The sequence below is a fragment of the Myxine glutinosa genome, chromosome 7, assembly GCF_964187855.1.
Source record: "Myxine glutinosa chromosome 7, kmMyxGlut1.1, whole genome shotgun sequence".
Lineage (NCBI taxonomy): Eukaryota > Metazoa > Chordata > Myxini > Myxiniformes > Myxinidae > Myxine > Myxine glutinosa.
Window position 1 is genome coordinate 15,544,562 of NC_136267.1, and position 72,089 is coordinate 15,616,650.

Consider the following 72,089-nt stretch of genomic DNA (forward strand, 5'->3'; position numbering starts at 1 on the left):
ATATATATATATATATATATATATATATATATATATATATATATATATATATATATATATATATATATATATATATATATATATATATACATACTAGCTTGGCTCGACTCGCTGCGCTCGCCTCACCGCGCGTAGTTACTGAGGCACGGGCTTATTTTAGCTGAGGATAACGACTGTAGATGAGTTGATGTGTTGTCATGATTTACACCAATCATAATACAAACAATTATTTGGCACAAATTTATTTGTAGTGTTTGTGATATTACATTTTTATAGGCAATTTAGGTTGAAGATTTAAGTTTAAAAAAAAAAAACAATTAAAAAAAGAACCCCTCAGCAAATACATCAGGGTAGGTGCAGACTGGAAGTTTGGGACGATTACACCTCACCACCACATAATTTATAACACCTCACCACCACATAATTTATAACACCTCACCACCACATAATTTAAAACACCTCACCACCACATAATTTAAAACACCTCACCACCACATAATTTAAAACACCTCACCACCACATAATTTATAACACCTCACCACCACATAATTTAAAACACCTCACCACCACATAATTTAAAACACCTCACCACCACATAATTTAAAACACCTCACCACCAAGTATTTTTAAACACCTCACCACCACGAAATTGAAAACACCTCACAGCCATAAAACACGTAATAAAAACACCTCACAGCCATAAAACACGTAATAAAAACACCTCACAGCCACGAAATTAAAAACACCTCACAGCCACGAAATTAAAAACACCTCACAGCCACGAAATTAAAAACACCTCACAGCCACGAAATTAAAAACACCTCACAGCCACCAAATTAAAAACACCTCACAGCCATAAAACACGTAATAAAAACACCTCACAGCCACGAAATTAAAAACACCTAACAGCCACGAAATTAAAAACACCTCACAGCCACGAAATTAAAAACACCTAACAGCCACGAAATTAAAAACACCTCACAGCCACGAAATTAAAAACACCTAACAGCCACGAAATTAAAAACACCTCACAGCCACGAAATTAAAAACACCTAACAGCCACGAAATTAAAACACCTCACAGCCACGAAATTAAAAACACCTCACAGCCATAAAACACGAAATTAAAAACACCTCACAGCCACGAAAATAAAAACACCTCACAGCCACGAAATTAAAAACACCTCACAGCCACGAAATTAAAAACACCTCACAGCCATAAAACACGAAATTAAAAACACCTCACAGCCACGAAATTAAAAACACCTCACAGCCACGAAATTAAAAACACCTCACAGCCACGAAATTAAAAACACCTCACAGCCACGAAATTAAAAACACCTCACAGCCACCAAATTAAAAACACCTCACAGCCATAAAACACGTAATAAAAACACCTCACAGCCACGAAATTAAAAACACCTAACAGCCACGAAATTAAAAACACCTCACAGCCACGAAATTAAAAACACCTAACAGCCACGAAATTAAAAACACCTCACAGCCACGAAATTAAAAACACCTAACAGCCACGAAATTAAAAACACCTCACAGCCACGAAATTAAAAACACCTAACAGCCACGAAATTAAAACACCTCACAGCCACGAAATTAAAAACACCTCACAGCCATAAAACACGAAATTAAAAACACCTCACAGCCACGAAAATAAAAACACCTCACAGCCATAAAACACGTAATAAAAACACCTCACAGCCACGAAATTAAAAACACCTCACAGCCACGAAATTAAAAACACCTCACAGCCACGAAATTAAAAACACCTCACAGCCACGAAATTAAAAACACCTCACAGCCACGAAATTAAAAACACCTCACAGCCACGAAATTAAAAACACCTCACAGCCATAAAACACGTAATAAAAACACCTCACAGCCACGAAATTAAAAACACCTCACAGCCACGAAATTAAAAACACCTCACAGCCACGAAATTAAAAACGCCTCACAGCCATGAAACACGAAATTAAAAACACCTCACAGCCACGAAAATAAAAACACCTCACAGCCACGAAATTGAAAACGCCTCACAGCCACGAAAATAAAAACACCTCACAGCCATAAAACACGAAATTAAAAACACCTCACAGCCACGAAATTAAAAACACCTCACAGCCACGAAATTAAAAACACCTCACAGCCATAAAACACGAAATTAAAAACACCTCACATCCACGAAATTAAAAACACCTCACAGCCACGAAATTAAAAACACCTCACAGCCATAAAACACGTAATAAAAACACCTCACAGCCATGAAACACGTAATTAAAAACACCGCACAGCCATGAAACACGAAATTAAAAACACCTCACAGCCATGAAACACGTAATTAAAAACACCTCACAGCCATGAAACACGTAATTAAAAACACCTCACAGCCATGAAACACGTAATTAAAAACACCTCACAGCCACAAAACACGAAATTAAAAACACCTCACAGCCACGAAACACGAAATTAAAAACACCTCACAGCCACGAAATTAAAAACGCCCCACAGCCACGAAATTAAAAACACCTCACAGCCACGAAATTAAAAACACCTCCCAGCCACGAAATTAAAAACACCTCACAGCCACGAAATTAAAAACGCCCCACAGCCACGAAATTAAAAACACCTCACAGCCACGAAATTAAAAACACCTCACAGCCACGAAATTAAAAACACCTCCCAGCCACGAAACACGTAATAAAAACACCTCACAGCCACGAAATTAAAAACACCTCCCAGCCACGAAACACGTAATAAAAACACCTCACAGCCACGAAATTAAAAACACCTCCCAGCCACGAAACACGTAATAAAAACACCTCACAGCCACGAAATTAAAAACACCTCACAGCCACGAAATTAAAAACTCCTCACAGCCACGAAATTATAAACACCTCACAGCCACGAAATTAAAAACACCTCCCAGCCACGAAACACGTAATAAAAACACCTCACAGCCACGAAATTAAAAACACTTCACAGCCACGAAATTAAAAACACCTCACAGCCACGAAATTAAAAACACCTCACAGCCACGAAATTAAAAACACCTCACAGCCACGAAATTAAAAACACCTCACAGCCACGAAATTAAAAACACCTCACAGCCACGAAATTACAAACACCTCACAGCCACAAAATTAAAAACGCCTCACAGCCACGAAACACGAAATTAAAAACACCTCACAGCCACAAAATTAAAAACACCTCACAGCCACGAAATTAAAAACGCCCCACAGCCACGAAACACGAAATTAAAAACACCTCACAGCCACAAAATTAAAAACACCTCACAGCCACGAAATTATAAACGCCTCACAGCCACGAAACACGAAATTAAAAACACCTCACAGCCACAAAATTAAAAACACCTCACAGCCACGAAATTAAAAACACCTCACAGCCACGAAACACGAAGTTAAAAACACCTCACAGCCACGAAACACGAAATTAAAAACACCTCACAGCCACGAAATTAAAAACGCCTCACAGCCACGAAACACGAAATTAAAAACACCTCACAGCCACAAAATTAAAAACACCTCACAGCCACGAAATTAAAAACACCTCACAGCCACGAAACACGAAGTTAAAAACACCTCACAGCCACAAAATTAAAAACACCTCACAGCCACGAAATTAAAAACGCCGCACAGCCACGAAACACGAAATTAAAAACACCTCACAGCCACAAAATTAAAAACACCTCACAGCCACGAAATGAAAAACACCTCACAGACACGAAATGAAAAACACCTCACAGCCACGAAATGAAAAACACCTCACAGCCACGAAATTAAAAACGCCCCACAGCCACGAAACACGAAATTAAAAACACCTCACAGCCACAAAATTAAAAACACCTCACAGCCACGAAATTAAAAACACCTCACAGCCACGAAATTAAAAACACCTCACAGCCACGAAACACGAAATTAAAAACACCTCACAGCCACGAAATTAAAAACACCTCCCAGCCACGAAACACGTAATAAAAACACCTCACAGCCACGAAATTAAAAACACTTCACAGCCACGAAATTAAAAACACCTCACAGCCACGAAATTAAAAACACCTCACAGCCACGAAATTAAAAACACCTCACAGCCACGAAATTAAAAACACCTCACAGCCACGAAATTACAAACACCTCACAGCCACAAAATTAAAAACGCCTCACAGCCACGAAACACGAAATTAAAAACACCTCACAGCCACGAAATTACAAACACCTCACAGCCACAAAATTAAAAACACCTCACAGCCACGAAATTAAAAACGCCCCACAGCCACGAAACACGAAATTAAAAACACCTCACAGCCATAAAACACGAAATTAAAAACACCTCACAGCCATAAAACACGAAAATAAAAACACCTCACAGCCATAAAACACGAAATTAAAAACACCTCACAGCCACAAAATGAAAAACACCTCACAGCCACGAAATTAAAAACGCCTCACAGCCACGAAACACGAAATTAAAAACACCTCACAGCCACAAAATTAAAAACACCTCACAGCCACGAAATTAAAAACACCTCACAGCCACAAAACACGAAGTTAAAAACACCTCACAGCCACGAAACACGAAATTAAAAACACCTCACAGCCACGAAATTAAAAACGCCTCACAGCCACGAAACACGAAATTAAAAACACCTCACAGCCACAAAATTAAAAACACCTCAGCCACGAAATTAAAAACACCTCACAGCCACGAAACACGAAGTTAAAAACACCTCACAGCCACAAAATTAAAAACACCTCACAGCCACGAAAATAAAAACGCCGCACAGCCACGAAACACGAAATTAAAAACACCTCACAGCCACGAAAATAAAAACACCTCACAGCCACGAAACACGAAGTTAAAAACACCTCACAGCCACAAAATTAAAAACACCTCACAGCCACGAAAATAAAAACGCCCCACAGCCACGAAACACGAAATTAAAAACACCTCACAGCCACAAAATTAAAAACACCTCACAGCCACGAAGTGAAAAACACCTCACAGCCACGAAATGAAAAACACCTCACAGCCACGAAATTAAAAACGCCTCACAGCCACGAAACACGAAATTAAAAACACCTCACAGCCACAAAATTAAAAACACCTCACAGCCACGAAATTAAAAACACCTCACAGCCATAAAACACGAAATTAAAAACACCTCACAGCCACGAAAATAAAAACACCTCACAGCCATAAAACACGTAATAAAAACACCTCACAGCCACGAAATTAAAAACACCTCACAGCCACGAAATTAAAAACACCTCACAGCCACGAAATTAAAAACACCTCACAGCCATAAAACACGTAATAAAAACACCTCACAGCCACGAAATTAAAAACACCTCACAGCCACGAAATTAAAAACACCTCACAGCCACGAAATTAAAAACGCCTCACAGCCATGAAACACGAAATTAAAAACACCTCACAGCCACGAAAATAAAAACACCTCACAGCCACGAAATTAAAAACACCTCACAGCCACGAAATTGAAAACGCCTCACAGCCACGAAATTAAAAACACCTCACAGCCACGAAATTGAAAACGCCTCACAGCCACGAAAATAAAAACACCTCACAGCCATAAAACACGAAATTAAAAACACCTCACAGCCACGAAATTAAAAACACCTCACAGCCATAAAACACGAAATTAAAAACACCTCACAGCCACGAAATTAAAAACACCTCACAGCCACGAAATTAAAAACACCTCACAGCCATAAAACACGTAATAAAAACACCTCACAGCCACGAAATTAAAAACACCTCACAGCCATGAAACACGTAATTAAAAACACCTCACAGCCATGAAACACGTAATTAAAAACACCACACAGCCATGAAACACGAAATTAAAAACACCTCACAGCCATGAAACACGTAATTAAAAACACCTCACAGCCATGAAACACGTAATTAAAAACACCTCACAGACATGAAACACGTAATTAAAAACACCTCACAGCCACAAAACACGAAATTAAAAACACCTCACAGCCACGAAACACGAAATTAAAAACACCTCACAGCCACAAAACACGAAATTAAAAACACCTCACAGCCACAAAACACGAAATTAAAAACACCTCACAGCCACGAAATTAAAAACGCCCCACAGCCACGAAATTAAAAACACCTCACAGCCACGAAATTAAAAACACCTCCCAGCCACGAAATTAAAAACACCTCACAGCCACGAAATTAAAAACGCCCCACAGCCACGAAATTAAAAACACCTCACAGCCACGAAATTAAAAACACCTCCCAGCCACGAAACACGTAATAAAAACACCTCACAGCCACGAAATTAAAAACACTTCACAGCCACGAAATTAAAAACACCTCCCAGCCACGAAACACGTAATAAAAACACCTCACAGCCACGAAATTAAAAACACCTCACAGCCACGAAATTAAAAACACCTCACAGCCACGAAATTAAAAACACCCCACAGCCACGAAATTAAAAACACCTCCCAGCCACGAAACACGTAATAAAAACACCTCACAGCAACGAAATTAAAAACACTTCACAGCCACGAAATTAAAAACACCTCACAGCCACGAAATTAAAAACACCTCACAGCCACGAAATTAAAAACACCTCACAGCCACGAAATTAAAAACACCTCACAGCCACGAAATTACAAACACCTCACAGCCACAAAATTAAAAACGCCTCACAGCCACGAAACACGAAATTAAAAACACCTCACAGCCACAAAATTAAAAACACCTCACAGCCACGAAATTAAAAACGCCCCACAGCCACGAAACACGAAATTAAAAACACCTCACAGCCACAAAATTAAAAACACCTCACAGCCACGAAATTATAAACGCCTCACAGCCACGAAACACGAAATTAAAAACACCTCACAGCCACAAAATTAAAAACACCTCACAGCCACGAAATTAAAAACACCTCACAGCCACGAAACACGAAGTTAAAAACACCTCACAGCCACGAAACACGAAATAAAAAACACCTCACAGCCACGAAATTAAAAACGCCTCACAGCCACGAAACACGAAATTAAAAACACCTCACAGCCACAAAATTAAAAACACCTCACAGCCACGAAATTAAAAACACCTCACAGCCACGAAACACGAAGTTAAAAACACCTCACAGCCACAAAATTAAAAACACCTCACAGCCACGAAATTAAAAACGCCGCACAGCCACGAAACACGAAATTAAAAACACCTCACAGCCACAAAATTAAAAACACCTCACAGCCACGAAATGAAAAACACCTCACAGACACGAAATGAAAAACACCTCACAGCCACGAAATGAAAAACACCTCACAGCCACGAAATTAAAAACGCCCCACAGCCACGAAACACGAAATTAAAAACACCTCACAGCCACAAAATTAAAAACACCTCACAGCCACGAAATTAAAAACACCTCACAGCCACGAAATTAAAAACACCTCACAGCCACGAAACACGAAATTAAAAACACCTCACAGCCACGAAATTAAAAACACCTCACAGCCATGAAATTAAAAACACCTCACAGCCACGAAACACGAAATTAAAAACACCTCACAGCCACGAAATTAAAAACACCTCACAGCCACAAAAGACGAAATTAAAAACACCTCACAGCCACGAAATTAAAAACACCTCACAGCCATAAAACACGAAATTAAAAACACCTCACAGCCACGAAATTAAAAACACCTCACAGCCACGAAATTAAAAACACCTCACAGCCACGAAATTAAAAACACCTCACAGCCATGAAACACGTAATTAAAAACACCTCACAGCCATGAAACACGTAATTAAAAACACCTCACAGCCATGAAACACGTAATTAAAAACACCGCACAGCCACGAAATTAAAAACACCTCACAGCCATGAAACACGTAATTAAAAACACCTCACAGCCATGAAACACGTAATTAAAAACACCTCACAGCCATGAAACATGTAATTAAAAACACCTCACAGCCACAAAACACGAAATTAAAAACACCTCACATCCACGAAACACGAAATTAAAAACACCTCACAGCCACGAAACACGAAATTAAAAACACCTCACAGCCACGAAATTAAAAACACCTCACAGCCACGAAATTAAAAACACCTCACAGCCACGAAATTAAAAACACCTCCCAGCCACGAAATTAAAAACACCTCACAGCCACGAAATTAAAAACGCCCCACAGCCACGAAATTAAAAACACCTCACAGCCACGAAATTAAAAACACCTCCCAGCCACGAAACACGTAATAAAAACACCTCACAGCCACGAAATTAAAAACACTTCACAGCCACGAAATTAAAAACACCTCCCAGCCACGAAACACGTAATAAAAACACCTCACAGCCACGAAATTAAAAACACCTCACAGCCACGAAATTAAAAACACCTCACAGCCACGAAATTAAAAACACCTCCCAGCCACGAAACACGTAATAAAAACACCTCACAGCCACGAAATTAAAAACACTTCACAGCCACGAAATTAAAAACACCTCACAGCCACGAAATTAAAAACACCTCACAGCCACGAAATTAAAAACACCTCACAGCCACGAAATTAAAAACACCTCACAGCCACGAAATTACAAACACCTCACAGCCACAAAATTAAAAACGCCTCACAGCCACGAAACACGAAATTAAAAACACCTCACAGCCACAAAATTAAAAACACCTCACAGCCACGAAATTAAAAACGCCCCACAGCCACGAAACACGAAATTAAAAACACCTCACAGCCATAAAACACGAAATTAAAAACACCTCACAGCCATAAAACACGAAAATAAAAACACCTCACAGCCATAAAACACGAAATTAAAAACACCTCACAGCCACAAAATGAAAAACACCTCACAGCCACGAAATTAAAAACGCCTCACAGCCACGAAACACGAAATTAAAAACACCTCACAGCCACAAAATTAAAAACACCTCACAGCCACGAAATTAAAAACACCTCACAGCCACAAAACACGAAGTTAAAAACACCTCACAGCCACGAAACACGAAATTAAAAACACCTCACAGCCACGAAATTAAAAACGCCTCACAGCCACGAAACACGAAATTAAAAACACCTCACAGCCACAAAATTAAAAACACCTCAGCCATGAAATTAAAAACACCTCACAGCCACGAAACACGAAGTTAAAAACACCTCACAGCCACAAAATTAAAAACACCTCACAGCCACGAAAATAAAAACGCCCCACAGCCACGAAACACGAAATTAAAAACACCTCACAGCCACAAAATTAAAAACACCTCACAGCTACGAAGTGAAAAACACCTCACAGCCACGAAATGAAAAACACCTCACAGCCACGAAATTAAAAACGCCCCACAGCCACGAAACACGAAATTAAAAACACCTCACAGCCACAAAATTAAAAACACCTCACAGCCACGAAATTAAAAACACCTCACAGCCATAAAACACGAAATTAAAAACACCTCACAGCCACGAAAATAAAAACACCTCACAGCCATAAAACACGTAATAAAAACACCTCACAGCCACGAAATTAAAAACACCTCACAGCCACGAAATTAAAAACACCTCACAGCCACGAAATTAAAAACACCTCACAGCCATAAAACACGTAATAAAAACACCTCACAGCCACGAAATTAAAAACACCTCACAGCCACGAAATTAAAAACACCTCACAGCCACGAAATTAAAAACGCCTCACAGCCATGAAACACGAAATTAAAAACACCTCACAGCCACGAAAATAAAAACACCTCACAGCCACGAAATTAAAAACACCTCACAGCCACGAAATTGAAAACGCCTCACAGCCACGAAATTAAAAACACCTCACAGCCACGAAATTGAAAACGCCTCACAGCCACGAAAATAAAAACACCTCACAGCCATAAAACACGAAATTAAAAACACCTCACAGCCACGAAATTAAAAACACCTCACAGCCATAAAACACGAAATTAAAAACACCTCACAGCCACGAAATTAAAAACACCTCACAGCCACGAAATTAAAAACACCTCACAGCCATAAAACACGTAATAAAAACACCTCACAGCCACGAAATTAAAAACACCTCACAGCCATGAAACACGTAATTAAAAACACCTCACAGCCATGAAACACGTAATTAAAAACACCACACAGCCATGAAACACGAAATTAAAAACACCTCACAGCCATGAAACACGTAATTAAAAACACCTCACAGCCATGAAACACGTAATTAAAAACACCTCACAGACATGAAACACGTAATTAAAAACACCTCACAGCCACAAAACACGAAATTAAAAACACCTCACAGCCACGAAACACGAAATTAAAAACACCTCACAGCCACGAAATTAAAAACGCCCCACAGCCACGAAATTAAAAACACCTCACAGCCACGAAATTAAAAACACCTCCCAGCCACGAAATTAAAAACACCTCACAGCCACGAAATTAAAAACGCCCCACAGCCACGAAATTAAAAACACCTCACAGCCACGAAATTAAAAACACCTCCCAGCCACGAAACACGTAATAAAAACACCTCACAGCCACGAAATTAAAAACACTTCACAGCCACGAAATTAAAAACACCTCCCAGCCACGAAACACGTAATAAAAACACCTCACAGCCACGAAATTAAAAACACCTCACAGCCACGAAATTAAAAACACCTCACAGCCACGAAATTAAAAACACCCCACAGCCACGAAATTAAAAACACCTCCCAGCCACGAAACACGTAATAAAAACACCTCACAGCAACGAAATTAAAAACACTTCACAGCCACGAAATTAAAAACACCTCACAGCCACGAAATTAAAAACACCTCACAGCCACGAAATTAAAAACACCTCACAGCCACGAAATTAAAAACACCTCACAGCCACGAAATTACAAACACCTCACAGCCACAAAATTAAAAACGCCTCACAGCCACGAAACACGAAATTAAAAACACCTCACAGCCACAAAATTAAAAACACCTCACAGCCACGAAATTAAAAACGCCCCACAGCCACGAAACACGAAATTAAAAACACCTCACAGCAACAAAATTAAAAACACCTCACAGCCACGAAATTAAAAACGCCTCACAGCCACGAAACACGAAATTAAAAACACCTCACAGCCACAAAATTAAAAACACCTCACAGCCACGAAATTAAAAACACCTCACAGCCACGAAACACGAAGTTAAAAACACCTCACAGCCACGAAACACGAAATTAAAAACACCTAACAGCCACGAAATTAAAAACGCCTCACAGCCACGAAACACGAAATTAAAAACACCTCACAGCCACAAAATTAAAAACACCTCCCAGCCACGAAACACGTAATAAAAACACCTCACAGCAACGAAATTAAAAACACTTCACAGCCACGAAATTAAAAACACCTCACAGCCACGAAATTAAAAACACCTCACAGCCACGAAATTAAAAACACCTCACAGCCACGAAATTAAAAACACCTCACAGCCACGAAATTACAAACACCTCACAGCCACAAAATTAAAAACGCCTCACAGCCACGAAACACGAAATTAAAAACACCTCACAGCCACAAAATTAAAAACACCTCACAGCCACGAAATTAAAAACGCCCCACAGCCACGAAACACGAAATTAAAAACACCTCACAGCCACAAAATTAAAAACACCTCACAGCCACGAAATTATAAACGCCTCACAGCCACGAAACACGAAATTAAAAACACCTCACAGCCACAAAATTAAAAACACCTCACAGCCACGAAATTAAAAACACCTCACAGCCACGAAACACGAAGTTAAAAACACCTCACAGCCACGAAACACGAAATTAAAAACACCTCACAGCCACGAAATTAAAAACGCCTCACAGCCACGAAACACGAAATTAAAAACACCTCACAGCCACAAAATTAAAAACACCTCACAGCCACGAAATTAAAAACACCTCACAGCCACGAAACACGAAGTTAAAAACACCTCACAGCCACAAAATTAAAAACACCTCACAGCCACGAAATTAAAAACGCCGCACAGCCACGAAACACGAAATTAAAAACACCTCACAGCCACAAAATTAAAAACACCTCACAGCCACGAAATGAAAAACACCTCACAGACACGAAATGAAAAACACCTCACAGCCACGAAATGAAAAACACCTCACAGCCACGAAATTAAAAACGCCCCACAGCCACGAAACACGAAATTAAAAACACCTCACAGCCACAAAATTAAAAACACCTCACAGCCACGAAATTAAAAACACCTCACAGCCACGAAATTAAAAACACCTCACAGCCACGAAACACGAAATTAAAAACACCTCACAGCCACGAAATTAAAAACACCTCACAGCCATGAAATTAAAAACACCTCACAGCCACGAAACACGAAATTAAAAACACCTCACAGCCACGAAATTAAAAACACCTCACAGCCACAAAAGACGAAATTAAAAACACCTCACAGCCACGAAATTAAAAACACCTCACAGCCATAAAACACGAAATTAAAAACACCTCACAGCCACGAAATTAAAAACACCTCACAGCCACGAAATTAAAAACACCTCACAGCCACGAAATTAAAAACACCTCACAGCCATGAAACACGTAATTAAAAACACCTCACAGCCATGAAACACGTAATTAAAAACACCTCACAGCCATGAAACACGTAATTAAAAACACCGCACAGCCACGAAATTAAAAACACCTCACAGCCATGAAACACGTAATTAAAAACACCTCACAGCCATGAAACACGTAATTAAAAACACCTCACAGCCATGAAACATGTAATTAAAAACACCTCACAGCCACAAAACACGAAATTAAAAACACCTCACAGCCACGAAACACGAAATTAAAAACACCTCACAGCCACGAAACACGAAATTAAAAACACCTCACAGCCACGAAATTAAAAACACCTCACAGCCACGAAATTAAAAACACCTCACAGCCACGAAATTAAAAACACCTCCCAGCCACGAAATTAAAAACACCTCACAGCCACGAAATTAAAAACGCCCCACAGCCACGAAATTAAAAACACCTCACAGCCACGAAATTAAAAACACCTCCCAGCCACGAAACACGTAATAAAAACACCTCACAGCCACGAAATTAAAAACACTTCACAGCCACGAAATTAAAAACACCTCCCAGCCACGAAACACGTAATAAAAACACCTCACAGCCACGAAATTAAAAACACCTCACAGCCACGAAATTAAAAACACCTCACAGCCACGAAATTAAAAACACCTCACAGCCACGAAATTAAAAACACCTCCCAGCCACGAAACACGTAATAAAAACACCTCACAGCCACGAAATTAAAAACACTTCACAGCCACGAAATTAAAAACACCTCACAGCCACGAAATTAAAAACACCTCACAGCCACGAAATTAAAAACACCTCACAGCCACGAAATTAAAAACACCTCACAGCCACGAAATTACAAACACCTCACAGCCACAAAATTAAAAACGCCTCACAGCCACGAAACACGAAATTAAAAACACCTCACAGCCACAAAATTAAAAACACCTCACAGCCACGAAATTAAAAACGCCCCACAGCCACGAAACACGAAATTAAAAACACCTCACAGCCATAAAACACGAAATTAAAAACACCTCACAGCCATAAAACACGAAAATAAAAACACCTCACAGCCATAAAACACGAAATTAAAAACACCTCACAGCCACAAAATGAAAAACACCTCACAGCCACGAAATTAAAAACGCCTCACAGCCACGAAACACGAAATTAAAAACACCTCACAGCCACAAAATTAAAAACACCTCACAGCCACGAAATTAAAAACACCTCACAGCCACAAAACACGAAGTTAAAAACACCTCAGAGCCACGAAACACGAAATTAAAAACACCTCACAGCCACGAAATTAAAAACGCCTCACAGCCACGAAACACGAAATTAAAAACACCTCACAGCCACAAAATTAAAAACACCTCAGCCATGAAATTAAAAACACCTCACAGCCACGAAACACGAAGTTAAAAACACCTCACAGCCACAAAATTAAAAACACCTCACAGCCACGAAAATAAAAACGCCCCACAGCCACGAAACACGAAATTAAAAACACCTCACAGCCACAAAATTAAAAACACCTCACAGCCACGAAGTGAAAAACACCTCACAGCCACGAAATGAAAAACACCTCACAGCCACGAAATTAAAAACGCCCCACAGCCACGAAACACGAAATTAAAAACACCTCACAGCCACAAAATTAAAAACACCTCACAGCCACGAAATTAAAAACACCTCACAGCCATAAAACACGAAATTAAAAACACCTCACAGCCACGAAAATAAAAACACCTCACAGCCATAAAACACGTAATAAAAACACCTCACAGCCACGAAATTAAAAACACCTCACAGCCACGAAATTAAAAACACCTCACAGCCACGAAATTAAAAACACCTCACAGCCACGAAATTAAAAACGCCTCACAGCCATGAAACACGAAATTAAAAACACCTCACAGCCACGAAAATAAAAACACCTCACAGCCACGAAATTAAAAACACCTCACAGCCACGAAATTGAAAACGCCTCACAGCCACGAAATTAAAAACACCTCACAGCCACGAAATTGAAAACGCCTCACAGCCACGAAAATAAAAACACCTCACAGCCATAAAACACGAAATTAAAAACACCTCACAGCCACGAAATTAAAAACACCTCACAGCCATAAAACACGAAATTAAAAACACCTCACAGCCACGAAATTAAAAACACCTCACAGCCACGAAATTAAAAACACCTCACAGCCATAAAACACATAATAAAAACACCTCACAGCCACGAAATTAAAAACACCTCACAGCCATGAAACACGTAATTAAAAACACCTCACAGCCATGAAACACGTAATTAAAAACACCACACAGCCATGAAACACGAAATTAAAAACACCTCACAGCCATGAAACACGTAATTAAAAACACCTCACAGCCATGAAACACGTAATTAAAAACACCTCACAGACATGAAACACGTAATTAAAAACACCTCACAGCCACAAAACACGAAATTAAAAACACCTCACAGCCACGAAACACGAAATTAAAAACACCTCACAGCCACGAAATTAAAAACGCCCCACAGCCACGAAATTAAAAACACCTCACAGCCACGAAATTAAAAACACCTCCCAGCCACGAAATTAAAAACACCTCACAGCCACGAAATTAAAAACGCCCCACAGCCACGAAATTAAAAACACCTCACAGCCACGAAATTAAAAACACCTCCCAGCCACGAAACACGTAATAAAAACACCTCACAGCCACGAAATTAAAAACACTTCACAGCCACGAAATTAAAAACACCTCCCAGCCACGAAACACGTAATAAAAACACCTCACAGCCACGAAATTAAAAACACCTCACAGCCACGAAATTAAAAACACCTCACAGCCACGAAATTAAAAACACCCCACAGCCACGAAATTAAAAACACCTCCCAGCCACGAAACACGTAATAAAAACACCTCACAGCAACGAAATTAAAAACACTTCACAGCCACGAAATTAAAAACACCTCACAGCCACGAAATTAAAAACACCTCACAGCCACGAAATTAAAAACACCTCACAGCCACGAAATTAAAAACACCTCACAGCCACGAAATTACAAACACCTCACAGCCACAAAATTAAAAACGCCTCACAGCCACGAAACACGAAATTAAAAACACCTCACAGCCACAAAATTAAAAACACCTCACAGCCACGAAATTAAAAACGCCCCACAGCCACGAAACACGAAATTAAAAACACCTCACAGCAACAAAATTAAAAACACCTCACAGCCACGAAATTAAAAACGCCTCACAGCCACGAAACACGAAATTAAAAACACCTCACAGCCACAAAATTAAAAACACCTCACAGCCACGAAATTAAAAACACCTCACAGCCACGAAACACGAAGTTAAAAACACCTCACAGCCACGAAACACGAAATTAAAAACACCTAACAGCCACGAAATTAAAAACGCCTCACAGCCACGAAACACGAAATTAAAAACACCTCACAGCCACAAAATTAAAAACACCTCACAGCCACGAAATTAAAAACACCTCACAGCCACGAAACACGAAGTTAAAAACACCTCACAGCCACAAAATTAAAAACACCTCACAGCCACGAAATTAAAAACGCCGCACAGCCACGAAACACGAAATTAAAAACACCTCACAGCCACAAAATTAAAAACACCTCACAGCCACGAAATGAAAAACACCTCACAGCCACGAAATGAAAAACACCTCACAGCCACGAAATGAAAAACACCTCACAGCCACGAAATTAAAAACGCCCCACAGCCACGAAACACGAAATTAAAAACACCTCACAGCCACAAAATTAAAAACACCTCACAGCCACGAAATTAAAAACACCTCACAGCCACGAAATTAAAAACACCTCACAGCCACGAAACACGAAATTAAAAACACCTCACAGCCACGAAATTAAAAACACCTCACAGCCATGAAATTAAAAACACCTCACAGCCACGAAACACGGAATTAAAAACACCTCACAGCCACGAAATTAAAAACACCTCACAGCCACAAAAGACGAAATTAAAAACACCTCACAGCCACGAAATTAAAAACACCTCACAGCCATAAAACACGAAATTAAAAACACCTCACAGCCACGAAATTAAAAACACCTCACAGCCACGAAATTAAAAACACCTCACAGCCATAAAACACGTAATAAAAACACCTCACAGCCACGAAATTAAAAACACCTCACAGCCATGAAACACGTAATTAAAAACACCTCACAGCCATGAAACACGTAATTAAAAACACCGCACAGCCATGAAACACGAAATTAAAAACACCTCACAGCCATGAAACACGTAATTAAAAACACCTCACAGCCATGAAACACGTAATTAAAAACACCTCACAGCCATGAAGCACGTAATTAAAAACACCTCACAGCCACAAAACACGAAATTAAAAACACCTCACAGCCACGAAACACGAAATTAAAAACACCTCACAGCCACAAAACACGAAATTAAAAACACCTCACAGCCACGAAATTAAAAACGCCCCACAGCCACGAAATTAAAAACACCTCACAGCCACGAAATTAAAAACACCTCACAGCCACGAAATTAAAAACGCCCCACAGCCACGAAATTAAAAACACCTCACAGCCACGAAATTAAAAACACCTCCCAGCCACGAAACACGTAATAAAAACACCTCACAGCCACGAAATTAAAAACACTTCACAGCCACGAAATTAAAAACACCTCCCAGCCACGAAACACGTAATAAAAACACCTCACAGCCACGAAATTAAAAACACCTCACAGCCACGAAATTAAAAACACCTCACAGCCACGAAATTAAAAACACCTCACAGCCACGAAATTAAAAACACCTCCCAGCCACGAAACACGTAATAAAAACACCTCACAGCCACGAAATTAAAAACACTTCACAGCCACGAAATTAAAAACACCTCACAGCCACGAAATTAAAAACACCTCACAGCCACGAAATTAAAAACACCTCACAGCCACGAAATTACAAACACCTCACAGCCACAAAATTAAAAACGCCTCACAGCCACGAAACACGAAATTAAAAACACCTCACAGCCACAAAATTAAAAACACCTCACAGCCACGAAATTAAAAACGCCCCACAGCCACGAAACACGAAATTAAAAACACCTCACAGCCATAAAACACGAAATTAAAAACACCTCACAGCCATAAAACACGAAATTAAAAACACCTCACAGCCATAAAACACGAAATTAAAAACACCTCACAGCCACAAAATTAAAAACACCTCACAGCCACGAAATTAAAAACGCCTCACAGCCACGAAACACGAAATTAAAAACACCTCACAGCCACAAAATTAAAAACACCTCACAGCCACGAAATTAAAAACACCTCACAGCCACAAAACACGAAGTTAAAAACACCTCACAGCCACAAAACACGAAATTAAAAACACCTCACAGCCACGAAATTAAAAACGCCTCACAGCCACGAAACACGAAATTAAAAACACCTCACAGCCACAAAATTAAAAACACCTCAGCCACGAAATTAAAAACACCTCACAGCCACGAAACACGAAGTTAAAAACACCTCACAGCCACAAAATTAAAAACACCTCACAGCCACGAAAATAAAAACGCCCCACAGCCACGAAACACGAAATTAAAAACACCTCACAGCCACAAAATTAAAAACACCTCACAGCCACGAAGTGAAAAACACCTCACAGCCACGAAATGAAAAATACCTCACAGCCACGAAATTAACAACGCCCCACAGCCACGAAACACGAAATTAAAAACACCTCACAGCCACAAAATTAAAAACACCTCACAGCCACGAAATTAAAAACACCTCACAGCCACGAAATTAAAAACACCTCACAGCCACGAAATGAAAAACACCTCACAGCCACGAAATTAAAAACGCCCCACAGCCACGAAACACGAAATTAAAAACACCTCACAGCCACGAAATTAAAAACACCTCACAGCCATGAAATTAAAAACACCTCACAGCCACGAAACACGAAATTAAAAACACCTCACAGCCACGAAATTAAAAACACCTCACAGCCACGAAATTAAAAACACCTCACAGCCATGAAATTAAAAACACCTCACAGCCACGAAATTAAAAACACCTCACAGCCACGAAATTAAAAACACCTCACAGCCACGAAATTAAAAACACCTCACAGCCACAAAAGACGAAATTAAAAACACCTCAGCTACTAAACTAAAAACACCTCACCACCACGTAATTGAAAACACCTCAGCCACAAAACTAAAAACACCTCACCACCACGTAATTCAAAACACTTCACCACCTCGTCATTTAAAAACCCCTCACCACCACATAATTCAAAATACCTCACCACCACGTGATTCAAAACCACCACCACGTTATTAAAAACACTTCACAACCACGGAAACAAAAGTTTCAGGGAGTAGTTCAGTGACAACACAGACACTGCCCAGATGTGTAGATATCTATCTATAATTCCAGTAATCTCTGTGTTTGTGTGTGTGTGTCTGTGTGTGTGTTTGTTTGTCTGTGACCGCTGTTTCTCGACAACCACGGGTCCGATATACTTGAAACTTGCCAGGTATATTGCTGGGGACCCGAGGATGTGCCTTTTCAAGGTTTGAAATTAATCGGACAAGTAGTTACCGAGCTATGTCCAAAAAACGATTCAACCAATCAGAGAGCAGCGAGCTATCACGTGTGCCGAACGTGGCGAACAGACTCTGCCTCGGACGGCACATTTGAGAGCGTATTCATTTATTTCACGTTGGCAAACTATGTTGCCGTTAAACTATGTTTTAAAACTAATTAAAACTAATTTGCGATTCATCGTAACTGCGATTTGCGACCTTCCGGACAGTGAAGACTTCACTTCCGGCAGCCAATCACAGAACGCGTTGTTGCGAGCCGAGCCGAGCGCGTGCGCCATTACGGTTCGTAATTCGATTTCTTCCGGAGAAAATAATAATTTCTCGATTTCTTATGCGCATTATTTCTCCCAGAGCGAAGGGCGGAAGCGAAGAGCGTTGTTTTTTTTGTTTACGGGCGTACGGGCGTACGGGCGGGGTAGAGCGTACGGGTAGCGTTTTTTTTTTTTTTTGGCAAGGAACGGGCACCCACGTACGGGCATGCCCTAGTCTATCTATAATTCCAGTAATCTCTGTGTGTGTGTGTGTATGTATGTCTGTATGTCTGTGTGTCTGTGTGTTTGTCTGTGACCGCTGTTTCTCGACAACCACGGGTCCGATATACTTGAAACTTGCCAGGTATATTGCTGGGGACCCGAGGATGTGCCTTTTCAAGGTTTCATATTAATCGGAGAAGTAGTTACCGAGCTATGGCGATTTCTTTACCAAACTCCGCAAGCCGTTCGCTTTGGACCAAACCATTTCATGTAAATAGAGGGGGGGGGGGATTGTCACCGTACTCGCAAGCCGTTCACTTTGGACCAAACCATTTCATGTAAATAGAGGGGGGGGGGGGGGGGGGATTGTCACCGTACTCGCAAGCCGTTCGCTTTGGACCAAACCATTTCATGTAAATAGAGGGGGGGGGGGGGATTGTCACCGTACTCGCAAGCCGTTCGCTTTGGACCAAACCATTTCATGTAAATAGAGGGGGGGGGGGGGGGGGGATTGTCACCGTACTCGCAAGCCGTTCGCTTTGGCTTTGCGAATGGACCAAACCATTTCATGTAAATAGAGGGGGGGGATATAATTTTAGATATATATATAGTACGGGCATGCCCTAGTATAGATAAATGACTGTACCTGAGTTGGTGTTTTGTCATGGTTTACACCAATCATAATTCAAACAATCATAATGCACAAATGTATTTGTAATATACGTGATATTACCTTTTATAAACAATTGAAGTTGAAAACTTTAGTTGAAAATATTTTTTTCCCCAAAAAAATTCCCCTCCCACCCCCCCCCCCCCCAAAAAAAAATGGAACATTTTTCAAAAACAATACCCTTGGGACATACCGACGGGAGAGGTAGGTGCATACCAGAAGTTTGGTACGATTTCACAAATGTTTGAGGAAGTAGTTCAGTGGCAAGACAAGACAAGACAACACAAGACAACACAAGACAACACAACACAGGACTTTGATATATGTATATACTGTATAAAAGCAAGGGATTAAAAGACACTTCCTGTGTCTGTTTCACCACTGCGAGGGGTAAAGAGTTCAATGAACTTTCCAGTTTTTCACGTTATTACTTGCGAAATCGAAGATTTCTCAAGTATATTGGTCGGTTGTGTTTGTGGTTTTGTTTGTCTGTCTGTTTGTCTGTTTGTCACCGGCCTACAGGTCACAATTTTCAACCGATCTGTACGAAACTTCACCAAATAGTAGAGTTGATCAAAAGCAAGAAGCCTATTGTTTTTGGGGTCAATAGGTCAAAAGGTCAACATAGGCCAAAGGTCACCAACTTTGCTAAATTTCTAAAATCCTAAATTTTCATCCGATTGACTTGAAATTTGAAGAGGACTTGCATATCTGGTCACTAAATTCAACCACCAAGTATTTTTGAGGTCAACATAGGCCAAAAGGTCAACATAGGCCAAATTTCTAAAATCCTCAATTTTCATCCAATTGACTTGAAATTTGAAGAGAACCTGCATATCTGGTCACTGAATTCAACCACCAAGTATTCTTGAGGTCAACATAGGCCAAAAGGTCAACATAGGCCAAAAAGTCAACATAGGCCAAATAGTCAACATAGGCCAAATTTCTAAAATCCTCAATTTTCATCTGATTGACTTGAAATTTGAAGAGGACTTGCATATATGGTCACTGAATTCAACCACCAAGTATACTTGAGGTCAACCTAGGCCAAAAGGTCAACATAGGCCAAATTTCTAAAATCCTCAATTTTCATCCAATTGACTTGAAATTTGAAGAGGACTTGCATATCTGGTCACTGAATTCAACCACCAAGTATTCTTGAGGTCAAGATAGACCAAAAGGTCAACATAGGCCAAAAAGTCAACATAGGCCAAATTTCTAAAATCCTCAATTTTCATCTGATTGACTTGAAATTTGAAGAGGACTTGCATATCTGGTCACTGAATTCAACCACTAAGTATACTTGAGGTCAACCTAGGCCAAAAGGTCAACATAGGCCAAATTTCTAAAATCCTCAATTTTCATCCAATTGACTTGAAATTTGAAGAGGACTTGCATATCTGGTCACTGAATTCAACCACATATTATATTTTAGGTAAACAGAGGCCAAAAGGTCAACATAGGCCAAATTTCTAAAATCACCAATTTTCATTTGATTGACTTGAACTTCTTAGAGGATTTATATATATGGTCACTGAATTCAAGCATCATCTATTTTTGAGGTCAACATAGGCCAAAAGGTCAACATAGGCCAAATTTTTAATATCCTCAATTTTCATCTGATTGACTTGAAAATTGAACAGCATTTGCTCATCGAGTCATGAAATAGGGAAACTAACTAGTTTGAGGTGAAAAGGTCAAAGGTCAACTCAAGGTCAACCTTCCAAAATCATCATTTTTCATCTGAAAAATCGTCAATTTTCATCCTGTTGACCCGAGCTTTGATCAAGATTGTAAATTTTAATCTTCATGAAATGGACAATTTGCTGTATCAATGGAAAACTTTGGGGGGGGGGGGGGGGGATTTTGCAAGTATCGTGCTATGCATGACGTCTTCTTGTTTTGTTCATTTTGCGTCTCGTCCAAAATGGCGGACTACTGGTGAACGGTCCAGATGTAGAGATGTAACGGAAAACTGAATTTGTTGGTGCACACACGGTCATCGCACTTCACTCCATCACATTCCCAGTACTCTCGCAAGTGGAATTCTGATTGCTTGGCAGCCATCACGTGATGTGGGGAGTCGTTTCACCAAAATCAGGATTCCTTGTGCTGTTTATCCTTGTTTGCAGACTTCGTCACTACCTCAGCTGAATGTTGGCTGGTGATAAAAGTCACCAAAATGTAGTTGCCCGGCATCGGGACAATTTTGTTTGCCACGACCCTTGGCCTGCCAAATTGGCCAGCAGAGGCCTACCTATCTTCGTGAGCCAGGTCAGCTGGGTCCTTCCATGAAATGTTTACAGCCAGCCTCTTGTATCATGAAGAAGAAATCTTCCAGCTGGATCAAACTTCCCACAACGATCTCCTCTTTTGACTTCCTTGAACGATTCATCACGACGCCCCCCCATTCCCCCCCCTTGCTCCCTTCTCACTCCTAATTTCCTCCCTTCTCACTCCTAATTTCCTCCCCCTTGAGACAACTATGTGCCAACGACTGAGAAATTCATCGTTTGACGAAAATGTGGTTGCATGACGTCAGAGCGCTTTGTGTATGACGTCAGCACAGTTTCCGGTCATTTTTAACTTGACAAAGCTGTTTTTTTCATTGTCGCTCGTGTTGCCTTTTACAAAGTTATTTTCCCACCTTTGAAATCATTTTACCCTCTTCCTGACTCGCCATTCATTCTATCAACTTGTCTTTACTACATCAAGTTTGTTGGATTTCACTATTCTTTGAACTTTCATTGCTTCCCTTTATTCTTGCTTCGTTATTCCATCGGAATGCTTTGAACTTGTGTTTTGAACAGAGATCGGTCACCTTGGGGTTAGGTGTATAAGGTGTGTTGGGTGTAAGGTGTGTGCATTCCTTGGTACTGTTGTACATTTCACATGTATAATGGCGTTTATAGTTTGATCGTCATTACACAGACAAGGACAGTTAAATACACTGAGAAAGAAGGATGTGGAGGAGGGATCGAGGGACATGAGGATGGAAATGGGAAGAGGAGTGGAGGGATGAGGAAGGATGAGGAGGTACACAGTAGACAAGACATCTACCCTTAACAACATCGGGGGGTGTAAGATTATTAATAAAATAATATATGTATATATTGAAGGAGCTGGGGCTCCCACGTCGATCAGAAGAATGGACGCGACAAAAAGCTGGAATTCATCTGAGTTGCTTTATTGAAATCAAACACTCAGGCACTCTGAAAACCCGTTTATCGGTCAGCAATATATATCTATTAACCCAGGGGGTTTGCCCAGGCCCGGCGCCAGGGGGCGTGGCCCAGCGTCCTGGCTGCGGCCTGGCAAGTTGAGGGCGAGCCTGCCCGGGCATGCCCGGGCATGCCCGGGCGTCCCGACCGAGGCCTGGCAAGTTGAGCGCGGGCCTGCCCGGGCGTCCTGGACGAGCCCGGCATGGTGATCGCTCCGCGTCCTTGATAGGTGCAAGGCGATTGTGAAACCCCAGCGGCAGCCGCTACACACGTCCCCCCAGAATCGACTTGCACCGGCAGGGTCAACTTGAGGGGGGTCCTGATGACCCGGCCGAAGCGACCCCTGGCGGGTCGTGGGAGGGGGTCCGGTGAGGTGGTGGGCGGTCGAGTGGGGGGCCCCGTGGACGGGGGGCGGCCTCGCCGCGGCGGAAGGGCCACCCGTGGTGGGTGGTCGACGTCCACGTGCGCCGGCTTGAGGCGGTCCACTGTAATCCGGTCCGACCTGCCGCCGATGTCGATGACGAACGACTTGTCATCCCGTCGTAGCACCCGGAAGGGCCCGTCGTACGGCGGCTGGAGTGGCCACCGATGTGCGTCGTGACGCACAAAAACATACTCCGCTGTGCGGAGTGCTGGGGGGACGTAGGACTGGGAGTCACCGTGGTGGGATGTCGGCACGGGGGCAAACCGTCGGGCGGCCTCCTGGAGGTCCAAGCGCTGGTGAGCTGCGGACCAGGGACTGGTAGCGTCGGGCACGAATTCGCCCGGGACGCGTAGCACCTGGCCATAGACCAGCTCGGCGGTGGATGCCTGGAGGTCCTCCTTGGGGGCCGTGCGAAGGCCCAAAAGGACCCACGGCAGCCGGTCGGCCCAACCGCCGTCTTGAAGGCCGGCCATGAGCGCGGCCTTCATGGAGCGGTGGAATCGCTCGCACAACCCGTTTGCTTGGGGGTGGTAGGCCGTAGTACGGTGGAGCTTGACCCCCAGGTTGCGGGCGACCGCGCCCCACAGCTCGGAGGTGAACTGTGGTCCGCGGTCTGACGAGATGTCCGCCGGTGCGCCGAAGCGGGCGACCCAGGTGGCGATGAAAGCCTGCGCCACGTCGGCGGTGGTGGTGGAGACGAGGGGAACGGCCTCCGGCCACCTGGTGGTCCTGTCCACCATGGTGAGCAGGTGTGTGAACCCCCGTGACGGGGGGAGGGGGCCCACCAGATCCACATTGACGTGGTCGAAACGTCGTTCGGGCACGGTGAAAGGTGCCAGCGGGGCCTGGGTGTGTCGGTGGACCTTGGCCCGTTGGCAGGCCGTACAGGCGCTGGTCCAATCGCGGACGTCCCGACGAAGGCCGTGCCAGACGAAACGCGCCGACACCAGCTTCTGGGAAGCTTTCCGGCCCGGGTGGGAAAGGCCATGGAGGGAGGCGAAGATGCGGCGTTGCCAGGTGACGGGCACGATGGGGCGAGGCTGGCCTTGGGAGACGTCGCAGAGCAGGACAGTGTCCGCGCAGGGGATGTCGGCCAGGCGGAGGCCCGTGTCCGCCGCCCGGAGGGCTTGCACCGTGGAGTCGGTGGTTTGGTCCGCCGCCATAAGCGCAAAATCCACGCCCAGGTGGACCGCGTTCGCGCTGGCCCGGGAAAGACAGTCGGCCACGGCGTTGTTTTTGCCGGCGACGTGCCGGATGTCCGTGGTAAACTCCGACACGGCGGAGAGGTGGCGCTGTTGGCGGGCCGACCATGGCTCCGTGACCTTGGCCATGGCGTAAATCAACGGCTTGTGGTGGACGAACGCCGTGAAAGGTCGGCCCTCCAGGAGGTGGCGGAAATGGCGGACGGCCAGGTGTAGACCGAGGAGCTCCCGGTCAAACGTGCTGTATTTGAGCTCGTTCGGCCGGAGCTGCCGGCTGAAAAAAGCGAGTGGCTGCCAAACCCCGTTCACCCATTGCTCATGTACGGCGCCCACCGCGTAGTCGGAGGCATCCGTGGTGAGGGCGATGGGAGCGTTGAGCACCGGGTGAGCGAGCAGTGTTGCGTCGGCGAGGGCCCGCTTTGAGCGTTGGAAGGCCGCATCCATTGCTGCGGACCAGGCGATGTCGTGCTTGGCCGGCTTGCCCCGCAGGGCGTCGTAGAGGGGCCGCATGAGGTGAGCAGCGCGGGGCACGAAGCGGTGATAAAAATTCACCATTCCCAGGAATTCCTGCAGGGCCTTTATGGTGCGGGGACGCGGGAACGTGGTGATGGCCTCGACCTTGGTTGGCAGCGGCACGGCCCCGTTCTTGGTGATGTGGTGGCCCAAAAAATCAACGGCCGTCGTGCCGAAGTGGCATTTGGCCGGGTTGACGATGAGGCCGTGCTCGCTGAGGCGCTCGAACAGTGTTCGGAGGTGGAGGAGGTGCTCGGCCCGGGACGTGCTGGCGACGAGGATGTCGTCCAGGTAAACGAAAAGGAACGGCAGGTCACGCAGCACGCCGTCCATCAAGCGCTGGAACGCCTGAGCCGCGTTCTTGAGACCAAACGGCATCCGCAAGAATTCGAATAAGCCGAACGGCGTGATGACTGCCGTTTTAGGGACGTCGGCCGCCCTGACAGGTACCTGGTGATATCCCCGTATGAGATCAATTTTCGAAAAAATGACCCGTCCGGCCAGACGGGCGGAGAAGTCTTGGATATGCGGGATCGGGTACCTGTCGGGGGTGGTAGCGTCATTCAGACGGCGGTAGTCGCCACACGGGCGCCATCCACCCCCCGGCTTTGGCACGATGTGCAGTGGCGAGGCCCACGCGCTATCGGAGCGCCGCACGATGCCGAGGTGCTCCAACGCGTCGAATTCGGCCTTCGCTACGGCGAGCTTGGCTGGGTCGAGGCGGTGGGCCCTGGCGTAGACCGGCGGGCCCGTGGTTGGTATGTGGTGCTCGATCCCATGCCGTACTGCGACGGCCGAAAACGTCGGCCGCGTGAGGGCCGGGAACTCCGTGAGCAGGCGAGCAAACTCGTTCGCCGACGGGACGGTGCATGCCAGCTCGGTCGGCGCGGAGCTGCTCAATGTGCATACCAGGGAGCTGAAGGTTTCAGCGTTGATTAAACGACGCCGTTGGACGTCCACCAGCAGTCCGTGTGCGCAGAGGAAGTCGGCGCCTAGCAGAGCCACGGGCACGTTGGCGGTTACAAACGTCCAAGCAAAGCGTTGGCCGCCGAAGCAGAGGGTGACGTTGCGCGGGCCGAAGGTGCGGATAGTCGATCCGTTGGCCGCAACTAAGGAGGGGCCGCAAACCGCGGATTGCCTGTCCTGGTCAGAGGCGGGTATGACGCTCAGTTGGGCGCCGGTGTCGCAAAGGAAGCGCCGTCCGGACGCTTTATCCGTGATGAACAGTAAGTTGCCCGTATGGCCGGCGCTCATGGCTGGTAATGAACGCCGGCCCGGCCGTTTCCCGGCCTGCCGAAGGTGCACGGGGGTCGGCATGTCCGGGCCTTTTGTCCGAACCTGGCATGATAGTAACACCACGCTTGGTCGGGTGGAGGTGGTCGGCACGGTAGAGCGGCCGCCAATTGCGTCGGCAGTTCGGCCGTCGACCGTGCCGGGTGCTCGGGCGCCATGGTTGTTGCGTCGGACGGCGGTGGGTCCCATGTCGCCGCTGCGATGCGCCGTCCTGCAGCGGAGATCTTGTCGGCTTCTCTGGCAAGGGCCCGGGGATCTGTGATCGTCGTGCTTGCCAGGGCGAGGCGTACCGGGTTAGGCAGCTGACGGAGGAACAGCTCCCGGAACAGGAATGCCGGAGAGTGCTCGCCGAGCAGTGAAAGCATGTAGTCCATTCGCTCGGAACGGCGCGTGTCGCCGAGCTCAGGCAGTTCGAGCAGGCGCCGTGCGCGTTCCGCCGATGGGAGGGCGAAAGCATCGAGGAGAAGCTTTTTAATCGCGCCGTATTTGTCAGCGGCTGGCGGGCTTTCGAGGAGGCTCAGGGCGCGGGCCGCTGTAGCCGACCCGAGCGCAGCTACCACATGGTGGAAGCGGGTGTCGTCGGCCGTGATGCCTCGCAGGGCGAACAGGGACTCCGCCTGTGCGAACCAAACCGCCGCGTGAGCCTCCCAGAAGGTAGGCAGTTTAAGGGCGACTGCCGTGTCCATGTCGATAGGTCACCAATGAAGGAGCTGGGGCTCCCACGTCGATCAGAAGAATGGACGCGACAAAAAGCTGGAATTCATCTGAGTTGCTTTATTGAAATCAAACACTCAGGCACTCTGAAAACCCGTTTATCGGTCAGCAATATATATCTATTAACCCAGGGGGTTTGCCCAGGCCCGGCGCCAGGGGGCGTGGCCCAGCGTCCTGGCTGCGGCCTGGCAAGTTGAGGGCGAGCCTGCCCGGGCATGCCCGGGCATGCCCGGGCGTCCCGACCGAGGCCTGGCAAGTTGAGCGCGGGCCTGCCCGGGCGTCCTGGACGAGCCCGGCATGGTGATCGCTCCGCGTCCTTGATAGGTGCAAGGCGATTGTGAAACCCCAGCGGCAGCCGCTACAATATATATATATATATATATATATATATATGTGTGTGTGTGTGTGTGTGTGTGTGTGTGGATATATATATATATATATATATATATATATATATATATATATATATATATATATATATATATATATATATATATTGTTACAGATCGCGGTTAGATGTTATAGACCGAGCGGGGGTGTAAGACCGCGACCTAACAAAACTCACCCGATTCACCCAGACTTTGGCCGTATCGCACCCCAGCTGCTCAATGAGGGAAAAGACGAAAACGACGCAATGCAAAGAGGAAAACGAAGACAAAAAGGTTGGAAATACTACTAAATTTATTTACTATTTACACACATAAGCAAAAAGAAAGCAGTCACGTTTATTTACAAGCACATAAGACGCAGGTGACACAGGGAAAATACTAGCTTATCTAACAGTCTTAATTAACCCAGGACAGAACAAACAGAACACTGACTCACGCGGGGAATGCCAGGAATGGCAGAAGGTGGATGGCTGGAGGTGAACGCTTGGTGGAGCCAACACGGAGCTTGGTGGAGCCAACACGGAGCTTGGTGGAGCCAACACGGAGCTTGGTGGAGCCAACACGGAGCTTGGTGGAGCCTTGGTGTGACGGGTTCTCTCTTCTCTGTGAAAGCTCAACCGTCTTGTCTCTGGTAAAAGCTCAACTCTTCCAGTCTCTTGTAAAAGCGAATCTCTCTGACTCCTCTCCACGGCTTGGGCTCCCTTGTGTCTGCCGGTAAAAACTCATCTCCTTTGGCCACACCCCTGCCTTGGGTTATATAGGCCCCCGCCCCTCAACCTTTGCGAACCTCCCCGACCGCTCTTCCTCCGCCCTCTGTAGCCAAACCCCTGGCTCATGGTTGGTCGAGCGGGGCTGGTTCACTCCTCCCCCTCTATGACGAGGTGGAGACACGCCTTTCTTCCCCAACCCTGCCTCGTGGCCAATGGCGGCAATTGGATCGGAGGTAATTGGTGATGGGAATGGAAGGGAATCTATCTCTTTCGCTGGTGCAATGGAGTACTTCAATTAATGGGAGACACAGCCTTACCCTAAAACACAGAATAAGAGATAACTATCAACAGGTATATTCTATTACTTGGCTGACGTGTATGCTTGTGGACTATGGGACGCCCTTTTGGTCTTTACACAGCTCCGGAGGCAGGAGGCACAGAATAAACAATAATCACAATAGTACAGCACACAATCAAAAAATATACAGTCCTCATATCCACAACACTGCACCCTCCTCCTCTTAGGCACGTCCCGGGCCTACAACTTTTATTTAGTGTGACACGTAGGTGTAGTTCCCTCTACTTTTAACCTGACCCTGAGTGCGACAGTTTTAAAACATAAATAAATGTGTCCCGCTGCTCCATTGCACCCTGCCTAACAGACTTACGCCCACAGTTAACCGAATTGCGGAATGGTCTTCAAACTATACACTGACGGTGGGGAGCATTATCTACAATTGACGCTACTTTTATTTACAAAACTAACCCAGGACCTGTAATTGTTCTTTCTGGGGGGGAGACAGTCTGCTCTGCATCAATGCACCATGAAAGCACCTATAACGCACCAACACACCCTCAAGCACCAATCAGTGCAGTCACCACTGTTCATCAATAAAATAAATTCAACAACCCCTAACCCTGCAGGTGTCTCTTGCTCTTCGGCTCCCTCTGCTGGTGATTATTATTTGTTCTTCCAGATGTTGTCATTCTTTTGCTTTGCTTACTGGCGGCCTATTTTCAATAAAGTGTGCCCAATGTGTCCTTATTATTTGCTTTATTTATGGCCCACAGGGCCGACTATGTGTGGTTCACCTGTGGGGCATCGGTGCCCTGTGGCCAAGGTCCGCCAGCAAGATTTCGGGCCCTCATGGCCGGTTCCAGCAGAGGGGCCATGCCCCAACCCATGGGGTCCATAGGTGGTGCTCGGCCACAGACATGTGGTCCATAATGTGGTGCATCGATGCAGACAGCTGGTTCTGGGAATTTTGGGTGCACAATGGCCGACCCACGCACGCTCCCCTCGGCGCCCAACGGCGCACAGGTCATGTGGGAGACAAAAGGGGAAAGACAATTGAGCGAGGGGTAAGGTCACAAGGGTACACATCAATAAGGCAATGCAAGGCGAAATGCGTACGGAGGGCGAAGTGAGAAAGCTCGTCCCTACCGTACGTCACCCCCCTGTCACCTACACTACCCTTGCCCTTACCCCATATGTACAAAAATCTACACATTTACAAATTCGTCACTACTGTCACGTCTTCCCCATATTTCCCCTATACCAAATTCGTCTCCACAATCCCTCTACTTCAAAATTTGCCATCACCAATTCATCATCAATCCTCATAAGGAGGGAGAGATGGAATTACGCACAATGTCACACCCACGTCATGATGCGTCTCACAATCCAAACATTTGCATCATAAAAAATAATCAAAACATGGCATGGTGCGGATTACCTGTCACCTCAGGTGAGTGGATGCAGATGGTGCGAGGAGATCCTTCATCCTAACTATCCTCTAAATGATTTTAACACACTTTACACTACCCGGGGTCTTTCTCCGGCCAAACCATTGGCCCTCTTACACTATGGGTTCTAAAAACCAATTCCCATTGGCCAAACTGTGGTGCTTTTCAATTTGGGGTCTCACTCCCCCGATTCATCTCTCGGTGCCCTCGCACAATTTCTGGGCTGCGACGTGTAACTCTCCCAGCAGGTCTACCCACCTGCACACCCCCACCACTGCAGTTGCCTCCGAGCTTACCTGCTCCTTACCCTAACCTAACTACCTGGGGAAGGCCCTCTGGCGCTCTCCCCACTCGGTGCCCTCTCTGGCACTGGGCTGCCCGATCCACACCCGGGATCCTCAGGCACCCACTCACAACTACCGGCTCCCAGAGCCCACCTGCAGCCTCACCTGGCCGACATCCTCACAGTGGTGGAGTGCCCAACCAACTACACACACTAACAGGCTACACGCCCAGCCATTTCCACGACACTAATGCACCCATCCAAATACCATTTTTTCACCTCGCACCACAGATGCCAATATCCAACCACAATTTACCTATACCCTCGACCTAACACTTGCACTACCCGCCCCGGGTATCCGTGATGGGGGTCCACTCTTCCCCCATTCACACCTTCGCACCATCCACTCCACTCCACAATTTCCACCATACTCACTCCACGACCATCCATTCCAATACTCCATACCATTTATTCCATACACCTGTCTTTCATTCACCTGTCGTTGCACACCTGTGCAATCCTACCTGGTGCCACCTGCACCCTCCTCCTCTTCCTGGACCAGTTGGTCAACACAACACACAATCACCACTACTCCCTCATACACTGCTCCACACACCTGTTCAGTTGCACACCTGTGCAATCACACCTGTTCAATTCTCACACACACGGCATCATCTCAGCTAACTACTCCCCTCTGAAACTTGCGCTTCCCAGTCGCCCCTTTAAACTATTGCGCTCCCACGTCATTATAATCCACACTAATCTACCTGCGTCCCCACTACAGGTATCAGTCACTAACTAAACTTAACGTCACCTAATGTCATCTTCGCTAGATCCCTACACACAATATAACCTAACCCACCCGGGCTAGTTTTCACTGCCATACACCCCATAAACTATTGCTCCTTTGCCCCCACTGTGAGGGATGGTGGATTTGCCATCCCACCACATCGGGGGTCTCTCACTATCAATTTTGCTTACCAAATTCCAACCAATCAAAAATTTGCCAATCACTACTCATCATCTGCCAATCATTACTGCCAATCCTTTGCCAATCATCAAATTTTGTTTTTCTCTAATTTTGGGTCCAAAACACTATCACTATCACGATCACCATCATCACAGTCCGCTATATCCTAGCCTCGGTGCGTCATGACATCATTAAACTCGGCTTCGTAAAGCCGAGCAATTAATTCGGGTGGTTTGGTTGCCTGCAGGTTGAATCCGTCCGGCTTTCGGTTCAAGGGAGGTGGTTTGGTTGGACCGAGACTCCACGCACCATCTCGGCGCGGCACCTTGCGGTCCCGGGCCCGATGGCTCAATCTCCCCCGGTCGGAACCCCGTCCCCACGAGGGGGCACCGTTCCGCCTCCTCCCACTCGCCCTTGAACCGGACCGGTCGCCTCGCCCGACAAAGCCCGGACTCGACCGTGCGGGGCGGGGCCAAGCCCGAATCGGCAACGACGCTTCGAAGAGAAGCGACGCAGCATCGATCCGCGCCGGGCCTCGCACCCAACAAAGCACCCCACGCCCCGAGTGCTCGCATCGGCTATCCGTCGCCCTAACCACTACCCTGGTTACCGTCGACGCTTTACTTGCATGCTTACAAGCATACGCTACCCCTTTCACCCTCACAAAACCTGGCGTTCCAACGCCGTCCGTACATTCCACCAACGCTCTCTCTGTTACACACCACACCTCTTGCGCACACTTCGGTCCACACCTCTCCTCCGTTACGTCCTCCGTAACACTCACCATGGGCGTGCACTCCGTATTGCTCTCACTCCCTGTGTCACACCCCGTACACACCGACGTGCATTCTCGCTCGCACTCGGTTTCACTCCCACACTTTATAACACACCCACTCGCCGAAGCACACTTTTTCCTCCCACGCGTGCCATTTCCACTCACACGGGACCCTTCACCAACGCCCGGGTGCCATATCGATCCCAATCGCGCGACAATTCTTTTGTCGCTAAACATCCATTTACAAAATCTCCCCGCACAATACACAACAGCACGACTCACCTGGGGGATCCTTTTCTCCACGCGAACCTGCAAACTTCCATTCGGGTTAAGCACAGCATCGTGATGTGAGCAGGGACTTTGTACATAATCCATTTCTCCCTGCAATTCTCGGGCTACCTCCGTCATCTCTTCAATTTTAATTCCCGCTACTGCTTTTTCTTTATTAACCTCGGCGACCGTTGGCTTTAATAAAACACCCTCCTCTACCTCAGCGGTCGCCGGCTTTCCCAAACCCCGTGTCGCGATTTCTACCCCCGTCATTGTACCCGTGCTTTTCTCCGCTTCGCTCAACCAGCGCTTTTCGACTCGCGTTACCTCCTCGTGCACCCCTGGGACCCTTTCGCCCAACTTGCGGTCTCTGTCCCTCTGCTCCCTTGCCTCTCTATCGGCCCTCATTCCGTTCGTTGTTGCTTCAATTTGGTTACTCAACCGCTCACTGTGAGCCTCCATTTCCTTACTCAATTTCTCCCCGTCTATTCTCAGCATCTCGGCGAATTGCGCCATGAAGGCTTGCATTTGGACCACCGTTGGTAGTACAAAGGGTGCGGCCGCAGCTGCCCCCTCAACCACGTGCGCGAGGCCGCCATTTTGTGCACCTGATACACCCTCAACCACACCTTCTTTACTCTCCTCCACCATTTTTTTTCCTAAGTCCTGGGTCGATTCTACCCCGTCTATCTCTCCCACCGGCATCCCGTCGCCTTGAACAGCCATGGCGCGATTTCAAAATTCGGGTTTTATAAAACAAAACAAATTTCGGCCGCTCCAAATTTTGACCAAATTTTTTTTTTTCCTCTATTCGTTTAAAAAAAAAAAATTTGGTCGGGCCTCGAATCCCACTCCCAGACACCAATTGTTACAGGTCGCGGACAGATGTTATAGACCGAGCGGTGGTGTAAGACCGCGACCTAACAAAACTCACCCGATTCACCCAGACTTTGGCCGTATCGCACCCCAGCTGCTCAATGAGGGAAAAGACGAAAACGACGCAATGCAAAGAGGAAAACGAAGACAAAAAGGTTGGAAATACTACTAAATTTATTTACTATTTACACACATAAGCAAAAAGAAAGCAGTCACGTTTATTTACAAGCACATAAGACGCAGGTGACACAGGGAAAATACTAGCTTATCTAACAGTCTTAATTAACCCAGGACAGAACAAACAGAACACTGACTCACGCGGGGAATGCCAGGAATGGCAGAAGGTGGATGGCTGGAGGTGAACGCTTGGTGGAGCCAACACGGAGCTTGGTGGAGCCAACACGGAGCTTGGTGGAGCCAACACGGAGCTTGGTGGAGCCTTGGTGTGACGGGTTCTCTCTTCTCTGTGAAAGCTCAACCGTCTTGTCTCTGGTAAAAGCTCAACTCTTCCAGTCTCTTGTAAAAGCGAATCTCTCTGACTCCTCTCCACGGCTTGGGCTCCCTTGTGCCTGCCGGTAAAAACTCATCTCCTTTGGCCACACCCCTGCCTTGGGTTATATAGGCCCCCGCCCCTCAACCTTTGCGAACCTCCCCGACCGCTCTTCCTCCGCCCTCTGTAGCCAAACCCCTGGCTCATGGTTGGTCGAGCGGGGCTGGTTCACTCCTCCCCCTCTATGACGAGGTGGAGACACGCCTTTCTTCCCCAACCCTGCCTCGTGGCCAATGGCGGCAATTGGATCGGAGGTAATTGGTGATGGGAATGGAAGGGAATCTATCTCTTTCACTGGTGCAATGGAGTACTTCAATTAATGGGAGACACAGCCTTACCCTAAAACACAGAATAAGAGATAACTATCAACAGGTATATTCTATTACTTGGCTGACGTGTATGCTTGTGGACTATGGGACGCCCTTTTGGTCTTTACACAGCTCCGGAGGCAGGAGGCACAGAATAAACAATAATCACAATAGTACAGCACACAATCAAAAAATATACAGTCCTCATATCCACAACAATATATATATATATGTATATTGTTACGGTTTTTAGAACCGGCACTTGTAAATAATAATCCATTGTAAATAATTCCCTGTAAATATTCCCATCTTCTAAAGGTCAAAGGTCGCACCCATAGTTAGTCCACAAGCAACACGTAGAACACAATAGGAACTCCTCAGTTATTTCCTTAGTCTGTGTTTAGGTAAGGCTCTGTTTCCAATAGTTGAATCTGCGTTGCATTAATCAAATAAGATAGGCCCTTTTTCAATTGTGTTCATTTTGCGGCGTGACTCCCTCCAAATGGGTACTTGCCCCAGCCGCAGCCTTACCACTCACTCCGGCCGCCATTACGCACGCGGTCAAGCTGGAGAAGAAGGGGGCGGAGCGCCCGGAGTGGGGCGTAGCCCTGTCGGCGTACCAACCAGGGCTGAGGTGAGCTCAATCATAGGCGTGGCTCCATGAAGCGCGGCTTGATTTCTAAGCGCCCTATATAAGCGCGAGCGCGGCGCCTTGATGCCAGAGGAGTGACTGGACCAGATGAGATGAGTAAGGAGAGAGAAAAGGAGTTGAGAGAAAAGGGTTTGTCGTGAGGAGTTGGAGTGGAGTGGAGAGTAGTGCTGAGTGAAGGAGTTGGAGTTGGCTGCCAGTTGAGTTGCGAGTTGCGTGGAAAGAGAAGAGTTGAGAGGTCATTGGAAAGAGAGGAGAGAGAGGGCACGGAATGCACGGAGGTTGAGCAAGATTGCATCATTGATCGTATTGAACTGCGCATACGGCCGTGCGAAGGGCTACCCCCTCCCCCCGCCACGTATAAGGTCCGAACGTGCGCAAACGGTACGCGCTCGCTGCTGCCCGGGTTCTTGCCAACGGTACGAGTGAACACCTGGAGCTGGACCTTCCTCCCCAACCATCTGCCTGGACCTTCTTCCCCAGCCATCTGCCTGAACCTTCTCCTCCTACCACTGCCCTCCCGTGTAAGTCTGTTTGTTTGTCCTGGGGTTACGTAAGACTGTATAGTTTAAGGTTGCCCTGTGTCTGCTTCTTCTTCCTCTTGTATATTCTTGCCCTTTCGTTTCCTCTTCTTTGAGTGTTGTAATAAATTATATTTGTTCTTTCTTACCTTTTGGTTTCCTCTTCATTCGATCGTCTTTGTCCTTTCTCTCCATTGAGTACCTGTGGCACAATTTGAGGAACCGCTCATGATCGGGTTTAGTCCTTTGTTAACGGCTCGAACCTCGGATTGCTAAACGGCTCGGCAATTTTCCATCTTATCCGTGGTTCGAGCGGGAATTATCTCCCTGCTTTGCGGAGAGATTGGCACTCAGGTATTTGGGACACCACCATTGACCAATCACCCTGGTCAATCTCGACCGCAGAGGAGCGTTATAATTTCCAGGATCGGGGGATGGCCAGCTTAACGGACAAGGGGATTAACCCCCCCCCCCTTGGTAAGGGGAGCACCGACCCCGAATCCGCAACAATTGGTGTCAGGAGTGGGTTTGGACCCGAACCAAATTTTTTTAACATCTAAAAAATTTGGTCAAAAATTTCGAGCGGCCAAAATTTAGTATTAACATCCAAATTGTGTTGTGCCATGGATAGTCAAGGCGATCGGAGCCGGTGGGAGTAATAGATAAGGTAAAATTAATAACCCAGGGCCAAGAGGGACAGTTGGTAAGGGAGGTTGGAAAAGGTGCGGTAGTGGGGGTTGCATGCGCACAAAATGGCGGCGCCTCGCATGTGGCGGCGAAGGCCAAACCCGTTGTGCAAGTGAGTCCCGACATGCAGATGCTCATGACACAAATCATAGCAAAAACGAAAAAAATAGAAGCTATGATGGACGCCATAATAGACGGAACAAGGTGTGATACGACAAAATTGAGGGCAGAGTCAAAAAGGGAGGAATCCAGGTGTAACATGGAAAAATTGGGGGAGGACATTGGGCGCCAGTCGGGCGACGAGGTCGTATTTGTACGCGACGAGGTAGCGTGGCTTGAGGAGCGCGGGAAAAGCGAGCTGGAGCAAAGCGAAGACACGTAGACGGGTATAGAAATCGCGACCTGGTGTATGGGGAAGCCGGCGACCACCGAAGTAGAGAAAATTATATTAGCGCCAGCAGTCGTCGAGAAAAAAGGAATTAAAATCGAATCAATCGAACCAATAGTGGAAATTGAAATTGGAGAGACGCGGAACTTAGAAAAGCACTTGTTGAAGGGAGAGATGGAATGCATGCAAAGTCTGAATTCACATCCTGATGCCATACTTGCTAATCCTTATAAAGATTTGCAGGTGCGTGTGGAGCGAGGAAGAAGAATCCCGAATGTGAGCCGGGTAGTATATGGGGCGAAAAGATTTTTCGGAAAAGTGTTTGGCGCGAGAGGGTTTTTCGCGCGTTTGGGATCGAGACGGCATCCGGGCACTCGTAAAAGGTCCGTGGAGAGGTGTATGAAAGAGAATGGCGCGCGTGTGAGAATGGCGCCAGAGCGCGAGTGTGTTACCGAGTGCGAGGAAGAGTGCACGACAGAGTACGGGAGTGAAACTGAGAGCGAGGGAGAATGCACAAGGGAGTGTATGTGTGAGGGTGAGAGTGACACGGAGTGTGAGTTGGTTGTGGCGAGTGTGCGAGAATGCACACCTGGGTTGGTTGTGGAGTGCATGATTGGCTGTGCGACGAGGGATTGCACACTCGTGGGTAGGTGTGCGCTGAGTGGGTGTGCAACAGAGTGCACACCCGTGAGTGGTACGGAGTACGTATCGGGAGAGTGCACCGGGATGTGCGCGAGAATGAGGTGTGCAATGGAGTGTGCGAGTAGTGTGAGTGTGCAAGAATGTGCGCGAGAGTGTGCAGTAATAGAATGCATGGAATGTGTGGAATGCATGAGAGGCGTTGGAGCGCCGCGTTTTGTGAGTGAGAAGAGGAACGTGTGGTGTGAGCATGCAAGGGGAGCATCGACGTTATAGTGCAGGGCCGTATGTCTCCAAAATGGCTCCCGTGGGCCGTTCATGTTTATTTCCTAATTTCTACTGGAATCTAATCTACGATGACCACTGAATCAAAAAAACATTGGCGCCAATTTTTTCGAACACTTTTTCCCGCCTTTTTGTGCATATGAACTATGACGCCATAGAATACACATTAAAAATGCAAAAATTAGCATTTTGGCTGTCATCTACAATGCTATTTTAAATTTTCCTGCTCTCATACATACATTATGGTGTCAATACCTCTAGTTTAATATTTATCACTTATAAACTAGGAAAAAAGCATGTCTCAATCATCGTTTTGCTTTCTATTCAAGTATGATATGTCATACCTTTTAAAAGCCTATGGAAAATGTTCATGCTTCCGTGTACATAAAGGTATTTCCTTTGCTTTTGTTACTAAAGTCTTGTGCTGGGGTTTTCAATATATCTTCATTATATTCAAGGGGACCTATCAAACCATCATATGCAAATTAGTTATGATGTCATAGTAATATAGTGTTCACCATGCATTTGATGTATGCAATAATGCCATTATACATGAAATGGTTTTAAAACAAGGAAACCAAAAATAAGTACATGGACATATCTGGAGCTGACCGCATGAGCTACGTTTCAAAAACATCATCATCATCGTCACTGTCGTCACCTGCAGTATGTATGTTAACAATTCTGTTCTCACAAGATACTTCGCAGGTACACATATCTGTGATGCATTTGAGATTGTGCTTCCGACATGAGCAGATCATCTTGAGCAACTTCCTTTACATCCACATTTGACTAGTTGAAGCACAGCCTGAGGTGCTGGCAAAACTGTTGTTGGTACGGGAAGAAGCCGGTCACCTTCCAGACGCCATCCATGAGAAGTTGGTGGAGGTAGAGTTGAAGATGCAGTGCCGCATTGTTTCCATATCATGGTGACATAATTTGCTCTGTTGATCTTCTGTACTAGGGTGGCCTTTATAGGGGGCAATTTCTCATCTGTGTACTGGCGCTTACTGAAGAGGAACCAACGCATCTCGTTCACAGAAGAGATTGTTGTGCCAGGAACGTAGAGTTGACATACGTAGCGCTCCAATTCACTGACGTCATCTTCCTGTATGCTTGGAGTGTTTCCAAGGTTGCCAAATGCTCTAACAATATCACCATCGGCTTTCTGCAGTGTATTCCAGCAGGAAATTTTTGATTTCCCGCAGAATGTGCCAGTCTGGTCAAAACCACTTAAGACGTGGAAGCCAGGGAGTGCAGAAGCTTTCTGACTGCCCAGGGCATCATATATAGGACCTAAATCAATAGTTCGCCGTAGACCACCTGTTCCAACAAGCATCGATGTTGCAGGACACAAGTCCTTGTAGCACCACAAGGCGAGAACTAACACATCTGTATCCGGACTCTGAATGCAGATCGACGTGGCCCCCCTCTGCGAAGCGTCAAGAGCATGAAGTAGCATTCTTTTATCTGCCTCCTCTTGTGTACTGTTCAGATGATCTAATATGAGCTTGTTTGATTTGCATTCCTCACTGAGTGTTGTCACATATATCTTCTCAGATTCCTTGCGATGCTTCAAGATGTGTGATGCTAGATAGAGTGAGTCTTTGCTTGTTGTCTTGGTTGTTCAGCAGTTGCTTTAGCGTCACATTTTCAATGATTGCCTCATCGGAGATATTGTAAGCAAGGCTTCTATGATCTCCTAGGCGCAAATTGCGTGTTCTTTCCTTCAGGGAGTTAGGAATGTCATATCGGTCAAAAACGACATGAACTTCATGAAATCCTTGAGATTTGCGATCGAGGACATGCAAAAAGTGATTGGCGAGATCGTAGCAAGTTTTCACCCATGTAGGTTTCCCCATTGACTGGACCACGGCCATTCCATCAATGATTGTGACTCTGCCATGCTGTGTTTGCTCTCCTTGTGCAACAACAAGCTGCTGTTGGTCAGGCAAACGTTCCAAGATAGTCATCAGCTTACTTTTGGCAACACAAGACCGCAAGATACCATCAAAAGTGAAGAGTGAATGAGGATATTCTGCAAACTCAAACTCACTGATGCTCTCCTTCAGGTCAATATCTGGCCGTGACAGTATCACAACAAGGAAGCGGGCGAACAGTGCTCTTTCATTCTTCATTGCTGTAACAGCGACAGCTTTCTTGCTCTTCTTAACCATTCTTGCTGTCTTCCAAGTCTTGAGATTTGCCTTCTTCATAGGACTCCAGATATTCAGCTCTAGGTTTACAAGACGCTCTTGAACAAATTTCTCAAACATCTCTTCTCCAACACTATCTCGCTGTATTACTGCCTGTTTTACTACCTCTGGCATGATCGCGTGTGTGACGATGTTGATGAGCTCATCATCTTCAATAATGAATGGATCATTCACTTTCAGCACCTCTCTCAATTTGCCTACATTATCCTCATACCGTTCCAACTTAGCATCTGACAAATCATGATGCCTTACTGATCTCTGGGAGACTTTACCCACCAAATGTTCAGCTTCATTGACCAAGCGACTTAGCTCAGGTGCAATCGGAAACCATCTGGCCATAGCTGCCGGTTGCTGTGTTAGCTCTTTCAAACCTCCAAGGATCTTCATGACTTTGTTCTCCTGTTCAATGCCATGATCTGGGCCTATTGCGCAGAAAGGGCCTTCATTTTTGTAGACGCAGAAGTTGCCAGCCATGAATTCTGTATAGATATCGGGATCATTTGTTTCCAATTTCTCCATCTGTGCCAAATACAGTGGAACCATGCGGGCATAGATTTGTCTATCATGTGTGAAGAAGTACTTACACAATGCTCTAAGCGATTCTAGATGCAATTTCCAATTGCCTTCCCGTGTTGCACGAATGAACATCCATATCCAAGCCACAAATTTCATGTAATCTCTGGCAAATTTGAAAGTAGGATGACTTGTTTCCATCTTTGCATCAAATTCATTCAGCTTGTCCATTAAAGAGACATCTACCACAGCTAGTAATTGCTTGTGTCGGTTGTCTAATTCGTCATACTTGCGCTCTTGACATGCTGAATTGACCATTGATGCAGCCATTTGAAGGTTATCATGAACCAAGGTTATCGTATCGGCCGTTAATCGGATGCTTTTGGGCCCCAACTTCGGCTAATTCAAATTTTTCGAGTATGTCTGTACGTGATAAACAAAGAGCGCGGTTCGTAGATCGTAAATCCATTAGTGCCGTGGGCATCGGGTGACTGGGTGCGGCGTAAAAGGGATAACAAAGTCGAGTCCTTACGCTATTATTATATAGATAAGATACTGAATACAGACAATGTCCGCTAAAATCTATGCATAGGGTCCACAAAATTAAATTTGTATCATATTTTGCAAAGAAAATTTACATAGTTTAATTTTTATTTACGTATTATGACGTCATACCTAATTTGCATAAAAAAATATGCAAACATACTCGAAAAAATTGGCGCCAATTTTTTTTCCCTTACTCACATCATAATTAATGATTTCCCGCAAAGAATACAAAATAAACATCAAAATCCCACGGGATTACATACGCTCCCGAACTATTAACCGGATTAGCGTTTAGGCCAATGTATAGCCGACGCGAGCGCTCGGGGCGTGGTGTTCTTTGTGTGCTGCGGGGGCCAGCCGGGATCGTAGTCGCGTCGCTCCTGCACGGAGCGCCGTGCACGATTCGGGCCGGGCTCTGCTCTGTATGGTCGGGGCCGCGTCGTAGCGGCGAGCGGCACGGTTTCGGGGGAGGAAGGCCAGGTCGGACCTTCGCCCCCTGGCGGGGGCGGTGTTCCGACCGGGCGAGGTCAGGTCATCGGGCCGGAGACCGCAAGGCTTCGCGCCGAGATGGACCTTGGAACCTCGGTCCGAGCATGCCTCCTCCCCAGAATCGATGCCGGACAGACCCAACCTACAGTAGACCAACCATCCGCACGGATAGCCGGCTTTTCGAAGCCGAGCTGTGAAAATGCATTTCCCCCCGAGAGGCTCAGAGTAGTGGACTAATGGTGATAGTGATGGCGATAGTGATGTATAGGGATGGTAAATCTACCATCCCTCACATCCCTATCCCCCAGGCACATGAGCTATAGATTTATGGGGTTTTGGCTGTACAAACTAGCCAGGGAGGGCTTGAATAATGTATAGGGATTTAGAAATGACTTTAGGAGACATGAGATGTAAGTAGTGACTGGATACCGGTAGAGGGGACGTAGAGAGATTAGATGGTTGATCATGACGTGGGATGTGCTTAGTGTAAAGGGATGACGGGGGGCACTAAGTTAGAGGGAAAACCAGGTAGATTAGATGATGCAGTGTGTTTGTGGTGAGAGTGATGAAATGAGGAATTGCGTATGGAAGTTCACGGTGGTGCTGGTTATGAAATGAGGAATTGCTCGTGAATGATGTGTGTGTGTGTAGAAAGGGTATTGAGCAGAGTATTGTAGCTGTGTGTGATTGTACATTGAGTGATTAACTTGCATGGCAGGCAAGTGAGAATGGTTGGATGGAATAGATGGTATGGAATAAATGGAGTATGGAATGAATGGTGTGGAGTGAGTTGTGTGGAATATGTGGAGTGGAGTGTATGGTGCAAAGGAGTGGATGGGGGAAGGATGGACCCCTTCACGAGTACCCGGGTCGGGTAGTTTAAAAGTAGGTAGAGGGAGTAGGTAAATTTGGTTGGATATTGACATCTGTGGTGCGGGTAGTGGAATGAAGTGTGTGATTGGTGCATGAGTGAAATTGAAATGGCTGGGCGTGTGGCCTGTTAGCGTGTGTGATTGGTTGAGCACTCCACCACTGTTAGTCTGTCGGCCAGGTGAGGCCGCAGGTAGGCTCTGGGAGCCAGTTAGTGTTCAATGGGCCCTGAGGATCCGGAGGACGGACCCGGGTAGCCTGATGCCAGAGGGGGAATTTGTGGGGTGAGAGCGCCAGAGGGCCTTTCCCAGGTAGGTAGGTTAGGGTGAGGAGCAGGTAAGCTCGGGTGGCGACGTTCAGTGGCGGAGGTGTGCAGGTGAGCGGACCTGCTGGTGAGCCACACGACCCAGCCCTGAAATTGTGCGAGGGCACAGCGGGAAAGAATCGGGGGAGTGAGACCCCAAATTGGTGAGCGCCACAGTATGGTCAATGGGAATTGGTTTTTAGAACCACATAGTGTAAAATGGCCAATGGTTTTGCAGGGAAAGACCCCGGGTAGTTTAAAGTGTTAATGTCATTTAGAAGATAGATAGGATGGAAATCTCTTCGCACCATCCGCATCCACTCACCTAGGTGATAAGACTCCACACCACCATGAGTTTGTTGCAAATGTTTAGGTATGTAAGACGCATCATGACGTGGGGGGTGATATTGTTGTAATTCCATCTCTTCCTCCTTAGGAGGGATTGATGACGAATTTGGATTAGGGGAATGGGAAGACAAGACGTAGAGACGAATCTGTAAAGTTGTAAATTGTGTAAATACGGGGAGGGGCAAGGGTAGAGTAGGTGACATGGGGGGTGATGTATGCTAGGGACGAGCTTTCTCAGCTCGCTCTCCCGCGCCCTTCATGTTCGCATTACCTTGTATTGATGTGTACCCTTGTGCCCTTGCCCGCTGCTTTGCTTGTCCTTCCTTCCCCACTCACGGACTTGTTTCTTTTGTGCCCAGGGGGAGTGCGCAGGTGACTGCAGTTGTGTGCCCGCACCACCGCTGCCTCCGGCCTGCACTGGTACACCACTTATGGACCACACGTCTGTGGCCGAGCACCACCCTATGGACCACATGTTCTGTGGCATAGCACCACTTATGGACCCCACGTTTTGGGGCCTGGCACCTCTGCTGGGGACCGGCCACTGTGGCCAGCGGTATTTGCTTGCGGACCATGGTTAAGGTGGCACCCATGCCACGCAGGTGGACCACCTCAGTTGGCCCTACTGGCCAAAAATAAAAAGTGGACGCGGTTTGTGCCCTTTTATTTTTAAATAGACTGCAAGCAAGAAGACAGCCAGAACCAGCGGCCCAGCAGCCAGCCCAGAAGAGAGAAGACATCAGCATCATTGCTTATTTTTCAAATGTGTTTGACTGTGCATTTTCATGCTTGGTGCATTTTTTTCATGTTGGTGCTTATTGGTGCTGTAGGGTGCTTTTGGTGCATTTTTAATATTGGTGCATGTGGGTGCTTATGGTATGGTGTATCAGTGCAGTGCATGGCAATGATTTTCCTCTTTAAAAAAAAACAACTGCTTTTGTTTCCCAAAAGACAGGTCCTGGGTTCGAGTGTAAATAATCAAAGTAGTGTGCTTGTAAATAATGCTCCCCACCGGCTTAAATGTTTAGTTTGAAAATTAATTCCACAATTCGGTTAGTCTGTGGGCGTGAGTCTGCCAGGTAGAATGCAACGCAGCAGGCGGGACATATTTAATTGTTAAAACTGTCGCACTCAGGGTGAGGTTAAAAGTAGAGGGTTACTACACCTGAGTGTCACAGTAAGTTAAAGTTTTGTCGGCACGGGACGTGCCTGGAGGAAAGGAGGGTGCATTGTTATGGTTTTTAGAACCGGTACTTGTAAATAATAATCCATTGTAAATAATTCCCTGTAAATATTCCCATCTTCTAAAGGTCAAAGGTCGCACCCATAGTTAGTCCACAAGCAACACGTAGAACACCATAGGAACTCCTCAGTTATTTCCTTAGTCTGTGTTTAGGTAAGGCTCTGTTTCCAATAGTTGAATCTGCGTTGCATGAATCAAATAAGATAGGCCCTTTTTCAATTGTGTTCATTTTGCGGCGTGACTCCCTCCAAATGGGTACGTGCCCCAGCCGCAGCCTTACCGCTCGCTCCGGCCGCCATTACGCACGCGGTCAAGCTGGAGAAGAAGGGGTCGGAGTGCCCGGTGCGGGGCGTGGCCCTGTCGGCGAACCAACCAGGGCTGAGGTGAGCTCAATCATAGGCGTGGCTCCATGAAGTGTGGCTTGATTTCTAAGCACCCTATATAAGCTCGAGCGCGGCGCCTTGACGCCAGAGGAGTGACTGGACCAGATGAGATGAGTAAGGAGAGAGAAAAGGAGTTGAGAGAAAAGGGTTGGTCGTGAGGAGTTGGAGTGGAGTGGAGAGTTGTGTTGAGTGAAGGAGTTGGTGTTGGCTGCCAGTTGAGTTGAGTGCGAGTTGCGTGAAAAGAGAAGAGTTGAGAGGTCTTTGGAAAGAGAGGAGAGAGAGGGCACAGAATGCGCGGAGGTTGAGCAACATTGCATCATCGATCATATTGAACTGCGCATACGGCCGTGCGAAGGGCTACCCCCCCCCCCGCCACGTATAAGGTCCGAGCGCGCTCCAACGGTACGCGCTCGCTGCTGTCTGGGTTCTCGCCAACGGTACGAGTGAACACCTGGAGCTGGACCTTCCTCCCCAACCATCTGCCTGGACCTTCCTCCCCAACCATCTGCCTGAACCTTCTCCTCCTCCCACTGCCCTCCCATGTAAGACTGTTTGTTTGTCCTTGGGTTAAGTAAGACTGGATAGTTTAAGGTTGCCCTGTGTCTGCTTCTTCTTCCTCTTGTATATTCTTGCCCTTTCGTTTCCTCTTCTTTGAGTGTTGTAATAAATTATATTTGTTCTTTCTTACCTTTTGGTTTCCTCTTCATTCGATCATCTTTGTCCTTTCTCTCCATTGAGTACCTGTGGCACGATTTGAGGAACCGCTCAGGATCGGGTTTAGTCCTTTGTTAACGGCTCAAACCTCGGATTGCTAAACCGCTCGGCAATTTTCCATCTTATCCGTGGTTCGAGCGGGAATTATCTCCATGCTTTGCGGAGAGATTGGCACTCAGGTATTTGGGAGACCACCATTGACCAATCACCCTGGCCAATCTCGACCACAGAGGAGCGTTATAATTCCCAGGATTGGGGGACGGCCAGCTTAACAGACAAGGGGATTAACCCCCCCTTGGTAAGGGGAACGCCGACCCCGAATCCGCAACAATATATATATATATATATATATAGTTCAAAGTGCCGCAACAATATATATAGTTCAAAACACACCTGGTCACAAGTGTGCCGCACTGACCGGGTCCTCAGCATCATCCCGTTTCGGCCCTTCAACCTCGATACGGTCAGCTAAGGTGGGCCAGCAGGGGCACATACACATCCACATGCAGCAACTGCACCTGGATGCATACATACCCCCACCCCCAGCCAGTGTGAACAACAACAACAACACCTCCACATCCAGAATCCACAGCACCAAACAAACATGGTGGAACACTCAAACACCCACCTTTATACCCTTCACCACTCAGCAAAAAACACACCAGATCATTCATACCCACACATACACACCCATACACACACATACACACATACACACACAACACCAACCAACCAACCACCTACCCTTACATCATACACCACTCAACACACAAAAACACACACTCATGCAAAAACACACACCCTCACCCACTCACTCATATACACAAAATAAGAAATAATAATGATAACCCAAAAAAAAAACCCAAAAAAAAAACCACACACAACCAACCTACACTGTTCGACATGCCTCTGTAAACTTCCTCCATATCCAAAATGAGCCTTTCAAGGCAACCTGGGCCACCTTGTCACACATCCTCCTTCTTTCTGTCCCACACACTCCCAGCCGAGCAAGAAATGCAGAAAAGGAATTGCCAATATACCCTCTACACCCCACCTCAAATGGCTGACACGAAACTCGCCAACCCTTCTCCCAGCACTCTGCCTCCAGCTCACTGTACTTTACTCGCTTCCTCTCGTGCACCTCCTCCATGTTCTCTTCCCAAGGTACCGACAACTCCCCGAAGATGACCTGTCTTGTTGCACTTGACCAAATGACAATGTCAGGCCACAACCTTGTCACACAGATCTCCTCTGGGAATACCAATTGTGGCTTTAGGTCTGCCACCACCTGCCAATCACAAGCATCTGACAGCCCTCTTGCTTTCCACCTCCTCCTCTTTCCACCTCTGACCACTTGGCCCTCTTTGACAAACCACACCTCTCACCCATCATTCTCCTTCTCCACTTTTCTCTCTCTCGATCTCAGCACCTCTTGTTGCACCATCTGCACCACCACCGCCAGCACCTGATCATGTCGCCACCTGTATCTTCCTGCTGCCAATGCTACTGAGCATGCACTCAGTGCATGCTGCACCGTTCCCACACCTCCACACAAATAACATCTCTCCTCCTGCAACAACCCCCACAATGTCAAGTTTACTGGTGACGGAAGCACATCATACGTTGCCCGCAACAGGAAATTCAACAATATTGGCTCCATCCTCCAAATCTCTTGCCACTTCAATATCCTCACCCGCACACCTTCCCACTTCGTCCAAGCACCGTGCTGTGCCTGTCCGACTGCTTTCACATATCTCCCCTCCTCTTCCTTTCTTCTCACCTCCCTCTCAACCATCTTCCTCCTCTCTTTCACACATGCCTTTCCCCATCGCTCATGCTCCATCCACCCCAAGCCATGCTTCCCATGCTGTACCATCCCCATGACCTCCTCATTATTAATTATTATTCTATCTACCTCAATGACGATCATTTGGGCACCTATTATTAATTATTATTCTATCTACCTCAATGACATCATTTGGGCACCTATTATTAATTATTATTCTATTTACATCAATGACGATCATTTGGGCACCTATTATTAATTTATTATTCTGTTCACATCAATGGCAATCATTTGGGCACCTGTTATTAATTATTATTCTATTTACATCATTGACAATCATTGACGTACCTATTATTAATTATTATTCTCTCTACATCAATAACAATCATTGAGGTACCTGTTATTAATTATTTTGCTATTTACATCAATAACAATCAATGAGGTAACTATTATTAATTATTATTCTATTTGCATCAATGACAATCATTGAGGTACCTATTATTAATTATTATTCTATTTACATCAATGACAATCATTGAGGTAACTATTATTAATTATTATTTTATTTGCATCAATGACAATCATTGAGGTACCTATTATTAATTATTATTATATTTACATCAATGACATCATTTCGGAACCTATTATTAATTATTATTCTATTTACATCAATGACATCATTTAGGCACCTATTATTAATTTATTATTCTATTTACATCAATGACATCATTTAGGCACCTATTATTAATTATTATTCTATTTACATCAATGACTTTAGGCACGCATTATTAATTATTATTCTATTTACATCAATGACATCATTTAGGCACCTATTATTAATTATTATTCTATTTACATCAATGACATCATTTAGGCACCTATTATTAATTATTATTCTATTTACATCAATGACATCATCAGGCACCTATTATTAATTATTGTTCTATTTAAATCAATAACAATCATTAAGGTACTTATTGTTAATTATTATTCTATTTACATCAATGACAATCATTTAGGCACCTATTATTAATTATTATTCTATCGAAATCAATGACAATCATTTAGGCACCCATTATTAATTATTATTCTATTTACATCAATGACAATCATTGAGGTACCTATTATTAATTATTATTCTATTTACATCAATGACAATCATTGACGTACCTATTATTAATTATTATTCTATTTACATCAACTAGGGCATGCCCGTACTATATATATATCTAAAATTATATCCCCCCCCTCTATTTACATGAAATGGTTTGGTTCATGAAATGTTTTGGTCCATTCGCAACGCCAAAGCGAACGGCGAACGCTTTACATGAAATGGTTTGGTTCATGAAATGTTTTGGTCCATTCGCAACGCCAAAGCGAACGGCGAACGGCTTGCGAGTACAGTGACAATCCCCCCCCCTCTATTTACATGAAATGGTTTTAATTAGTTTTAAAACATAGTTTAACGCCAACCTATGGCATGCCCGTACCCGTACTATCCGTAATGGCGCATGCTCTCACAGGAGCTCCGGAAGGTCGCATATCGCAGGAAAGCGAAAGAATCGCAAATTAGTTTTAATTAGTTTTAAAACATAGTTTAACGCCAACATAGCGCCAACATAGTTTGCCGACGGGAAATAAATGAATACGCTCTCAAATGTGCCATCCGAGGCAGAGTCTGTTCGCCACGTTCGGCACACGTGATAGCTCGCTGCTCTCTGATTGGTTGAATCGTTTTTTGGACATAGCTCGGTAACTACTTCTGCGATTAATTTAAAACCTTGAAAAGGCACATCCTCGGGTCCCCAGCAATATACCTGGCAAGTTTCAAGTATATCGGACCGGTAGTTGTCGAGAAACAGCGGTCACAGACAAACATACAAACATACAAACATACAAACAAACATACACACAGAGATTACTGGAATTATAGATAGACTAGGGCATGCCCGTACTATATATATGCCCGTACTATATATCTATCTAAAATTATATCCCCCCCCTCTATTTACATGAAATGGTTTGGTCCATTCGCAACGCCAAAGCGAACGGCGAACGGCTTGCGAGTACAGTGACAACCCCCCCCCTCTATTTACATGAAATGGTTTCGTCCATTCGCAACGACCACAGAACCCCCCCCTCTATTTACATGGAATGGTTTGGTCCATTCGCAACGCCGGCACACGCGATCGTTCGCTGCTCTCTGATTGGTTGAATCGTTTTTTGGACATAGCTCGGTAAGTAATTGTCCGATTAATATGAAACCTTGAAAAGGCACATCCTCGGGTCCCCAGCAATATACCTGGCAAGTTGCAAGTATATCGGACCCGTGGTTGTCGAGAAACAGCGGTCACAGACAAACAAACGTACAGACAGAGATTACTGGAATTATAGATAGATGACAATCATGGAGGTACATATTACTAATTATTATTCTATTTACATCAATGACAATCATTGTGGTACCTATTATTAATTATTATTCTATCTACATCAATGACAATCATTGAGGTACCTATTATTAATTATTATTCTGTCTACATCAATGACAATCATTGAGGGACCTATTATTAATTATTATTCTATCTACATCAATGACAATCAGTGACGTACCTATTATTAATTATTATTCTATCTACATCAATGACAATCATTGAGGTACCGATAATTAATTATTATTCTATTTACATCAATGACAATCATTGAGGTAACTATTATTAATTATTATTTTATTTGCATCAATGACAATCATTGAGGTACCTATTATTAATTATTATTCTATTTACATCAATGATATCATTTAGGCACCTATTATTAATTATTATTCTATTTACATCAATGACAATCATTGAGGTACCTATTATTAATTATCCCTATGCCATCCATAATGGTACACTCTATCCATACACCGCATCCTCCCTTCCGTGGATGTTCCATGGGTTTCGGCTAGTGATTAATTATTATTCTATTTACATCAATGACAATCATTGAGGTACCTATTCCTAATTATTATTCTATCTACATCAATGACAATCATTGACGTACCTATTATTAATTATTATTCTATTTACATCAATGACAATCATTTAGGCACGCATTATTAATTATTATTCTGTTTACATCAATGACAATCATTGAGGTACCTATTATTAATTATTATTCTGTCTACATCAATGACAATCATTGAGGTATCTATTATTAATTATTATTCTATCTACATCAATGACAATCATTGAGGTACCTATTATTAATTATTATTCTATTTACATCAATGACAATCATTTAGGCACGCATTATTAATTATTATTCTATTTCCATGAATGACAATCATTGAGGTACCTATTATTAATTATTATTCTGTCTACATCAATGACAATCATTGAGGTACCTATTATTAATTATTATTCTGTCTACATCAATGACAATCATTGAGGTACCTATTATTAATTATTATTCTATCTACATCAATGACAATCATTGAGGTACCTATTATAAATTATTATTCTATTTACATCAATGTCAATCAGTGACGTACCTATTATTAATTATTATTCTATTTACATCAATGACAATCATTGAGGTACCTATTATTAATAATTATTCCATCTACATCAATGACAATCATTGAGGTACCGATTATTAATTATTATTTTATTTACATCAATGACAATCGTTGAGGTACCTATTATTAATTATTATTCTGTCTTCATCAATGACAATCATTGAGGTACCTATTATTAATTATTATTCTTTCTACATAAATGACAATCATTGAGGTACCTATTATTAGTTATTATTCTATTTACATCAATGACAATAATTGAGGTACTATTATTAATTATTATTTTATCGACATCAATGGCAATCATTGAGGTACCTGTTATTAATTTATTATTCTATTTATATCAATGACAATCATTGACGTACCTATTATTAATTATTATTCTATTTACATCAATGACAATCATTGACATACCCATTATTAATTATTATTCTATTTACATCAATGACAATCATGGAGGTACTATTATTAATTATTATTCTATCGTAATCAATGACAATCATTGAGGTACCTGTTATTAATTTATTATTCTATTTACATCAATGACAATCATTGACATACCTATTATTAATTATTATTCTATTTACATCAATGACAATCATTTAGGCACCCATTATTAATTATTATTCTATTTACATCAATGACAATCATTTCGGCACCCATTATTAATTATTATTCTATTTACATCAATTTTATTTATTTATTATTTTTATTTTTTTGTATACAAGATCGAGGCTCGTGAAAGAGCGAACATTAATCACACAGAAAGACAAACAGACACACAAAACAAATAACATCGGGAGCGGTAGACAAGATGGGGAGAGAGGGGGAAGGACACAAACACAACATTTGAGAGCAGGGACCGAGATATATGGAGACATCGAGAGAACTGTGGGAGGGAGAGGGCTTTGGGGGGGAGGCATGGGAAGGGGGGGGGGGGGGTGGGAGAGGTATAAAACATATGGACACTGCCAAGACTTCCAGGAAAGAAGTTGGAATTTCAAACAAGGTGGATCTGGGGTGAATTAGTGGGGGTAGAAAAGATCAAGGTTTTGGATGGGGGAAGATAAGAGATGGTGGTGAACAGCTGTTTTGAAGACCTGGAGGGAGGAGTGTGATTGAAGTGAGTGTGGGAGTTTGTTCCAGAGGCGGGAGAAAAGAGGAATGAAAGAGTGAAGGTGAGCAGAGAGCCGAGATTTCGGCAGTTTACCCATCAGAGGATGGCTGGCAGATCTTGTGCGACCTGTAGGAATATTTGGGGGACAGAGCACAGAGAGAGCTGGGGGAGCAAGACCGGAGAGGAGTCGTTAGAAGACAGAAAGACCACCTACCTGCCTGCGGTGAGTGAGTGAAAGGCCCTCAGAGATAGCTTCATCGCGGGAGATTCCAATGATTCTGAAAGCTTTGGATTCAACAGCGTGAAGCCGAGCCAGGTGTGAGGCAGGAGCACCAGCCCATAGGGGAGAACAGTATTCCATTGAGCTGCGGATGAAAGCCTTGTATGTGGTGAGGAGCTCAGGTGTGCCTAGGAAGTACTTCGCACGACGGAGGATGCCCAGTCGGCGACTGGCTTTGGAGGCCAGCTTGGAAATGTGGTTTTCCCAAGAAAGATCATGGCAGATGGTGAGACCCAAAAGCTTGAGCGACAGAACTTCTTGGAGAGGATTGTTGAGAAAGTAGATGGGAGGGTTGTGCAGTCGATCTTTTCGGAGAGACATAGTAAGAGTGTGAGATTTGTCAGGATTGAAAGACATGTTCCACATGTTTGACCAGTCTGTGATTTTGTCCAGGTCTTCAGAGAGTGAGGAGGCTGCAGACTGCCGATCTGAGGGAAGAGGAATGGAGCGGCAGAGAGTGGAGTCATCAGCAAAGAGATACAGAGGATTTTCCAGAGAGTCGGAGAGATCATTGATAAAGACCAGAAAAAGCACAGGGCCCAGCACACTGCCTTGGGGAACGCCAGCCTGAACGGGAAGGGGAGATGAGAGAAATCCATTCAGGGCCACACGTTGACTATGACCAGAAAGGAAGTCCGCAAGCCATGCATGGAGATTTCCATGGATACCATAGGAGGAGAGTTTGGTGAGCAGAGCTGGGTGCCAGACCGTATCGAAGGCACGTGATATGTCAAGGGAGACAGCTCTGATTTCCTGTTTGGCATTGAGGACCTCCATCCATTGTTGAGACAGCAGAAGCAGCATGTCCAGAGTAGAGTGACCTGGTCTGAAACCAAATTGATGATCAGAGATCAAGCCATTGGAGAAGAGGAAAGATTTCATATCCGAAGCAATGATGGATTCCATGACTTTGCTGATAATTGGGAGCAGGCTGATTGGTCTGTAGTTGCAAGGATCTGTTTTTGCACCTTTTTTGTGTAAAGCGGTAATGTTTGCTGATTTCCAGGATGCTGGCAGATGACCTTGAGCAAAGGATAGGGTGAAAAGAACAGAGAGAGGGTGAGATAGAGCGGCAGAGCAGGATTTTAGGACCCGTGGGCTGATGCCATCTGGTCCAGTTGCAGAATCAGAGTCGAGGTTTGACAAAAACTCCTCCACCTTGTCAGGAGAGAAGGTCACAGAGTCCAGGAGCAGTTTGGTTCGACTGGGAAAGGTGGGAACAGAGAGAGATGGGTTTGGGACTAAGGATTTTGAGGCAAACACAGAGTTGAGGCATTCGGCTTTGTCACGTGCGATGTCAACTGTGTGGCCACTTGAGGTAAGGGAGGGGATGGAGGGGGAACAAACACCAGAAACGGATTTGACCAGACGCCACCAGGATTTGGAGGAAGGAGACAGGTTTGAGAGTTCATTCTTGAGTGAGGAGAGATAGTGCTTCCTGGCACTCCTGAGGGTAGACACACACTTGTTCCGAGCTTGGTGGAAGGAACTGAGATTTCCTTCAGTTGGATTAGCCTTGCAAGAGGCAAAGGCAAGTTGTTTCAGGGCAACTGCCTCACCACAAGATTCAGTGTACCATGGACGGGAGGAAGGGTAAGACAACTGAAGGCGAGATGGGATAAATCTGTGCATGAGAGAGATCAGTTTGCTTTGGAAGAATTCCCAGGAAGAATTGATGTCAGAGGCAGTGGAGATGGGAGACCAATCCAGACGATTGATGGCTGCTTGAAGACCGTCCCAGTCGGCCTGAGTGAAATGCCAGACTCGTCGATGCTGAGGAGGCTCTCTGAGAATGGCCAGAGAGATGTCCACTTTGACAAGCACATGATCAGAAGAACCGATTGGAGCAGAAGAAGAGCAGCAGACATTAGCAGGGAAGTTAGTCATAACCAAGTCTAGAAGAGAAGATACTCCATTGGCTGAGATCCGGGTCGGGAAATTGACAGATTGTGTCAATCCCAGTGAGTCACAGAAGTCCTTTGCTGAGGTGCCATGACTGGTGAGAGAGGAACCCACACCCAACCAGGTGGCATGATGACAATTGAAGTCACCACATATGAGGAAGAGAGAGTTGGGATGAGTGGATAGAAGTTGGTCCATGTTGTCAGACAGTGAAATGTAGATGGAGTCATCACTGTTTGGGGGATGGTACAGAACACATATGAACAAAAGGTGGGAGCGGAGAGGAAGCCGTAGCCAGAGGTACTCCTGGGGGTGAGGAGGAGAGAGGGCAGTGCAAGGAGAGTGAGGAAGAGAGTTTTTGATAAAGATAGCCACCCCACCACCAGGCCGAGGCTCAGGTCTATCATACCGGAGGAGGGAGTAACCAGGAAGAGATATTAAGGAATCAGAGACATCTTGAAGGAGGAAAGTCTCTGTTAAGCAGATCAAGTCTGGATTGTCAGAAGCAACCTGTATGGAGAGATCAGTCAGGTTTGAGCGAAGGCCCCGGATGTTTGAGGTCCATACCGTTAATGAAGAGAGAGGGGGAGCATCGGGTACAGGACAGGGGAGGGGAGGAGTAGGGTAAGATGAAGGATGAGAGGGGGAGGTAGGGAGAGCAGTTGTTAATGTGTCAGCGATTGCAGAAGAGTTCCAAGAAAGGGAAGGATGAGGAGGATGAAAGGTTTGAAGGTGAAGGGATGAGGCACAGAGAGGGGTTGTTTGAGGGGGGGCAGAGGAAAGAAGAAGGTTGGGGGGGGGGGTGGAGGTATGAGATAGAAGGGAGACGAAGTGGGGAGGAGGCAGCTTTGAGGAGGAGGGGGGAGGAGGGAGAATTGGAGAGGAATGGTATGGGGGGAGATTTGAATGGGAGGGGTTGGGGGGGAGTTTTGAAGGGGAGGAGTGAGGGGGGAGTTTAGGAGGGGAAGGGCAAGGGGGGAGTTCAGGAGTGGAAGGGCAAGGGGGGAGTTCAGGAGTGGAGGGGTTTGGGGGGGAGTTTAAGAGTGGCGGGGCAGGGGGGGAGTTTAGGAGTGTAGGTGCAAGGGGAGGGATTTGGATGGGAGGGGCAAGAGGGGAGTTTAGAAAGTGGATGATTAATGAAAGACGAACATTGAAAACAAATTGGGTTTGTTGTGATTTTCAAGTTAGCAATCCGGTTCAGAATGATGGAGGAGGGATGGAATGAATGTGAATTTAGACCATGTAGTGAGGGAGACGTATAAGATATTGAATTTCTTTTTTTTGCGGTGGAATGAGTTGGAGAGGAAATTGAGAAAAGCCTTTTAAATAGGAAGAAAAACAGCGTGTTGTAAAATACCACTGAGTAAAACACTGAAGGGGAAAGGTTATACATATTTAAATAATATTTAAACAGAACCGTGAACAATCTTATGTGCACAAAAATACCAACGGGGGGAGAGCCGAGAGGGACCACCACGAGTCACGTGAAGGGCAAACGTTCAATGACATCATTTAGGCGCCTATTATTAATTATTATTCTATTTACATCAATGACATCATTTAGGCACCCATTTAATACAAGAGAGTAGTTCTGCAACACTCGCTCAAGTGCAAAAAGTGGTTTTCAATGCCAGCACAAGTGCGAAAAGTGGTTCTGCAACACTAGCTCAAGTGCGGGAAGTGGTTGTCAATGCCAGCACAAGTGCGGAAAGTAGTTCTGCAACACTAGCTCAAGGGCGGAAAGTGGTTTTCAACACCAGCACAAGTGCGGAAAATGGTTTTGCAACACTAACACAAGTGCAAAAAGTGGTTTTCAACGCCAACACAAGTGCCGAAAGTTGTTTTGCAATACGAGCACATGTGTGAAAAGTGGTTTTCAATGCCAGTACGAGTACGGAAAGTAGGTTTCAATGCCAGCACAAGTGTGGAAATTGGTTTTGCAACACGAAGACAAATGCGAGTTGTGGTTTTCATCGCTAGCTCATGTGCAGAAAGTGGTTTTCAATGCCAGCACAAGTGCGGAAAGTAGTTCTGCAGCACTAGCTCAAGTGTGGAAAGTGGTTTTCAACACCAGCACAAGTGCCGAAAGTGGTTTTGCAACACTAACACATTTGCAAAAAGTGGTATTCAACTCGAGCACAATTGCGGAATGTTGTTCTGCAACACAAGCACAAGTGCGAAAAGTGGTTTGGTAACACTAACACAGTAACACAAGTGCGATAAGTGGTTTTCAATGCCAGTACGAGTGCGGAAAGTGGTTTTTGCAACAATAACACAAGTGTGAAAAGTGGTTTTGCAACACTAACACGAGTGTGAAAAGTGGTTTTGCAACACCAACACAAATGTGAAAGTGGTTTTGCAACACTAATACAAGTGCAAAAAGTGGTTTTCAACACGAGCATGAGCGCGGGATGTGGTTTTTGCAACACTTTCCCAATTGCGAAAAGTGGTTTTCAACATCAGCACGTGTGCGGAAAGTGGTTTTCAATGCCAGCACAAGTGGAAATAGGTTTTATAACACTAAGACAAGTGCGAATTGTGGTTTTCAACACCAGCGCAATTGCAAAAAGTGATTTTCAACACTAAGCAAAGTGCGAAAAGTTGTTTTCAACACCAACACAAGTGCGGACTGTGGTTTTGCAACACATGCACAAGTGTAGAACGTGGTTTTCAACATGATTGCAAGGGTGGAAAGTGGTTTTCAATGCCAGCACAAGTGCGAAAAGTGGTTTTGCAACACCAACACAAATGTGAAAGTGGTTTTGCAACACTAACACAAGTGCGATAAGTGGTTTTCAATGCCAGTATGAGTGCGGAAAGTGTTTTTTGCAACAATAACACAAGTGTGAAAAGTGGTTTCCAACACTAACACAAATGTGAACGTGGTTTTGCAACATTAACGCAAGTGCGATAAGTGGTTTTCATCACGAGCATGAGCGCGGAATGTGGTTTTTGCAACACTTACCCAATTGCGAAAAATGGTTCTCAACATTAGCACGTTTGCGGAAAGTGGTTTTCAAAGCCAGCTCAAGTGTGGAAATTGGTTTTGCAACACTAAGACAAATGCGAATAGTGGTTTTCAACACTAGCGCAATTGCAAAAAGCGATTTTCAACACGATCCAAAGTGCGAAAAGTTGTTTTCAACACCAGCACAAGTGCGGACAGTGGTTTTGCAACACAGGCACAAGTGTAGAACGTGGTTTTCAACATGATCGCAAGGGTGGAATGTGGTTTTGCAACACCAGCTCAAGTGCGCAGAGAGGTTTTCAACGCAAGCACAAGTGCGAAAAGTGGTTTTGCAACACGAACACAAGTGAGACAAATGGTTTTGCAACACGAACACAAGTGCAAAAAGTGGTTTTGAACACTAACAGGGACACGAAAAGTGGTTTTCAACACTAGCTGAAGTGCAAAAAGTTGTTTTCAACGCCAGCACAAGTGCGGAAAGTGTTTTTGCAATACCAGCACATGTGTGAGAAGTGGTTTTAAATGCCAGCACAAGTGCAGAAAATAGTTCTGCAACACTCGCTCAAGTGCGGAAAGTGGTTTTCAACACCAGCACAAGTGCGGAAAATGGTTTTGCAACACTAATACAACTGTGAAAAGTGTTTTTTCCACACTAATACAAGTGCAAAAGTGGTTTCCTGCACCAACACAAGTGCGAAAAGTGTTTTTTCAACACTAACACAAATGCAAAAAGTGGTTTTTCAACACTAAAACAAGTGCGAAAAGTGGTTTTCCCACACTAATACAAGTGCAAAAGTGGTTTCCTGCACCAACACAAGTGCGAAAAGTGGTTTTTCAACACTAACACAAGTGCGAAAAGTGGTTTTTCAACACTATCACAAGTGCAAAAAGTGTTTTTTCCACACTAACACAAGTGCAAAAGTGGTTTTTCAACACTAACACAAGTGCGAAAAGTGGTTTTTCAACACTAACACAAGTGCGAAAAGTGGTTTTTCAACACTAACACAAGTGCGAAAAGTGGTTTTTCCACACTATTACAAGTGCAAAAGTGGTTTACTGCACCAAAACAAGTGCGAAAAGTGGGTTTTCAACACTAACACAGGTGCGAAAAGTGGTTTTTCAACACTATCACAAGTGCAAAAAGTGTTTTTTCCACACTAATACAAGTGCAAAAGTGGTTTCCTGCACCAACACAAGTGCGAAAAGTGGTTTTTCAACACTAACACAAGTGCGAAAAGTGGTTTTTCAACACTAACACAAGTGCGAAAAGTGGTTTTTCCACACTATTACAAGTGCAAAAGTGGTTTCCTGCACCAACACAAGTGCGAAAAGTGGTTTTTCAACACTAACACAACTGCGAAAAGTGGTTTTCAACACTAACACAAGTGCGAAAAGTGGTTTTTCAACACTATCACAAGTGCAAAAAGTGTTTTTTCCCACACTAATACAAGTGCAAAAGTGGTTTCCTGCACCAACACAAGTGCGAAAAGTGGTTTTTCAACACTAACACAAGTGCGAAAAGTGGTTTTTCAACACTATCACAAGTGCAAAAAGTGTTTTTTCAACACTAATACAAGTACAAAAGTGGTTTTCTGCACCAACACAAGTGCGAAAAGTGGTTTTCAACACTAGCGCAATTGCAAAAAGCGATTTTCAACACGATCCAAAGTGCGAAAAGTTGTTTTCAACACCAGCACAAGTGCGGACAGTGGTTTTGCAACACAGGCACAAGTGTAGAACGTGGTTTTCAACATGATCGCAAGGGTGGAATGTGGTTTTGCAACACCAGCTCAAGTGCGCAGAGAGGTTTTCAACGCAAGCACAAGTGCGAAAAGTGGTTTTGCAACACGAACACAAGTGAGACAAATGGTTTTGCAACACGAACACAAGTGCAAAAAGTGGTTTTGAACACTAACAGGGACACGAAAAGTGGTTTTCAACACTAGCTGAAGTGCAAAAAGTTGTTTTCAACGCCAGCACAAGTGCGGAAAGTGTTTTTGCAATACCAGCACATGTGTGAGAAGTGGTTTTAAATGCCAGCACAAGTGCAGAAAATAGTTCTGCAACACTCGCTCAAGTGCGGAAAGTGGTTTTCAACACCAGCACAAGTGCGGAAAATGGTTTTGCAACACTAATACAACTGTGAAAAGTGTTTTTTCCACACTAATACAAGTGCAAAAGTGGTTTCCTGCACCAACACAAGTGCGAAAAGTGTTTTTTCAACACTAACACAAATGCGAAAAGTGGTTTTTCAACACTAAAACAAGTGCGAAAAGTGGTTTTCCCACACTAATACAAGTGCAAAAGTGGTTTCCTGCACCAACACAAGTGCGAAAAGTGGTTTTTCAACACTAACACAAGTGCGAAAAGTGGTTTTTCAACACTATCACAAGTGCAAAAAGTGTTTTTTCCACACTAACACAAGTGCAAAAGTGGTTTTTCAACACTAACACAAGTGCGAAAAGTGGTTTTTCAACACTAACACAAGTGCGAAAAGTGGTTTTTCCACACTAATACAAGTGCAAAAGTGGTTTCCTGCACCAACACAAGTGCGAAAAGTGGTTTTTCAACACTAACACAAGTGCGAAAAGTGGTTTTTCAACACTAACACAAGTGCGAAAAGTGGTTTTTCCACACTATTACAAGTGCAAAAGTGGTTTACTGCACCAAAACAAGTGCGAAAAGTGGGTTTTCAACACTAACACAAGTGCGAAAAGTGGTTTTTCAACACTATCACAAGTGCAAAAAGTGTTTTTTCCACACTAATACAAGTGCAAAAGTGGTTTCCTGCACCAACACAAGTGCGAAAAGTGGTTTTTCAACACTAACACAAGTGCGAAAAGTGGTTTTTCAACACTAACACAAGTGCGAAAAGTGGTTTTTCCACACTATTACAAGTGCAAAAGTGGTTTCCTGCACCAACACAAGTGCGAAAAGTGGTTTTTCAACACTAACACAACTGCGAAAAGTGGTTTTCAACACTAACACAAGTGCGAAAAGTGGTTTTTCAACACTATCACAAGTGCAAAAAGTGTTTTTTCCACACTAATACAAGTGCAAAAGTGGTTTTTCAACACTAACACAAGTGCGAAAAGTGGTTTTTCAACACTAACACAAGTGCGAAAAGTGGTTTTTCCACACTAATACAAGTGCAAAAGTGGTTTCCTGCACCAACACAAGTGCGAAAAGTGGTTTTTCAACACTAACACAAGTGCGAAAAGTGGTTTTTCAACACTAACACAAGTGCGAAAAGTGGTTTTTCCACACTATTACAAGTGCAAAAGTGGTTTACTGCACCAAAACAAGTGCGAAAAGTGGGTTTTCAACACTAACACAAGTGCGAAAAGTGGTTTTTCAACACTATCACAAGTGCAAAAAGTGTTTTTTCCACACTAATACAAGTGCAAAAGTGGTTTCCTGCACCAACACAAGTGCGAAAAGTGGTTTTTCAACACTAACACAAGTGCGAAAAGTGGTTTTTCAACACTAACACAAGTGCGAAAAGTGGTTTTTCCACACTATTACAAGTGCAAAAGTGGTTTCCTGCACCAACACAAGTGCGAAAAGTGGTTTTTCAACACTAACACAACTGCGAAAAGTGGTTTTCAACACTAACACAAGTGCGAAAAGTGGTTTTTCAACACTATCACAAGTGCAAAAAGTGTTTTTCCCACACTAATACAAGTGCAAAAGTGGTTTCCTGCACCAACACAAGTGCGAAAAGTGGTTTTTCAACACTAACACAAGTGCGAAAAGTGGTTTTTCAACACTATCACAAGTGCAAAAAGTGTTTTTTCAACACTAATACAAGTACAAAAGTGGTTTTCTGCACCAACACAAGTGCGAAAAGTGGTTTTCAACACTAGCGCAATTGCAAAAAGCGATTTTCAACACGATCCAAAGTGCGAAAAGTTGTTTTCAACACCAGCACAAGTGCGGACAGTGGTTTTGCAACACAGGCACAAGTGTAGAACGTGGTTTTCAACATGATCGCAAGGGTGGAATGTGGTTTTGCAACACCAGCTCAAGTGCGCAGAGAGGTTTTCAACGCAAGCACAAGTGCGAAAAGTGGTTTTGCAACACGAACACAAGTAGGACAAATGGTTTTGCAACACGAACACAAGTGCAAAAAGTGGTTTTGAACACTAACAGGGACACGAAAAGTGGTTTTCAACACTAGCTGAAGTGCAAAAAGTTGTTTTCAACGCCAGCACAAGTGCGGAAAGTGTTTTTGCAATACCAGCACATGTGTGAGAAGTGGTTTTAAATGCCAGCACAAGTGCAGAAAATAGTTCTGCAACACTCGCTCAAGTGCGGAAAGTGGTTTTCAACACCAGCACAAGTGCGGAAAATGGTTTTGCAACACTAATACAACTGTGAAAAGTGTTTTTTCCACACTAATACAAGTGCAAAAGTGGTTTCCTGCACCAACACAAGTGCGAAAAGTGTTTTTTCAACACTAACACAAATGCGAAAAGTGGTTTTTCAACACTAAAACAAGTGCGAAAAGTGGTTTTCCCACACTAATACAAGTGCAAAAGTGGTTTCCTGCACCAACACAAGTGCGAAAAGTGGTTTTTCAACACTAACACAAGTGCGAAAAGTGTTTTTTCAACACTATCACAAGTGCAAAAAGTGTTTTTTCCACACTAACACAAGTGCAAAAGTGGTTTTTCAACACTAACACAAGTGCGAAAAGTGGTTTTTCAAAACTAACACAAGTGCGAAAAGTGGTTTTTCCACACTAATACAAGTGCAAAAGTGGTTTCCTGCACCAACACAAGTGCGAAAAGTGGTTTTTCAACACTAACACAAGTGCGAAAAGTGGTTTTTCAACACTAACACAAGTGCGAAAAGTGGTTTTTCCACACTATTACAAGTGCAAAAGTGGTTTACTGCACCAAAACAAGTGCGAAAAGTGGGTTTTCAACACTAACACAAGTGCGAAAAGTGGTTTTTCAACACTATCACAAGTGCAAAAAGTGTTTTTTCCACACTAATACAAGTGCAAAAGTGGTTTCCTGCACCAACACAAGTGCGAAAAGTGGTTTTTCAACACTAACACAAGTGCGAAAAGTGGTTTTTCAACACTAACACAAGTGCGAAAAGTGGTTTTTCCACACTATTACAAGTGCAAAAGTGGTTTCCTGCACCAACACAAGTGCGAAAAGTGGTTTTTCAACACTAACACAACTGCGAAAAGTGGTTTTCAACACTAACACAAGTGCGAAAAGTGGTTTTTCAACACTATCACAAGTGCAAAAAGTGTTTTTTCCACACTAATACAAGTGCAAAAGTGGTTTCCTGCACCAACACAAGTGCGAAAAGTGGTTTTTCAACACTAACACAAGTGCGAAAAGTGGTTTTTCAACACTATCACAAGTGCAAAAAGTGTTTTTTCAACACTAATACAAGTACAAAAGTGGTTTTCTGCACCAACACAAGTGCGAAAAGTGGTTTTTCAACACTAACACAAGTGTGAAAAGTGGTTTTTCAACACTATCACAAGTGCAAAAAGTGTTTTTTCCACACTATTACAAGTGCAAAAGTGGTTTCCTGCACCAACACAAGTGCGAAAAGTGGTTTTTCAACACTAACACAACTGCGAAAAGTGGTTTTCAACACTAACACAAGTGCGAAAAGTGGTTTTTCAACACTATCACAAGTGCAAAAAGTGTTTTTCCCACACTAATACAAGTGCAAAAGTGGTTTCCTGCACCAACACAAGTGCGAAAAGTGGTTTTTCAACACTAACACAAGTGCGAAAAGTGGTTTTTCAACACTATCACAAGTGCAAAAAGTGTTTTTTCAACACTAATACAAGTACAAAAGTGGTTTTCTGCACCAACACAAGTGCGAAAAGTGGTTTTCAACACTAGCGCAATTGCAAAAAGCGATTTTCAACACGATCCAAAGTGCGAAAAGTTGTTTTCAACACCAGCACAAGTGCGGACAGTGGTTTTGCAACACAGGCACAAGTGTAGAACGTGGTTTTCAACATGATCGCAAGGGTGGAATGTGGTTTTGCAACACCAGCTCAAGTGCACAGAGAGGTTTTCAACGCAAGCACAAGTGCGAAAAGTGGTTTTGCAACACGAACACAAGTAGGACAAATGGTTTTGCAACACGAACACAAGTGCAAAAAGTGGTTTTGAACACTAACAGGGACACGAAAAGTGGTTTTCAACACTAGCTGAAGTGCAAAAAGTTGTTTTCAACGCCAGCACAAGTGCGGAAAGTGTTTTTGCAATACCAGCACATGTGTGAGAAGTGGTTTTAAATGCCAGCACAAGTGCAGAAAATAGTTCTGCAACACTCGCTCAAGTGCGGAAAGTGGTTTTCAACACCAGCACAAGTGCGGAAAATGGTTTTGCAACACTAATACAACTGTGAAAAGTGTTTTTTCCACACTAATACAAGTGCAAAAGTGGTTTCCTGCACCAACACAAGTGCGAAAAGTGTTTTTTCAACACTAACACAAATGCGAAAAGTGGTTTTTCAACACTAAAACAAGTGCGAAAAGTGGTTTTCCCACACTAATACAAGTGCAAAAGTGGTTTCCTGCACCAACACAAGTGCGAAAAGTGGTTTTTCAACACTAACACAAGTGCGAAAAGTGGTTTTTCCACACTGATACAAGTGCAAAAGTGGTTTCCTGCACCAACACAAGTGCGAAAAGTGGTTTTTCAACACTAACACAAGTGCGAAAAGTGGTTTTTCAACACTAACACAAGTGCGAAAAGTGGTTTTTCCACACTAATACAAGTGCAAAAGTGGTTTCCTGCACCAACACAACTGCGAAAAGTGGTTTTTCTACACTAACACAAGTGCGAAAAGTGTTTTTTCCACACTAATACAAGTGCAAAAGTGGTTTCCTGCACCAACACAAGTGCGAAAAGTGGTTTTCAACACTAACACAAGTGCGAAAAGTGGTTTTTCAACACTATAACAAGTGCAAAAAGTGTTTTTTCAACACTAATACAAGTGCGAAAAGTGGTTTTTCAACACTAACACAAGTGCGAAAAGTGGTTTTTCAACACTATCACAAGTGCGAAAAGTGGTTTTTCAACACTAACACAAGTGCGAAAAGTGGTTTTTCAACACTAACACAAGTGCGAAAAGTGGTTTCTCCACACTAATACAAGTGCAAAAGTGGTTTCCTGCACCAACACAAGTGCGAAAAGTGGTTTTTCAACACTAACACAAGTGCGAAAAGTGGTTTTTCAACACCAACACAAGTGCGAAAAGTGGTTTTTCAACACTAACGCAAGTGTGAAAAGTGGTTTTTCCACACTAATACAAGTGCAAAAGTGGTTTCCTGCACCAACACAAGTGCGAAAAGTGGTTTTTCAACACCAACACAAGTGCGAAAAGTGGTTTTTCAACACCAATACAAGTGCGAAAAGTGGTTTTTCAACACTAACACAAGTGCGAAAAGTGGTTTTTCAACACTAACACAAGTGCGAAGTGTTTTTTCCACACTAATACAAGTGCAAAAGTGGTTTCCTGCACCAACACAAGTGCGAAAAGTGGTTTTTCAACACTAACACAAGTGCGAAAAGTGGTTTTTCAACACTAACACAAGTGCGAAAAGTGGTTTTTCAACACTAACACATGTGCGAAAAGTGGTTTTCCACACTAATACAAGTGCGAAAAGTGGTTTTTCAACACTAACACAAGTGCGAAAAGTGGTTTTTCCACACTAATACAAGTGCAAAAGTGGTTTCCTGCACCAACACAAGTGCGAAAAGTGGTTTTTCAACACTAACACAAGTGCGAAAAGTGGTTTTTCAACACTATCACAAGTGCAAAAAGTGTTTTTTCCACACTAATACAAGTGCAAAAGTGGTTTTTCAACACTAACACAAGTGCGAAATGTGGTTTCCTTCACCAACACCAGTGCGAAAAGTAGTTTTTCAACACTAACACAAGTGCGAAAAGTGGTTTTTCCACACTAATACAAGTGCAAAAAGTGTTTTTTCCACACTAATACAAGTGCAAAAGTGGTTTCCTGCACCAACACAAGTGCGAAAAGTGGTTTTTCAACACTAACACAAGTGCGAAAAGTGGTTTTTCAACACTAACACAAGTGCGAAAAGTGGTTTTTCCACACTATTACAAGTGCAAAAGTGGTTTCCTGCACCAACACAAGTGCGAAAAGTGGTTTTTCAACACTAACACAACTGCGAAAAGTGGTTTTCAACACTAACACAAGTGCGAAAAGTGGTTTTTCAACACTATCACAAGTGCAAAAAGTGTTTTTCCCACACTAATACAAGTGCAAAAGTGGTTTCCTGCACCAACACAAGTGCGAAAAGTGGTTTTTCAACACTAACACAAGTGCGAAAAGTGGTTTTTCAACACTATCACAAGTGCAAAAAGTGTTTTTTCAACACTAATACAAGTACAAAAGTGGTTTTCTGCACCAACACAAGTGCGAAAAGTGGTTTTCAACACTAGCGCAATTGCAAAAAGCGATTTTCAACACGATCCAAAGTGCGAAAAGTTGTTTTCAACACCAGCACAAGTGCGGACAGTGGTTTTGCAACACAGGCACAAGTGTAGAACGTGGTTTTCAACATGATCGCAAGGGTGGAATGTGGTTTTGCAACACCAGCTCAAGTGCGCAGAGAGGTTTTCAACGCAAGCACAAGTGCGAAAAGTGGTTTTGCAACACGAACACAAGTGAGACAAATGGTTTTGCAACACGAACACAAGTGCAAAAAGTGGTTTTGAACACTAACAGGGACACGAAAAGTGGTTTTCAACACTAGCTGAAGTGCAAAAAGTTGTTTTCAACGCCAGCACAAGTGCGGAAAGTGTTTTTGCAATACCAGCACATGTGTGAGAAGTGGTTTTAAATGCCAGCACAAGTGCAGAAAATAGTTCTGCAACACTCGCTCAAGTGCGGAAAGTGGTTTTCAACACCAGCACAAGTGCGGAAAATGGTTTTGCAACACTAATACAACTGTGAAAAGTGTTTTTTCCACACTAATACAAGTGCAAAAGTGGTTTCCTGCACCAACACAAGTGCGAAAAGTGTTTTTTCAACACTAACACAAATGCGAAAAGTGGTTTTTCAACACTAAAACAAGTGCGAAAAGTGGTTTTCCCACACTAATACAAGTGCAAAAGTGGTTTCCTGCACCAACACAAGTGCGAAAAGTGGTTTTTCAACACTAACACAAGTGCGAAAAGTGGTTTTTCAACACTATCACAAGTGCAAAAAGTGTTTTTTCCACACTAACACAAGTGCAAAAGTGGTTTTTCAACACTAACACAAGTGCGAAAAGTGGTTTTTCAACACTAACACAAGTGCGAAAAGTGGTTTTTCCACACTAATACAAGTGCAAAAGTGGTTTCCTGCACCAACACAAGTGCGAAAAGTGGTTTTTCAACACTAACACAAGTGCGAAAAGTGGTTTTTCAACACTAACACAAGTGCGAAAAGTGGTTTTTCCACACTATTACAAGTGCAAAAGTGGTTTACTGCACCAAAACAAGTGCGAAAAGTGGGTTTTCAACACTAACACAAGTGCGAAAAGTGGTTTTTCAACACTATCACAAGTGCAAAAAGTGTTTTTTCCACACTAATACAAGTGCAAAAGTGGTTTCCTGCACCAACACAAGTGCGAAAAGTGGTTTTTCAACACTAACACAAGTGCGAAAAGTGGTTTTTCAACACTAACACAAGTGCGAAAAGTGGTTTTTCCACACTATTACAAGTGCAAAAGTGGTTTCCTGCACCAACACAAGTGCGAAAAGTGGTTTTTCAACACTAACACAACTGCGAAAAGTGGTTTTCAACACTAACACAAGTGCGAAAAGTGGTTTTTCAACACTATCACAAGCGCAAAAAGTGTTTTTTCCACACTAATACAAGTGCAAAAGTGGTTTCCTGCACCAACACAAGTGTGAAAAGTGGTTTTTCAACACTAACACAAGTGCGAAAAGTGGTTTTTCAACACTATCACAAGTGCAAAAAGTGTTTTTTCAACACTAATACAAGTACAAAAGTGGTTTTCTGCACCAACACAAGTGCGAAAAGTGGTTTTTCAACACTAACACAAGTGTGAAAAGTGGGTTTTCAACACTATCACAAGTGCAAAAAGTGTTTTTTCCACACTAATACAAGTGCAAAAGTGGTTTCCTGCACCAACACAAGTGCGAAAAGTGGTTTTTCAACACCAACACAAGTGCGAAAAGTGGTTTTTCAACACTAACACAAGTGCGAAAAGTGGTTTTTCAACACTATCACAAGTGCAAAAAGTGTTTTTTCCAAACTAATACAAGTGCAAAAGTGGTTTCCTGCACCAACACAAGTGCGAAAAGTGGTTTTTCAACACTATCACAAGTGCAAAAAGTGTTTTTTCCACACTAATACAAGTGCAAAAGTGGTTTCCTGCACCAACACAAGTGCGAAAAGTGGTTTTTCAACACTATCACAAGTGCAAAAAGTGTTTTTTCAACACTAATACAAGTGCAAAAGTGGTTTCCTGCACCAACACAAGTGCGAAAAGTGGTTTTTCAACACTAACACAAGTGTGAAAAGTGGTTTTTCAACACTATCACAAGTGCAAAAAGTGTTTTTTCCACACTAATACAAGTGCAAAAGTGGTTTCCTGCACCAACACAAGTGCGAAAAGTGGTTTTTCAACACCAACACAAGTGCGAAAAGTGGTTTTTCAACACTAACACAAGTGCGAAAAGTGGTTTTTCAACACTATCACAAGTGCAAAAAGTGTTTTTTCCAAACTAATACAAGTGCAAAAGTGGTTTCCTGCACCAACACAAGTGCGAAAAGTGGTTTTTCAACACCAACACAAGTGCGAGAAAGTGGTTTTTCAACACTAACACAAGTGCGAAAAGTGGTTTTTCAACACTATCACAAGTGCAAAAAGTGTTTTTTCCAAACTATACAAGTGCAAAAGTGGTTTCCTGCACCAACACAAGTGCGAAAAGTGGTTTTTCAACACTAACACAAGTGCGAAAAGTGGTTTTTCAACACTATCACAAGTGCAAAATGTGTTTTTTCCACACTAATACAAGTGCAAAAGTGGTTTACTGCACCAACACAAGTGCGAAAAGTGGTTTTTCAACACTAACACAAGTGCGAAAAGTGGTTTTTCAACACTATCACAAGTGCAAAAAGTGTTTTTTCCACACTAATACAAGTGCAAAAGTGGTTTCCTGCACCAACACAAGTGCGAAAAGTGGTTTTTCAACACTAACACAAGTGCGAAAAGTGTTTTTTCAACACTATCACAAGTGCAAAAAGTGTTTTTTCCACACTAATACAAGTGCAAAAGTGGTTTCCTGCACCAACACAAGTGCGAAAAGTGGTTTTTCAACACTAACACAAGTGCGAAAAGTGGTTTTTCAACACTAACACAAGTGCGAAAAGTGGTTTTTCAACACTATCACAAGTGCAAAAAGTGTTTTTTCCACACTAACACAAGTGCAAAAGTGGTTTTTCAACACTAACACAAGTGCGAAAAGTGGTTTTTCAACACTAACACAAGTGCGAAAAGTGGTTTTTCCACACTAATACAAGTGCAAAAGTGGTTTCCTGCACCAACACAAGTGCGAAAAGTGGTTTTTCAACACTAACACAGTGCGAAAAGTGGTTTTCAACACTAACACAAGTGCGAAAAGTGGTTTTTCCACACTATTACAAGTGCAAAAGTGGTTTACTGCACCAACACAAGTGCGAAAAGTGGGTTTTCAACACTAACACAAGTGCGAAAAGTGGTTTCCTTCACTAACACAAGTGCGAAAAAGTGGTTTTTTCAACACTAACACAAGTGCAAAAAGTGTTTTTTCCACACTAATACAAGTGCAAAAGTGGTTTCCTTCACCAACACAAGTGCGAAAAGTGGTTTTTCAACACTAACACAAGTGCGAAAAGTGGGTTTTCAACACTAACACAAGTGCAAAAAGTGGTTTCCTTCACAAACACAAGTGCGAAAAGTGGTTTTTCAACATTATCACAAGTGCAAAAAGTGTTTTTTCCACACTAATACAGATGCAAAAGTGGTTTCCTGCACCAACACAAGTGCGAAAAGTGGTTTTTCAACACTAACACAAGTGCGAAAAGTGGTTTTTCAACACTATCACAAGTGCAAAAAGTGTTTTTTCCACACTAATACAAGTGCGAAAGTGGTTTCCTGTACCAACACAAGTGCGAAAAGTGGATTTTCAACACTAACACAAGTGCGAAAAGTGGGTTTTCAACACTAATACAAGTGCGAAAAGTGGTTTCCTGCACCAACACATGTGCGAAAAGTGGGTTTTCAACACTAACACAAGTGCGAAAAGTGGTTTCCTGCACCAACACCAGTGCGAAAAGTGGTTTTTCAACACAAACACAAGTGCGAAAAGTGGTTTTTTCCACACTAATACAAGTGCAAAAGTGGTTTCCTGCACAAACACAAGTGCGAAAAGTGGTTTTTCAACACTAACACAAGTGCGAAATGTGGTTTCCTTCACCAACACCAGTGCGAAAAGTAGTTTTCAACACTAACACAAGTGCGAAAAGTGGTTTTTCCACACTAATACAAGTGCAAAAGTGGTTTCCTGCACCAACACAAGTGCGAAAAGTGGTTTTTCAACACTAACACAAGTGCGAAAAGTGGTTTTTCAACACTATCACAAGTGCAAAAAGTGTTTTTTCCACACTAATACAAGTGCAAAAGTGGTTTTTCAACACTAACACAAGTGCGAAATGTGGTTTCCTTCACCAACACCAGTGCGAAAAGTAGTTTTTCAACACTAACACAAGTGCGAAAAGTGGTTTTTCCACACTAATACAAGTGCAAAAAGTGTTTTTTCCACACTAATACAAGTGCAAAAGTGGTTTCCTGCACCAACACAGGTGCGAAAAGTGGTTTTTCAACACTAACACAAGTGCGAAAAGTGGTTTTTCAACACTATCACAAGTGCAAAAAGTGTTTTTTCCACACTAAAACAAGTGCAAAAGTGGTTTCCTGCACCAACATAAGTGCGAAAAGTTGTTTTCAACACTAACACAAGTGCGAAAAGTGGTTTTTCAACACTATCACAAGTGCAAAAAGTGTTTTTTTCCACACTAATACAAGTGCAAAAGTGATTTCCTGCACCAACACAAGTGCGAAAAGTGGCTTTTCAACACTAACACAAGTGCGAAAAGTGGTTTTTCAACACTATCACAAGTGCAAAAAGTGTTTTTTCCACACTAACACAGGTGCAAAAAGTGGTTTTTCCACACTAATACAAGTGCAAAAGTGGTTTCCTGCACCAACACAAGTGCGAAAAGTGGTTTTTCAACACTAACACAAGTGCGAAAAGTGGTTTTTCAACACTAACACAAGTGCGAAAAGTGTTTTTTCCACACTAATACAAGTGCAAAAGTGGTTTCCTGCACCAACACAAGTGCGAAATGTGGTTTTTCAACACTAACACAAGTGCGAAAAGTGGTTTTTCAACACTATCACATGTGCAAAAAGTGTTTTTTCCACACTAATACAAGTGCAAAAGTGGTTTCCTGCACCAACACAAGTGCGAAAAGTTGTTTTCAACACTAACACAAGTGCGAAAAGTGGTTTTTCAAAACTATCACAAGTGCAAAAAGTGTTTTTTCCACACTAATACAAGTGCAAAAGTGGTTTCCTGCACCAACACAAGTGCGAAAAGTGGTTTTTCAACACTAACACAAGTGTGAAAAGTGGTTTTTCAACACTATCACAAGTGCAAAAAGTGGTTTTTCAACACTATCACAAGTGCAAAAAGTGTTTTTTCCAAACTAATACAAGTGCAAAAGTGGTTTCCTGCACCAACACAAGTGCGAAAAGTGGTTTTTCAACACTAACACAAGTGTGAAAAGTGGTTTTTCAACACTATCACAAGTGCAAAAAGTGGTTTTTCAACACTATCACAAGTGCAAAAAGTATTTTTTCCAAACTAATACAAGTGCAAAAGTGGTTTCCTGCACCAACACAAGTGCGAAAAGTGGTTTTTCAACACTAACACAAGTGCGAAAAGTGGTTTTTCAACACTATCACAAGTGCAAAAAGTGTTTTTTCCACACTAATACAAGTGCAAAAGTGGTTTCCTGCACCAACACAAGTGCGAAAAGTGGTTTTTCAACACTAACACAAGTGCGAAAAGTGGTTTTTCAACACTATCACAAGTGCAAAAAGTGTTTTTTCAACACTAATACAAGTACAAAAGTGGTTTTCTGCACCAACACAAGTGCGAAAAGTGGTTTTTCAACACTAACACAAGTGTGAAAAGTGGTTTTTCAACACTATCACAAGTGCAAAAAGTGTTTTTTCCACACTAATACAAGTGCAAAAGTGGTTTCCTGCACCAACACAAGTGCGAAAAGTGGTTTTTCAACACCAACACAAGTGCGAAAAGTGGTTTTTCAACACTAACACAAGTGCGAAAAGTGGTTTTTCAACACTATCACAAGTGCAAAAAGTGTTTTTTCCAAACTAATACAAGTGCAAAAGTGGTTTCCTGCACCAACACAAGTGCGAAAAGTGGTTTTTCAACACTATCACAAGTGCAAAAAGTGTTTTTTCCACACTAATACAAGTGAAAAAGTGGTTTCCTGCACCAACACAAGTGCGAAAGTGGTTTTTCAACACTATCACAAGTGCAAAAAGTGTTTTTTCAACACTAATACAAGTGCAAAAGTGGTTTCCTGCACCAACACAAGTGCGAAAAGTGGTTTTTCAACACTAACACAAGTGTGAAAAGTGGTTTTTCAACACTATCACAAGTGCAAAAAGTGTTTTTTCCACACTAATACAAGTGCAAAAGTGGTTTCCTGCACCAACACAAGTGCGAAAAGTGGTTTTTCAACACCAACACAAGTGCGAAAAGTGGTTTTTCAACACTAACACAAGTGCGAAAAGTGGTTTTTCAACACTATCACAAGTGCAAAAAGTGTTTTTTCCAAACTAATACAAGTGCAAAAGTGGTTTCCTG